Source organism: Lolium perenne, chromosome 2 (assembly GCF_019359855.2).
Source record: "Lolium perenne isolate Kyuss_39 chromosome 2, Kyuss_2.0, whole genome shotgun sequence".
NCBI lineage: Eukaryota > Viridiplantae > Streptophyta > Magnoliopsida > Poales > Poaceae > Lolium > Lolium perenne.
In genome coordinates, this window is record NC_067245.2 from 15,628,332 (window position 1) to 15,700,420 (window position 72,089).

General features: G+C 45.2%; 5 protein-coding genes across 5 annotated transcripts; 4 read left to right on the forward strand and 1 right to left on the reverse strand.

Annotated features, from left to right (window-relative positions):
• The first annotated feature begins 1,472 nt into the window (after nucleotides 1–1,472).
• LOC127331285 (pyruvate decarboxylase 2) lies at nucleotides 1,473–4,158 on the forward strand. The gene is made up of 3 exons (XM_051357391.1): nucleotides 1,473–2,867; nucleotides 2,948–3,254; nucleotides 3,378–4,158. Exons 1-3 carry the CDS (start codon nucleotides 1,531–1,533, stop codon nucleotides 3,546–3,548), a joined length of 1,815 nt encoding a protein of 604 aa, XP_051213351.1. The 5' UTR covers nucleotides 1,473–1,530; the 3' UTR covers nucleotides 3,549–4,158.
• Nucleotides 4,159–29,214: 25,056 nt separating this feature from the next.
• On the forward strand, nucleotides 29,215–31,150 carry LOC139835400 (F-box/LRR-repeat protein At2g42720-like). The gene has a single exon (XM_071825247.1). The coding sequence runs from the start codon at nucleotides 29,215–29,217 to the stop codon at nucleotides 31,099–31,101; it is 1,887 nt and encodes a 628-aa protein (XP_071681348.1). The 3' UTR covers nucleotides 31,102–31,150.
• Nucleotides 31,151–31,214: 64 nt separating this feature from the next.
• On the reverse strand, nucleotides 31,215–38,196 carry LOC127331286 (transketolase, chloroplastic). The gene is made up of 7 exons (XM_051357392.2): nucleotides 37,725–38,196; nucleotides 35,831–35,921; nucleotides 35,621–35,726; nucleotides 35,245–35,527; nucleotides 34,998–35,146; nucleotides 32,537–32,690; nucleotides 31,215–32,417 (listed from the first exon to the last, which is right to left on the reverse strand). The coding sequence occupies exons 1-7, from the start codon at nucleotides 38,124–38,126 to the stop codon at nucleotides 31,461–31,463; spliced, it is 2,142 nt and encodes a 713-aa protein (XP_051213352.1). The 5' UTR covers nucleotides 38,127–38,196; the 3' UTR covers nucleotides 31,215–31,460.
• Nucleotides 38,197–42,438: 4,242 nt separating this feature from the next.
• On the forward strand, nucleotides 42,439–44,033 carry LOC127331287 (FBD-associated F-box protein At4g10400-like). The gene has a single exon (XM_051357393.2). It carries the CDS (start codon nucleotides 42,441–42,443, stop codon nucleotides 43,899–43,901), a length of 1,461 nt encoding a protein of 486 aa, XP_051213353.1. The 5' UTR covers nucleotides 42,439–42,440; the 3' UTR covers nucleotides 43,902–44,033.
• Nucleotides 44,034–46,748: 2,715 nt separating this feature from the next.
• Nucleotides 46,749–49,265, forward strand: LOC127328233 (protein FAR1-RELATED SEQUENCE 5-like). Its single transcript, XM_051354846.1, has one exon. It carries the CDS (start codon nucleotides 46,749–46,751, stop codon nucleotides 49,263–49,265), a length of 2,517 nt encoding a protein of 838 aa, XP_051210806.1.
• Nucleotides 49,266–72,089: the final 22,824 nt, after the last annotated feature.

Consider the following 72,089-nt stretch of genomic DNA (forward strand, 5'->3'; position numbering starts at 1 on the left):
AGCTCTCTTTATATTTGGTTATGAGTTGTAATCGTACTTAAGTAGTATCTTAGGGTGTTCTCATAGGACCTGTGAGAATACCAACTTGTTAAGACAATGTTTGTAATAATGTATGGAGTGTTATGACCTGCAATATTTCTGTTGTACCACTCTGAGGGATATGGCAAATTGTGAAGAAGTCCCTTCACAAAGATCATATCAATGACTTGTATACTACAACATGCAGTGGTATGCTGGGTCACCGCACCGAGTGCCATGATCTCAGATCTAAACATGTTATTGATTCATGAGGATAATAATTATTTTTTGATCATACCTGCAAGTTGTATACATATATTATTGTCTGAAACCCGAGGCCCCAAAGTGACAATAATTGGGATAACCGAAGGGGATGGCTTTGATGTGAGGATCATGTATGTTCACGGAGTGTTAATGCTTTGCTTCGGTACTCTATTAAAAGGAGTACCTTAATTAACAGCAGATTACGTTGAGGTCCCGCTGCAAATGGGCTGGTAGGACAAAAGATGTCGTGCAGGTTTCTCATTGCGAGCACACACGACTAAATAGGAACACACGCCTATGGTTACTTTATACTAGGATGCTTATATCATTATTACTTGCAATGCCCACTTCTTGCTTATTATATGAATTATCTTATCCATGCATCACCCGTTCATCCATCCCTGTGCCTACAGTATTTTAATCCTGCTGTTTACTGCAATCATCGCTAATGTTGTTTTTATTTCGCTACTGATGTTACTTCACTACTACCACTGCTATAAAATAGTGACTACTAATAAACTGTTGTGTGGAAGTCTATTTTCAGGTGCAGGTGAATTGATAACTCATCTGTTAAAGCTTATAAATATTCTTTGACTATCCTTATGTCGAATCAATAAATTTAGGTTTTACTTCCCTCAAAGATTACGATCCCTATACTTGTGGGTCATCACCGCCCTTCCCCGCAGCCGCCACAACTGGTTTGATCTTCGAGAGGTTCACAAATCCCAATGGTCCATCATCGGATACCGGTTTGAGGAAGATGTCGACAACAAATTAGGGGAAGGGGGCGGTGGCGGCGCACAGCGCCAGCGGCATGCACTATTTCGCGGGGGAGAGCGGGGTTTATTTTATGACATATCGTGACCTATAAATGCCTGCAATATATTTATTTTAAATGTGGGCTGCCAGCTTATAGATACACATTATTATACTGCTTATCATGTTTGGACTATTTATAAGTTAGAAAAATGAATAGACATCGCATATGCATGTAGCTAGCCCAAACGTGTATCATACTGGAAATTTAGAATGTGCCCCATCGCATCAAAATAAAACAGAAATTGCTCCCATCCTTAACACGCGGGAATTTAGAATGAAAGCAAACCCAGCATATGGTCCGTAGGTGTAGCATTACTCGTGTATAAATTAACACGACCAACACGGGCGAAACCATCGCAACAGAACAGTACTCCGGCCTAGTCTCTTTTCTTCCACCACGCGCGCGTAAGTACGTGTCGGTTCTTCATTATGGAGAACGGCAACGGATATTCGAACGGGCACACGGCAGTGGCCAACGGCCTGGTGGCGTGCCCTGCGGCCTTCCAAGCGTCGCCGGCGGCGGCGCCCATGGTCTCCTCTACCGAGGCCACGCTGGGCCGCCACCTCGCGCGGCGGCTGGTGCAGGTGGGCGTGAGCGACGTGTTCGCCGTGCCCGGCGACTTCAACTTGGCCCTCCTCGACCACCTCATCGCCGAGCCCGGCCTGCGTCTCGTGGGTTGCTGCAACGAGCTCAACGCCGGGTACGCCGCCGATGGGTACGCGCGCGCCAAGGGCGTTGGCGCCTGCGCCGTGACCTTCACGGTCGGCGGCCTCAGCGTGATCAACGCCATCGCCGGCGCGTACAGTGAGAACCTCCCCGTGATCTGCATCGTCGGTGGACCCAACTCCAACGACCACGGCACCAACCGCATCCTCCACCACACCATCGGCCTCCCCGACTTCTCCCAGGAGCTCCGCTGCTTCCAGCCCGTCACCTGCCACCAGGTGGTCATCAACAACCTCGACGACGCCCACGAGCAGATCGACAAGGCCATCGCGACGGCTCTCAAGGAGAGCAAACCCGTCTACATCAGCGTCGCCTGCAACATCCCCGGCGTCTGCCACCCGGCCTTCAGCCACGAACCCATCCCCTACTGCCTCGCCGTGAGGCAGAGCAACAAGATGGGACTAGAGGCGGCGCTGCAGGCGACGGTGGAATTCTTGAACAAGGCCGTGAAGCCGGTGATGGTGGCGGGGCCGAACCTGCGGGTGGCCAAGGCCGGCGCGGCGTTCGAGCAGCTGGCAGACGCGAGCGGGTACGCGGTGGCGGTGATGCCGTCCGCGAAAGGGCTGGTGGCGGAGACGCTGCCGCGGTTCATCGGGACCTACTGGGGCGCGGTGAGCACGGCCTTCTGCACGGAGATCGTGGAGTCGGCGGACGCCTACCTCTTCGCCGGCCCAATCTTCAACGACTACAGCTCGGTGGGGTACTCTTTCCTGCTCAAGAAGGAGAAGCTGGTGATCGTGCAGCCCGACCGCGTCACCGTCGGCAACGGGCCGACGTTCGGATGCGTCATGATGAAGGACTTCCTGACGGAGCTGGGCAAGCGTCTGAGGAAGAAAAGGAACACCACGGCGTACGAGAACTACAAGAGGATCTTCGTGCCGCAGGGGCAGCCACCGGAGAGTGAGCCTGGCGAGCCACTGCGCGTCAACGTGCTATTCAAGCACATCCAACAGATGCTCACCGGCGACAACGCCGTCATCGCCGAGACCGGCGACTCTTGGTTCAACTGCCAGAAGCTCAAGCTCCCTGACGGTTGCAGGTAACCACACGTCTCATTTGCTGAAAAGGATCACTATGAGTATAGCTCGCATTATTATTCATCCTTGTCAAATGATGCAGGTACGAGTTCCAAATGCAGTACGGATCCATCGGGTGGTCGGTCGGGGCGTTGCTCGGGTACGCACAGGGCGCCAAGGACAAGCGTGTCATCGCCTGCATCGGCGACGGGAGCTTCCAGGTGACGGCGCAGGACGTGTCGACGATGCTGCGGTGTGGGCAGAATAGCATCATCTTCCTCATCAACAACGGCGGGTACACCATCGAGGTGGAGATCCACGACGGTCCGTACAACGTGATCAAGAACTGGAACTACACGGGGCTCATCGACGCCATCCACAACGGCGAGGGCAAGTGCTGGACCGCCAAGGTATATATACATCTCTATCTGCCCTTCCTTTGGTTCATGCATGGCAGCATGGGTGCATAAGAGGAAATAACTATAGTAACTTTCTTGGTTGATCAATGGATGATCATGTGTCATGTACGCCAGGTGACTTGCGAGGAGGAGCTGACAGCCGCGATTGAGACGGCGACGATGGTGAAGCAGGACTGCTTGTGCTTCATCGAGGTGATCGTGCACAAGGATGACACCAGCAAGGAGCTCCTGGAATGGGGATCCAGGGTCAGCTCGGCCAACTCTAGGCCACCCAATCCGCAGTAGGCAGTAGCTTGCTGTCGATCGATCAACTTGCGCGTAGAGTCATTGACTACCATGTCTTTGGAGGCAAACCTCACGTGCTCCCTCCATCCGGATCTGCTACGCATCTACGGCCAACTCCAAAACAACAAAATCCGAAAATAAAAACTCTTCTTCCCACCTAATTGTCATTCCATTTATTGTATATATTTCACATGGATTTCTTATTTGAGCTCATCGAGAATTTCACATGGATCCGATCCACTTCAAGCCCTCCCATGGCCGAGGGCGACCTCGCGGAGTGGTGGTCCCTGGCGGTGCGGACCGCCCCTCGCCAGCTACGCAAAGGCACGTCGTCGGTTATCATGCTTACGGCATGGTGGATATGGAAGCATCGAAACGCGGTGGTCTTCGACAACGTGCGGCCTTCGGTGACGACCCTATTCAACGACATCGTGACGGAAGCGCGGCTTTGGGCGGACGCGGGAGCCCGGGGTGTGCGCCTTCTACTCCCCTAGACTAGGTTTCCTTTTCTTGGGTCGAGTTGTACGGCGTGGTGTTCGTCCGTTTTTCGGGCTTGTACATATAACCTTCTTTTCTATCAATGCATCGAAACGCAAGGCTTTTGCGTTTTCGCGAAAAAGAATTTCTTAAATCTTAGTCACCCAAAAAGGGCAGCCATAGTTCAAAAAATGTGCAACCTGATCCAATAGCGCCTTTTCTGCCCAAATAGTGATTCTAGAACGAGTTACATTTTTCTATGAGCTGCAGTTCTTAGTCGACTGGGATTTAAGAAAATCCGAATCCACTAATTAAGACACAAACAAATCGTAGTTTGTATGCATATACTGTAGGAGCTGCATCTCGCAGCCCCTCTTCTTCTTCCTCTTACTCTCTTGTTTCTCTCAAGAACACCCAACACACGCACACAACTAAGGAAGAAAATCTATGGCTTTGCCCAGACTCCTCTTCCTTGAAACCACGGTGGCTACATCCTTCTCTCTTTCTCATTGCTGAATAAACATACTTACACTGCCTTAAATAGGCACACACACGCCACGGCCATGAGCCACTCACCCACTAACTCCACCTAGTCTCATGCACTCACGCACTAAACACTTGACTTAATCTTCATGTCCTAGAATCACTCCAGGATCCAAGAGACTCGGCCGCATGCACGCACACGACTAGCTAACCACTCCATGCACTAACAAACTAGATAGATGGATCACCATGAACTCGTCCAGCAGCTTCACGCGGCTGTACCGTATCACACGGCTATTCATGTGCAGCCCGTAGTCTTCAGTAGCTTCGAGCGCCTCGGCATCTCGCCATCACACGCCGCATCGCACAGCACCATCTCGGCCTCTCGCCATAATCGCCTCCTGCTGAATACTCGCCTGCATTTGTACGTATCTCACGTACACCTTGCCGGCTCTAAAATTGAATACAACAAATGCATCTAACTACATGCAAACGAAAATACATGCTCATACAGTGAGTCAAGATTAAAGCTAACAATCACCCCCTAATTTTGACTCTCACTTCTTCATTGAGCTTCAAAGAAGACATGGTCGGTCGCCGGCGAGCAGCGCCTTCTCTTCTTCATGGATGGCATCGCGCCACCACAGACCGGCATTACGTCGATCCTCGTGACGGCACCGTGCTGCCGTACATCTTCTCTGCAGTATCACACCGCCCCCTCCTTGTCGCGGCATCGCACCGCACTCGGCTGCTAGCGGCATCACAACGCCGGCAGCCTTCATCTCGCGCGGCCATCCTCCACCTCGCATGGAGTTCGCCGCCGCCACCATGGTCGGCTTCAGCGGCATCTCACCGCCGCTGCCGCAGGCCTCCGGAATCATCCGGCTCTGATACCAAATGTAGGAGCTGCATCTCGCAGCCCCTCTTCTTCTTCCTCTTACTCTCTTGTTTCTCTCAAGAACACCCAACACACGCACACAACTAAGGAAGAAAATCTATGGCTTTGCCCAGACTCCTCTTCCTTGAAACCACGGTGGCTACATCCTTCTCTCTTTCTCATTGCTGAATAAACATACTTACACTGCCTTAAATAGGCACACACACGCCACGGCCATGAGCCACTCACCCACTAACTCCACCTAGTCTCATGCACTCACGCACTAAACACTTGACTTAATCTTCATGTCCTAGAATCACTCCAGGATCCAAGAGACTCGGCCGCATGCACGCACACGACTAGCTAACCACTCCATGCACTAACAAACTAGATAGATGGATCACCATGAACTCGTCCAGCAGCTTCACGCGGCTGTACCGTATCACACGGCTATTCATGTGCAGCCCGTAGTCTTCAGTAGCTTCGAGCGCCTCGGCATCTCGCCATCACACGCCGCATCGCACAGCACCATCTCGGCCTCTCGCCATAATCGCCTCCTGCTGAATACTCGCCTGCATTTGTACGTATCTCACGTACACCTTGCCGGCTCTAAAATTGAATACAACAAATGCATCTAACTACATGCAAACGAAAATACATGCTCATACAGTGAGTCAAGATTAAAGCTAACATATACCGTGTGTAAGAGTACACTGCATGCATGCACGAGTGTTTCATTTTTGGACATTACAGATGAATAAAGATGGACAATTTGATTTTCTTGTGTGCCCTTCCTACTTCAAGAATAACAGTTTTTGTTTGCCAATCTCGACAGTGGATGTCTACCAAGGCTCTTTCATCATGGTAATAATATATGGAGAATTGTGGTGCTTATTTTTCCACCTTCTATTTGCATTAATCCTGAAGTCTAATGAAACATTGCTCGACGGTGATTTAAAAATACTGCCTCCGTCAGAGTTTGCAAAGGCCCATTGTAGATCAGGATGTGCGTCATCGGATATAAGTTACATGCTCATGGATTGACGCACTTGTTGTCACTTTTTCGTGGTCAACAATGTCATAGTCCAACTAACAGTTGAACTAAAGCATGTAATACTCCATGAAATGACGTCATTAGAATTATCTAAAATCCCATAAGGATCCTATATGCATTTTTAAACTACTCGTAGTGGCAGTGGGAGTAACATAGGTAGTAATATCACCCATTTTAAGACGTTCTGGTGACATGACATGAGAATAAATGACAAAAAATAGTAAGGTGGTAACTGCTTATATTACCATATCATCACACACCCAAGACAAGATGAATCTGTAACATATAATAAATAACATAATAATACAAGGACTGCTTGTTTCTTACGTATCTACGGCACGTGCCTGTGCCAAAATAGAAAGGTCCTATAAATATCTTGCTCACGTGAGCTTTCTTTTTCTTACACAAGGTACACATACCGTACCAATATAAACGGGTCTACATGGGATGGATATAGGTTTCGGCGGACCTAGCATAGGAAAAAAAAACAACTATAACCCATCAACTTTGTTTAGGGGGGAGGACTGGAGCAGCCCTCCTAAGTTACTCCCAGTATGACCAGCCTCATTCTTCAACTTCAACCTATATGGGTACACAACCAATGTTTAAACCAAAACATTTGTGACTATATACCTACATGTACTTACCATACCATTAGTCATTTATCATTTTTATTAATCAATAAAACCTACCAGTGGCACTACACTTTCCAGCGGCTTCCATACTCCGAATATAGAGCCGGCTTGTGTGGACCTTGTTCGCGGTAGGGGTAAGTTTTTACACTATAGTTCCTCCATTCTGAAAAGTCTATATTCTAACTTTTAGTCAACAATAACCCTTGAGCTTGAGCGAATACAAAGGCCCTATAATGAGGATATACAAGCTAAAATGTTCACACGAACCTTTGAGCTTGTGGTTTTATTGTAACAGGTTTCGCCCAGTTTTTCGTTAACGAACTGGGCAATCCTCTTAATTAATAGATTGAAGTAAGCCTTTCATTTTTTTAAAAAATAAGCCACGTATCCATGGTAGAGCCACTAGTACATAACATGCTTTTACACACGCCTGAAATGGTATGTCAGACAAGATAAACCTTACCGTCATCATGCATGGATGGGGATGCTCCTTTACAACACACAAAAACCGCGATGGGGCCTCCTTTCAAACACGATATTCTTGACATAATCATTTGTGTTTTCTTACACCCGACCGTAAGTCACTTGCAAGATCGCATACGATGAATTTTAAAGCAGATGTATATATTTATCTCGGATGCCATACACTTGTTTTGACCAGCCGTATGCATTTTGCAAGTATCACATGCATCTTATGTATGTAAAAAATATTACTCAGGTGTACCCAGTAGCCCATTGTCAAGGGTGCTCCTCGGGAATGCCCACCATGAGAGGCTTAGGGTTGACAGAATCCTGCAGGCTAGCATGAGACATCAGATACCAAACAAACGGGGAGAGAGATTTACCCAGGTTCGGGACCCTCGATAAGGTAAAACCCTTACATCTTGCTTGTCTGATCTTGATTATTGAGTATATCGAGTTACAATGGGGTAGCCGATAAGCTGCTATGGTCGACTCGCCGAGAGGTAAGGATTGTAGGGCTTGAGCTCTAAGTTGCGGTGGTTCTACGTACTGATCTTTCGTCGTTCAGAAGGCCCTCTCATAGCCTTTATATAGCAGGCCAGCTTCTGAGAGTCTTGTCCGAACTCGACTAGGTTACAATAAAATCTAATCTAGTCTTTCCTTTAACGATGTCTTCTTGCCTTGTTCATCAAGAATCCATCTTCTGGTAGGTCTCCTTTGTTGAAACCGACATATGGGCCCAGCTGGGTCTTCGGGCAATCGTCATGGGCACCTAGTTGGGCCAAGGGAGGTAGGGTAATGTCGGGTACCCGAAGAGTAATGCCCACATCACTATCCCCCAAGTGATTGGCCGAAGTAAAGCTTCGGGCAGGGACTATAATCGTCTTCATCCGAATATCCTTAACTATCAAAAAGAATTGAACCTTCTCATTTGTCATGAAGCCGAAATTGCTTGATATCGGGTGCGCGTCCAGCGCTCCCGATGGGAGTAGCCCCCGAGTCTAGGGATGGATGCCTTCAACCGTGCTTAGATTCAAGTTGTACTACTCGAAGATTCTGATATCAATGCTTCTGAACTTCCTTCGTCATCCGATATATTTTAATATATCGGGTCTTCAAATACTTCGGGTGATGTCATATAATTCGGCTGTACTTAAGGGATAGAAGTAACGTCCCAAGCTTTTTTCAATAAATCGATGCTAGTTAACTATAGATGACAAAACAATGTTACTCTATACAGAATCAAGTCCCGAGCTCGATCCTAGATTTGCTGGAACCTTCAGGTCCATTTTTCTTTGAATTCACTTGTTTTTATCTGGTACGCATCCAGCGCTCCCGATTGAGTAGCCCTCGAGTCTAGGGACGGATGTTTGCAACCGTGCGTAGACTCAAGCTGGGTAGATTCCGTCGGATGCCAATTTTACTTCGAGTGATTTTGTCATTAGGAGTTGATAATTTAGATGACATCTCCACTGACGTTGTAACTGCAGTCGTGGTTGATAGGACGTGACCTGACAGGCCCACCCTGTTCTGAGTAGTCTATTTGGGAAATGACCGATCATTGCGCTCCATCCGAGGCTTCTCCTCGATTTCTGTGTGTAGTGGAGGTAATAGTCCTTTAACTTGCCTGTTATTTTGACACTTGGTGAGCCAGAATTGCGCCCAATATTTGCGGCACAAATCCACCAGTCCAGATCCTAAATAATTTTCCCTTTATGAAAGGAGGCGAAGATTTTACTCCTCTCTCTCTCTCTCTCCGTGCCATCGTCTTCTTCTTCTTCCTCCATTTTTGCAACTCGTGACGGTTGCGCCCTTACTGCCACCGGTGCCCAAACCACCATAGTTCCCAAATAAACTCATCGAGATGGTAAAGAAGGGCGCCGCCGCTGCAGCCAACGCCGCTACGAGCGCCACCGGCCCCAAGGCCGCCACGACTGCACCGAAGAAAACTACGCCTGAAACCTGCGCCGACATTACTCGAGATGCCCCAGGTGACTGGCCCGCATCCACAATGGCAAAGCATGATGAGAAGAAAGCGCGGAGCCTCGGCTTGATCTCAGACAAGGAGGAACACGTCCTTCTACCAGGTTCAGATTCCCGTCCCAATCCTCCTACCGGTTTTACTGTAATGTTCATTGCATTCTTGTACCGTGGATTATCCCTGCTAGCACACGAATTCCTTCGATGCCTTCTTCTTTCATACGGGATTCAACTTTGGCAGTTCACCCCGAATTCTATCCTTCACCTTGCAATCTTCATCACCACATGTGAAGCTTTCCTTGGTATTGATCCTCATTGGGGCTTATGGAAAATTATTTTCTTCGTCAAATGTTACAGTAGCAGCAACATACCCTTCATTACTGGCGGAGTTGGTTTTGTTGTCCGAAAAGAAGTGAACTACTTCAACTTCCCAATGAGATAATCTGTGTAGGGATGGAGGTTGAAGTGGTTTTATCTCAGAGATCCATCGACAGTTGGTCGCAACACATATGCCTACCGAAGTTTTTCTGTTCTTGAAGCTACGCCGAAGAAATCCTGGAAGAATATACTGACAGCCGAAGAAAAGATAGCAGCTGACAAGTTGTATGAAAGAATATTGGAGATAAAAGAGTCCTATGGTCAAGCAATGATCGGTACTGAGGTTGTCCCTATGTTCTTAAAGCGTCGCATCCAATCAGTTATGTCTAGAGCTCATCTGACGTGGCTGTATTTGAGTCATAAAGACGAGACTCGAGTCAATGTTGCATAATAGACAGAAAAAAAACTGTTGGACGAAGTCAGACACTTGACTTATTTTATCCAAGAAGACTCTATTCCCATGTTGGCTCTTCATGATCCATATGATCTTACTCACCAACCATCCGAGGTAATCTCTTAACTTCTTTACGCTTATGCCAATACTCGTATTCGATAAATTTTGCTTCAGCTTCTCAAACCTTTCTTTACTTTGACAGGTCCCTCCAACTGTTGAGTACTTACCAACTGTATGAGAGGTTGAGGAGGATCATAAAGATGGTGATTCAACTGCCAATGTGGAATCTCATGTTGAAGTAACCGAGGATAGTGAAGCTTCTAACGAGGAGGACAATAACCTTTTCAACCCTGAAGCTCTTTCTACCGAACATAAAATCCTTGGCAATGAATTAACCTATATAGCGGAGTCGAGTCAACATGACAATGATGCTGATCACGTTCATTTTGTTAATGGAGCTCCGAAGACGTCTAGCGCCCAGCCGTCAAAGTGGCCATCCAGCGGCTTTGCTGATGAGGATGATTTGCTTTTCCACTTGTAAGTATTTTTTGTTTCTTTTGAAGTTGATTCGTATTCCCCTTGACGTAGTTATCCGCTTTGTTTGCAGTGATCAGGGTTTTACAGATCCCCCTTCGAAGAAGGCGAATACCAGCTCCAGCAGGCCAACTCCTGCCATATCCGAAGCTCCAGATTTATCAAAAGAAGCAACAAATCCTTCTCTCCCGAAGGGAAAAGAGAATCCTTCGACAGCTGCCACTCCCCTCTCGACTCGCGGAGAGCATGTGAGTACCTCAACTACTTTCACTTTCATTCTTGATGATGATTCTCTCTCTTCTTGCCCCCGAGTCTATATTCAGCTGCTTGCGGTCGAGTGTAGACTCAAAGGGAATTTTAATGTAATCATAACACATTTGACTTGTGCTATTTCATAGAGCATCCAAGCCGCCACAACGATAATAAAGGAATTTACCTCCCAATTCACCCTGCTTCAAGCCAAAAATGTTCGGCTCCAAGAAGATGCCCAATCAAAATCTTCCCAGCTTGATCAGACATTTAAGATTGCGGCCACTGCCCGGCAGGAGGTAGATTCGCTGAAGGAGCTTGGTCACCTGAAGAAGAAGCTTCAGGAGGAGGAGAAGGAGAAGGTGGAGGCCTAGGTCTAGAAGAAAGAGGAGGATCTTGAGACTATTGCAGATGATACTGTTTGCTTTTTCGACTTGAGCATTGGTTTGCGCGTGCGCCACCGATGCAAAGTGTAATTTGATGCCTACATCCGCACAATATGCTTTGAATTCCTTGGAGGTAAAATTGGTGCCGTTGTCCGTGACAATGTTGTGAGGGACACCAAATCGAAAAACTATGCCCTCGATGAAGGTTACCACCGATGCTGCATCTGCCGAAGTTACTTGCACTGCCTCAATCCATTTGCTGAACTTGTCGACAGCCACGAGCATATATACGTATCCTCCTGGCCAAGCCTTATGCAATTTCCCCACCATGTCGAGATCCCATTGTGCGAAAGGCCACGACAAAGGTATTGGCATCAGCTCTGCTGCCGGAGAATGAGGTTTTGCCGCAAATCTTTGGCACGCATCACAAGTGCGAACTATATCTTTTGCATCTTCTACTGTAGTTAGCCAGTAAAATTCTGCCCTGAAAACCTTGGCTGCTATTGCTCGGCTGCTTGCGTGGTGCCCGCATATTCCCTCGTGTACATCCTTCAGTATGACTCTTCCTTCTTCGGGTGTAACGCATCTCTGCAATACTCCCGATATATTTCGCTTGTACAACTCTTCCTTGACCACGGTAAAAGCTTTAGATCGTCGAATAACTCGTCTTGCTTCCACCGGATCTTCGGGTATGTCTTTCCTTAGGATATATGCTACGTAAACTTGCATCCAAGGAACTTGCACCATCATAACCTTGTGTGATTCTTTTTCATCCTCCGATGTGTTTGCTTCTGAAACTGCTGGAGCCCCCGAGTCCTTCTCAGGCTTCTCTTTCTTCATTGGCTGTTTCGGTGCTTCTTTCGCCTTAGTTGATCTTTCACTTATCTCCTCCCATAATACGCTAGGTGGTATTGCTAAACACTATGACCCGATATTTGCCAAAACATTGGCTTCAGCATTGCTGAGTCTGCTGATATGGTTCACTTCACATCCATCAAAGAGTTTCTCAAGTTTATTGTATACCTCCTTGTATGCTATCATGCTGTCATTGACTGCATCGCATTGGTTCATCACCTATTGAGCCACCAATTGGGAGTCGCCAAAGATTTTCAGTCGAGTTGCTCCACACGCCTTCGCCATCTTCATCCCATGTATAAGCGCCTCATATTCCGCCTCATTATTGGATGCGTTAGGGAACGTCACCGAAGTACATATTTCATCTTGTCTCCTTGGGGTGATACTAATATCACGCCTGCTCCAGCTCCTTCTACTCTCTTGGACCCGTCGAAGTTCATGGTCCAAGTACTCGACAAATCTGGGGGTCTCGTGTTTTGCAACTCCATCCATTCTGCGACGAAGTCTGTCAGAATTTGTGACTTTATTATTTTTCGTTTTTCGTATGTGATGTCCCGAGGGGAAAGCTCTATTCCCCAAAGGGACACACGACATGTAGCTTCTGGATTATTCACGATGTTTGATAAAGGCGCCTCATTGACCACTATTATCGGATGTGCCGAAAAATAGTGTCGTAACTTTCTTGCAGTTGTGAACACTCCATATGCCAACTTCTGACAATGCGGGTACCGCTGTTTCGAATGCGATAAAACTTCACTGATGAAATACACCGGCCTCTGGACTCCATGGATTTTCCCTTCTTCTTCTCTTTCTACCACAAGAACCGTGCTGACCACCTGAGGTGTAGCCGCGATGTACAGCAGGAGAGGTTCCTTTTCCTTGGGCGTCACCACTATTGGGGGTGTCGAGATTGTGCGCTTGAGGTGCTCGAAAGCCCTATCTGCTTCTTCGTTCCTCTCAAACTTTTCTCCTTGTTTGATGAGCGCATAAAAGGGTAGCGCTTTTTCTCCTAGCCTGGCGACAAATGTGCTCAGAGCTGCAACACGTCCTGTTAGCTGTTGTATTTCCTTAAGCTTCGTCGGCTTTCTCAATGTCACAATTGCTTGTATTTTTTCAGGGATCACCTCAATTCCTCTGGCTGACACCAAGTATCCAAGGAGCTCTCAGGAACGCAAAAGGAACACTTCGTCGGGTTTAGCTTGAGGCAAAATTTGTCTAGGTTGTCAAAGGTTTCCTTGAGATCATCGATCAAAGATAACCCCTGCTTTGTTGTAATTACGACGTCGTCGATATATACTTGAACGTTCCTTCCAATCTGTGTGGTAAGACACTTTTGCATCATCCTTTGATAAGTAGCTCCCGCGTTTTTCAACCCGAAAGGCATCGTTTTGTAGCAGAACACACCATAAGGTGTTATAAAAGCTATTTTGACCTCATCCTATTCTTTTAGGCGGATCTGGTTGTAACCAGAATACACGTCCAGGAAGGAAAGACGTTCGCATCCCGCGGTGAAGTCGATAATTTGATTGATCCTCAGGAGGGGAAAGTGATCTTTTGGACAATGTTTATTGAGACACGTGAAGTCGACGCACATGCGAAGGACCTCAGTGTTTTTATTCGAGACCAGAACTGGGTTAGCGACCCATGTGGCCTCCGTGTGGAGCTCTCTGATGAAATTGGCTTCTCGAATTCGATTAATTTCTGAAAGCATAGCTTTGCGGTTTGGTTCCGAAAAACGCCACAAAGGTTGTCGAATTGGTCTAGCCATTGGATCCGAATTAAGAGGGTGCTCGGCAAGTTCCCTGGGTACTCCTGGCATGTCAGCTGGACACCATGCAAAGATTTCCCAGCGCTCACGGAGGAACTCGACGAGCGCGTTTTCCTATGCGCTATCCATGTTTGTTGCGATAGCTGTCGTCTTCTTCGGATCTATCGGGTGAACCTATACTTCCTTTGAGTTTTTGGTGGTGTTGAAGGTTTGCTCCTTCAATGGCCTCCCTCCGTCAGGTAGTGATGACGCGTAAAGCACACGTCCGTTGGAAACCCCAAGAGTAAGGTGTGATGCGTAAAGCAGCAAGTTTTCCCTCAGTAAGAAACCAAGGTTATCGAACCAGTAGGAGATGAAGGCCACGTGAAGGTTGTTGGTGAAGGAGTGTAGTGCGGCGCAACACCAGGTATTCCGGCGCCAACGTGGAACCTGCACAACACAATCAAAATACTTTGCCCCAACTTAACAGTGAGGTTGTCAATCTCACTGGCTTGCTGTAAACAAAGGATTAAACGTATGGTGTGGAGAATGATGTTTGTTTGCAGAGAACAGCAGAGAACAATGATTGCAGTAGATTGTATTCAGATGTAAAAGAATGGACCGGGGTCCACAGTTCACTAGTGGTGTCTCTCCAATAAGATAAATAGCATGTTGGGTGAACAAATTATAGTTGGGCAATTGACAAATAGAGAGGGCATAACAATGCACATACATATCATGATGACTAATATGAGATTTACTTAGGGCATTACGACAAATAACATAGACCGCTATCCAGCATGCATCTATGCCTAAAAAGTCCACCTTCGGGTTAGCATCCGCACCCTTCCCATTAAGTTGCAAACAACAGACAATTGCATTAAGTATGGTGCGTAATGTAATCAACACAAATATCCTTAGACAAAGCATTGATGTTTTATCCCTAGTGGCAACAGCACATCCATAACCTTAGAACTTTCTGTCACTGTCCCAGATTCAATGGAGGCATGAACTCACTATCGAGCATAAATACTCCCTCTTGGAGTCACAAGTATCAACTTGGCCAGAGCCTCTACTACCAACGGAGAGCATGCAAGATCATAAACAACACATATATGATAGATCAATAATCAACTTGATATAGTATTCCATATTCATCGGATCCCAACAAACACAACATGTAGCATTACAAATAGACGATCTTGATCATGATAGGCAGCTCACAAGATCTAAACATGATAGCACAAGAGGAGAAGACAACCATCTAGCTACTGCTATGGACCCATAGTCCAAGGATGAACTACTCACACATCAGTCCGGAGGCGATCATGGTGATGTAGAGTCCTCCGGGTGATGATTCCCCTCTCCAGCAGGGTGCCGGAGGCGATCTCCTGAATCCCCCGAGATGGGATTGGCGGCGGCTTCACAGTAACTTTTCTCGTATCGTGGCTCTCGGTAATAGGGTTTTCCCGACTGAGAGTTTAAGTAGGCGGAAGGGCAGAGTCAGGGGGCGCACGAGGGGCCCACACCATAGAGCGGCGCGGGCCCCTTCCTGGCCGCGCCGCCTTGTGGTGTCGCCACCTCGTGGCCCCACTTCGTATCTCCTTCGGTCTTCTGGAAAGCTCCGTGGAAAATATGACCCTGGGCTTTTGTTTCATCAAATTCCGAGAATATTTCCTGTGTAGGATTTCTGAAACAAAAAACAACAGAAAACAGGAACTGACGCTTCGGCATCTTGTTAATAGGTTAGTGCCGGAAAATGCATAATAATGACATAAAGTGTATATAAAACATGTGAGTATTGTCATAAAACTAGCATGGAACATAAGAAATTATAGATACGTTTGAGACGTATCAAGCATCCCCAAGCTTAGTTCCTACTCTCACTCGAGTAGGTAAACGATAACAAGGATAATTTCTGAAGTGACATGCTATCATAATCTTGATCAATACTATTGTAAAGCATATGAGATGAATGAAGTGATTCGAAGCAATTGTAAAGATAATGACTAAACAACTGAATCATATAATAAAGACTTTTCATGAATAGTACTTTCAAGACAAGCATCAATAAGACTTGCATAGGAGTTAACTCATAAAGCAATAAATTCTTAATAGGAGGTTTTGAAGCAATACAAAGGAAGATATAAGTTTCAGCAGTTGCTTTCAACTTCAACATGTATATCTTATGGATAATTGTCAACACAAAGTAATATGATGAATGCAAATAAGCAAGTATGTAGGAATCAATGCACTCAGTTGACACAAGTGTTTGCTTCTAAGATAGAAAGAAGTAGGTAAACTGACTCAACATAAAGTAAAAGAAAGGCCCTTCGCAGAGGGAAGTAGGGATTACTATTTTTGTGCTAGAGCTTTTATTTTGAAAACATAGAAACAATTTTGTCAACGGTAGTAATAATTCCTATGTGTTATGCATAAGACATCCTATAAGTTGCAAGCCTCATGCATCGAATACCAATAGTGCTCGCACCTTGTCCTAATTAGCTTGGATTTCCATGGATTATCATTGCATTACATATGTTTCAACCAAGTGTCACAAAGGGGTACCTCTATGCTGCCTGTACAAAGGTCCAAGGAGATAGATCGTATTTGATTTCTCGTTTTTGATAGATCTCAACTCGAGGACATCCATACCGGGACAACATAGAAAACAGATAATGGACTCCTCTTTAATGCATAAGCATTCAACAACAGATAATATTCTCATAAGAGATTGAGGATTAATGTCCAAACTGAAACTTCCACCATGATACGTGGCTTTAGTTAGCGGCCCAATGTTCTTCTCTAACAATATGCATACTCAAATCATTTGATCATGATAAATCACCCTTACTTCAGACAAGACGAACATGCATAGCAACTCACATGATATTCAACAAAAGTGTAATAGTTGATGGCGTCCCCAGAAACATGGTTACCGCTCAACAAGCAACTTATAAGAAATAAGATACATAAGCTACATATTTCTTTACCACAATAGTTTTTAAGGCTATTTTCTCATGAGCTATATATTGCAAAGACAAGGAATGAAATTTTAAAGGTAGCACGCAAACAATTTACTTTGGAATGGCAGAGAAATACCACATAGTAGGTAGGTATGGTGGACACAAATGGCATAGGTTTTGGCTCAAGGTTTTGGATGCACGAGAAGCATTCCCTCTCAGTACAAGGCTTTGGCTAGCAAAGTTGTTTGAAGCAAACACAAGTATGAACCGGTACAACAAAACTTACATAAGAACATATTGCAAGCATTATAAGACTCTACACTATCTTCCTTGTTGTTCAAACACTTCACCAGAAAATATCTAGACTTTGGAGAGACCAATCATGCAAACCAAATTTTAACAAGCTTTATGGTAGTTCTTCATTAATAGGTGCAAAGTACATGATGCAAGAGCTTAAACATGATCTGTTTGAGCAAAATAATTGCCAAGTATCAGATTATTCAAGATCATATACCAATTACCACATGAAGCATTTTCTGTTTCCAACCAAATAACATTGAACGAAGCAGTTTCAACCTTCGCCATGAACATTAAAAGTAAAGCTAAGAACACCAGTGTTCATATGAACGAGCGGAGCGTGTCTCTCTCCCGAACAAAGAATGATAGGATCCGATTTTATTCAAACAAAAACAAAAATAAAAACATACAGACGCTCCAAGTAAAGCACATAAGATGTGACGGAATAAAAATATAGTTTCACTAGAGGTGACCTGATAAGTTGTCGATGAAGAAGGGGATGCCTTGGGCATCCCCAAGCTTAGATGCTTTAGTCTTCTTGAAATATGCAGGGATGAACCACGGGGGCATCCCCAAGCTTAGACTTTTCACTCTTCTTGATCATATTGTATCATCCTCCTCTCTTGACCCTTGAAAACTTCCTCCACACCAAACTCAAAACAAACTCATTCGAGGGTTAGTATAATCAAAAATTCACATATTCAGAGGTGACACAATCATTCTTAACACTTCTGGACATTGCTCAAAGCTACTGAAAGTTAATGGAACAAAGAAATCCATTCAACATAACAAAAGAGGCAATGCGAAATAAAAGGCAGAATCTGTCAAAACAGAACAGTCCGTCCGTAAAGAAGAATTTTTTCGAGGCACTTAACTTGCTCAGATGAAAAAGGTCAAATTGAATAAAAGTTGCGTACATATCTGAGGACTACTCATGATTTTTCGCAGATTTTTCTGAGTTACCTACAGAGAGATCTACTCAAATTCGTGACAACAAGAAATCTGTTTATGCGCAGAAATCCAAATCTAGTATCAACCTTACTATCAAAGACTTTACTTGGCATAACAATGCAATAAAATAAAGATAAAAAGAGGTTGCTACAGTAGTAACAACTTCCAAGACACAAAAAAATAGTAGCAAAATAAAAACATGGGTTATCTCCCAAGAAGTGCTTTCTTTGTAGCCATTAAGATGGGCTCAGTAATTTTAATGATGCTCTCGCAAGTAACAAGAGTTGGAACAAAAGAGAGCATCAAAAGTAAATAAGAAACGCTTTTAAGTCTAACCCACTTCCTATGAAAAGGAATCTTGTAAATAAACAAGTCATGTAAGCATAATGCAATAAGCATGGGAAAACAAGACAAGCGCAACTTCAAGATTTTCAGCAAAAAGAGAGGTGTTTTAGTAACATGAAAATCCCTACAACCATATTGTCCTCTCTCATAAAGATTTTCAGTAGCATGATGAACAAACTCAACAATATAACTATCACATGAAACATTCTTATCATGAGCTACATGCATAAAATTATTACTCTCCACATAAGCGTAGTCATTACTATTAATTGTAGTGGGAGCAAATTAAATAAAATAGCTATCATTATTATTCTCATCACCATAATCATCATATATAAGAGGTAAATATCATCAAAGTAAATTTTCTTCTCCATGCTTGGGGGACTAGAAATATCATGCTCACCAAAACCAGCTTCCCCAAGCTTAGAATTTTCCATAGCATTAGCAACAATGGTGTTCAAAGCATTCATACTAATAACATTGCCATTAGCACGCATATAAAGTTCCATAGGTTTTTAAATTTTCTCTTCAAACACCTCATGTCCTAACTCAAGATAAATACTATAAAGATCTCTAATATTTTTGTTGTTTTCCATTAAGCCTAACTAGTGAAATAAAAACATGCATGAAATTAAGTAAAGTGAAACAAGTAACTAATTTTTTGTGTGTTTCTAATATAAAGAAAGCAAACAAGACAGAAAATAAAGTAAAGCAAGTAACTAATTTTTTTGTATTTTTTATATAAAGAAAGCAAATAAAACAGAAAATAAAATAAAGTAAAGCAAGATAATAACAAAGTAAAGAGATTGGATGTGAGAGACTCCCCTTGCAGCGTGTCTTGATCTCCCCGGCAACGGCGACAGAAAAAGAGCTTGATGACGCGTAAAGCACACGTCCGTTGGAAACCCCAAGAGGAAGGTGTGATGCGTAAAGCAGCAAGTTTTCCCTCAGTAAGAAACCAAGGTTGTCGAACCAGTAGGAGATGAAGGCCACGTGAAGGTTGTTGGTGAAGGAGTGTAGTGCGACGCAACACCAGGGATTCCGGCGCCAACGTGGAACCTGCACAACACAATCAAAATACTTTGCCCCAATTTAACAGTGAGGTTGTCAATCTCACCGGCTTGCTGTAAACAAAGGATTAAACGTATGGTGTGGAGAATGATGTTTGTTTGCAGAGAACAGTATGGAATAATGATTGCAGTAGATTGTATTCAGATGTAAAAGAATGGATCGGGGTCCACAGTTCACTAGTGGTGTCTCTCCAATAAGATAAATAGCATGTTGGGTGAACAAATTACAGTTGGGCAATTGACAAATAGAGAGGGAATAACAATGCACATACATATCATGATGACTAATATGAGATTTACTTAAGGTATTACGACAAATAACATACACCGCTATCCAACATGCATCTATGCCTAAAAATTCCACCTTCGGGTTAGCATCCGCACCCCTTCCATTATTAAGTTGCAAACAACAAACAATTGCATTAAGTAAGGTGCGTAATGTAATCAACACAAATATCCTTAGACAAAGCATTGATGTTTTATCCCTAGTGGCAACAGCACATCCATAACCTTAGAACTTTCTGTCACTGTCCCAGATTCAATGGAGGCATGAACCCACTATCGAGCATAAATACTCCCTCTTGGAGCCACAAGTATCAACTTGGCCAGAGCCTCTACTACCAACGGAGAGCATGCAAGATCATAAACAACACATATATGATAGATCAATAATCAACTTGACATAGTATTCCATATTCATCGGATCCCAACAAACACAACATGTAGCATTACAAATAGACGATCTTGATCATGATAGGCAGCTCACAAGATCTAAACATGATAACACAACAGGAGAAGACAACCATCTAGCTACTTCTATGGACCCATAGTCTAAGGATGAACTACTCACACATCAGTCCGGAGGCGATCATGGTGATGTAGAGTCCTCCGGGTGATGATTCCCCTCTCCAGCAGGGTGCCGGAGGCGATCTCCTGAATCCCCCGAGATGGGATTGGCGGCGGCGGCGTTACAGTAACTTTTCTCGTATCGTGGCTCTCGGTAATAGGGTTTTCGCGACGGAGAGTTTAAGTAGGCGAAAGGGCAGAGTCGGGGGGCGCACGAGGGGCCCACACCATAGGGCGGCGCTGGCCCCTTCCTAGTCGCGCCGCCTTGTGGTGTCGCCACCTCGTGGCCCCACTTCGTATCTCCTTCGGTCTTCTGGAAAGATCCGTGGAAAATATGACCCTGGGCTTTTGTTTCGTTCAATTCTGATAATATTTCCTTTGTAGGATTCCTAAAACCAAAAACAGCAGAAAACAGGAACTGAAGCTTCGGCATCTTGTTAATAGGTTAGTGCTGGAAAATGCATAATAATGACATAAAGTGTATATAAAACATGTGAGTATTGTCATAAAACTAGCATGGAACATAAGAAATTATAGATACGTTTGAGACGTATCAGGCAGCACATCATAATCAGTTGTTAACCTTGACGCCATGTATTCTGCCTGCATCCCGAAAGTTTCTGACAGCCGATGAAAATCTTTGTCGCACTTATCTGCCAGGGCAAAACTACCCTTTATTGTGATTGGGCCCTTGAGTCCAGGGAGCCTCCACAACAAGTATGTGTAATGTGGTACCGCCATAAATCTGGCATAAGCGGGTCGTCCTAGCAGGGCATGATACTGCGACGGAAAATTCACAACTTCGAACTCCAGCTTCTCTCTTCTGTAATTCTCTCGGGTTACAAACTAATTGTTGAGATTAATCTTTTCCAGTGGATAACTTGGCTTCTCAGGGGTGATACCGTGGAAACGCGTGTCAGTTGGTGTTAAATTCACTAAGGATATATTCATCTTCCTCAATGTATCTGCATACATAAGGTTTAAACTGTTGCCTCCATCTATGAACACACGTGAAACGTTGAATCCTGCAATCACCGCTGGTAGGATCAAAGCTGATTGAACTGGTTGTGGAACTTGCTGCGGGTGGTCCGCTATGGTGAAACCGATATCCTGCCCCAACGAATTTAGGTACTCAATCGTTGGTGGAGGCATCTTCTGTGCCATGCAAAGTTGCCGCGAAATCACTTTTTGAGTCCTATTCGAAGGTGTGCCCTTCTGAATCATCGAAACTGCTCCGTTGGTGTCGATATAAGGACCGTTGGTTGGAGCTACCATCAATTGTAACTGATGTCGATTTTCGTTTGTAATTGCGGGTGGAGGTGGAAGATGAATCTCACTCCTTGGCCCCTTGGGGTTCCTATTTGCTGCCTGTGCATTGGCATGCCTTGCGTACCTATGCAATGCTATGAAAGTTCGGCAGTCCTTCTGCAGGTGAACTGACTGTCTTTTTCCATTATTATCGAGGAAGAGATGCATTTAGCATGGTCCGTTCAGAAGATCTTCGGGTGATACATATGGTCTTTGGAACCTTGGTCCACTATTTTGCCTGCTGGGATGGGGAGCATCCCTATAATCGCTGCGCTGCTCATTACTCCTCTGATAACCATCTCGATTATTTCCTCCACTATTTATTTGGAAACCAGCCGATATTTCGCCAGGACCATCGTAATCTGAGAACTGTCGAGAAAAGCACCGTCTATTTTGATTGTTTCGGTTACGGTCGTCCTCAGGCGACCTATGCCGTTTGTTTTGAACAACATCTTCTCCATCTGCCCAGCGATTCGCTATTTCCATGAGCGTTGCTATCATTTTCAGATTAGTCCTTCCCAAATCCTCGATTAGGTCCTTTCTTCGGATTCCAGCAACAAACGCATCTATGGCTCTTTCGTCAGATATGTTCTCTGCCGAATTTTTGATAATGTTCCACCTTTGGATGTATGTCCTCATTGTCTCATCATACTTCTGCCTGTAGGCCCTCAGCTGCTCTATTGACGCGGGTTTCTTGCATGTGGATAGGAAGTTCTTCACGAACATATCCTCGAAACTGTCCCAGCTGTCGATCGATCCAGGTGGTAGCTTTTTTATCCATGACCTCGCTGCTCCACTTAGGTGGACCTGTATGCTCTGCATGGCAGTTGCTTTGGTTCCACCCATCAATTTTACTGTCTCCAGATAGTTGACTAACCAGTCATCAGGAGCTTGCAAACCATCGAACTTCTTGTAGTTGTCGGGCAATTTAAACCCAGACGGGACACGAGTTTTACAAACTCGTCGAATGAAGCAAGGAAGCCCGCACATATCCTTCTCATCTACTTCTGGTGAATGCCGACGTTCTCTCCTTTCTTGCCATGCTCTATCGACACCCGCCTGTGTCGCAGTATCTCTCGCACCACCCGTTCTTGGATGATCTTGCACTGCCACAGCATGTCGTGGACTATTTTGCCTTGGAGCACCTTCGGGAGGTGCACTTGTACTTGCAAACGCTGTTCCCATGGCTCCAACTGCTGCCATAGCCATGTTGTACAATACTTCTCTTGGATCTCCGGGAGGTAGCCTGGATGCCAGTATAAAGGCCAGAGTCGTCATGTATCCAGCTTTCGGTGTTTTGGGGATAATATTTCCTCTTGTGTCTATCGACATAAAAGACATATCGAGGTTTTGGATCAGATGTTCCCTCTAGCCCTCAGGTATATGCTGCAGCCGAGATCTTCCTCTATTACGAGCTTCTCTGTGGTTATTTCCCGAAGTTCCTGATTGTCAACTATGCTCAGCTCTTCGCCTACTTGACGTGGAAGCTGCAACTTTTCTCTGCTCGAGTATCACCCTTTGTTTTTCCAACACTCGGCTAGCACACGCGAGTCTATATTGGTATGCTTGAAACTCTTCCTCCGTAGCCGTGGTGGTCATCGGATCTGTACCGTTCAAGGCTCTTGATGCTCTGTCCCAAGCTTCTTGAGAAAGTTGCACCCTCTGGCGCGGTGTAGGCCCGACATACTTGCTGCCTAAACCTCGCGTAAGATCAGCGGGATCGATGTATGGATTTCCCAAATCATCGAAAGCCTCTGATATTTCATCCTCTTGACGACTTTGCTCACCAATCACGCAGACTTGATGGTATGTTTCCATATGTTCATCTTCGGGGTCAGTGACACCATCGTAACGATCGACGAAGACCTCCCGAATAGAGGTAAATTTGTTGATGAAGTTGAAGATGTCAACGCTTTCCGAGTCGCTGTCCAGAACAGAATCCATGAACGACCCGAAAGACATCCCTCCGAACAGATTGGTGAGATCTCCATCGGCGGCGGGCTTGATGCTGCTTGTCGACGAAGTTTCGTCGTCGCTCGACTTGGTTGACGATGATGATCCCGAGAAATCAGGACCAACCGCTAACGGTCCCGAACTGATCGTTGCCGCTAAACGATGTGAACCTTCTCCCCCAACGCAAAAGTAGAAGCTCCCAAACTTCATCTCCATTGGCTCTTCCAAGTAGGTATATGCATCCAAACGGGCGGGAGGGTGAGGAACAAAATCAATGAGACCAGTTTTTATTTGTTTACCTCCATCCATCGCATTGCTTGCCACCGAAAATATCGACGATGTTGAACGTGCCATCAAGATCAGCTCCTTGTCGCCTCTAATTCCCACAGACGGTGCCAATAGACAAGGTATTAACTTGTCAATGCCTACGAGTTGTAGACTAGGGTTTCGTTGAAAGTAGAGGGCAAGTAGATCTCGAGGGTTTCAGCCGGAAAAGTACTCGACTATTGAAAATCTAGGGTTGTGTTGACAATGAATTGATCCTTTCTTTCTCCCTGACTCCCCCTTATATATGAGGTGGAGCCGCGGTTTTTGTGATGTACAAGTTACAAACAACGAGAGACTCTTTGAGTTCGTCCCGTATTGGTTACAAGTCGTTATTCCTAATACAACTCTATCTTCCATATCGACACCCTACTTGGGCTTCCGGGCTTCGTATTCTTCGGATCATGGGCCTTCAGTAAACCCCGGTACCATCTTTAGCTGGCCCATTGGGGATGCCTATGCCAACCACGGACATGTCTGTTTACATGTATATTTTTAACGGCATCATGTTGTGCAGGAACGTTGGGACAAGCTGCCTGATGTCATCAATGACATGGAGAAGAAAATGAACGTATATATCATGAATGCGGGCGGGAAGTAAATCTCGAGCTCGTATAGTATCACCATGATCTCATCCTGTAGCACCTTGAGTTGCCTCACGACTTCCTGGTGATAACATCGAAAAAGTGCAAAGGCCAAACAGCGTATCACAGACGTGCTCATCCATTATCAGTTGGATCTCAGCAGGAACTATTTGCGTCATGAGCACGTGACTATCATGAGACTTCATCCCAGTGAACCTCTTCTTCGCTACATCTAATTATCTGCTTATATTTCCCGGGTAACCGCTTATATTTCCCGGGTAACCGTGAGAAACTTTGATTCCTAGGAGGCAACTGCAAAACTGCTCGAGCTCCACTGGACTCGTTGTGAAGCAGGCAGCGAGAAGCACAACCTCGTTCTTCTTATCCCTTTTGCGGAGACGTTGAGTCCCTTCCGTCTGATCATCATCATCGTCATCACTATCGGGGGCTTTAAGATCTTTCCTGATGCTAAGACATTTCAGGTCGTATCTTGCTTTCATCCCATCTTTCAACTTCTCCCAATTGCAAAGAGTGCCAACCAGAGTCTAACGTTCTTCGTAATGTGCATGACATCGAGGCTATGGGGCATGTGGAGGACCTTCCAGTACTCCAAGTCGTGGAAAATAGACCTCGCTTTCCATACACCGAGCAGCGGCTCTGGCTTCGATCGCTTCTTTTCCGACGCTGGGCACTCCTTCCAATCTTTCAGAAGCTTGTCGATTTCTACGCCGCTCCTCGGGCGCGGGGCTCCATCGGGTTTATCTTTACCATTGAACAAATCACCGCATTTTTTCCATGGGTGATCCAAGCGAAGCCACCTTGGAGCACCTAGGTACACAGTTTTTAAAAACCCGAGATCCCTTGGTAGCTGGAGATGCGGGGTCTCATCCATGCACTTCACACGGCCGTAGAATCCGTGGCTGACCTGGGCAAATACGTATGAGTAATTAGGATAGTCCGTGACCGTCATGAGCAACGTGGCTCTCATATCGAAATAATCTCTAGTGTAGGCGTCCCATGTACGAGGTGATGTCTTCCACAACGTGTCTTTAATCCTCTTTCGTCAGCACGAGATACAAATGCATGTCAACACCTGGTTGTATTTGACCCCTGAATGAGAATACTCAGGTGTATGTACCTTTGCTTGGTGCACAACCACGAGGGTAGGTTGTAAGGCCATACAAACACAGGCCAGGTGTTATGCGTGCTACTCGAGTTGCCGAACGGATTGAGTCCATCGGTTCTCATACCCAGCATAACATTCATTGTGTCGCCCCCGAACCTCGGGAAGGCGAAGTCCAATGCTTCCACTGACCAGCGTCTGAACGGTGTGTCATGATATAGCCCTTCTCCGGATCTTCTCCGGACTCCTTCTTTTCCGCGTGCCATTGCATGAGCTTTGCTTCCTTAGGATCCACGAAATACCGTTGCAGACGGCGAGTGATAGGAAAGTACCATACCACTTTTCGAGGTACCTTCTTGTTCCCACTCTTGTATCGTCGGTGGCCGTACTCCGGACATGTGGTTCTGTATTAGTAACTCGCCCCGATAAATTGCGCAATCATTGATGCAGGCGTAGTATTTTTCGTGCGGTAGGTCAAGATGGCACACGAATTTCTTGGCTTCCTCGATACTACTTGGCAATGTGTTCCCCTCGGGAAGACGATCGTGCTAGAACTTTAAGTTCTTGTTGAAGCTCCCGTCAGTCCATTTTTTTTGCGTCTTTATCAGCAAAGCATCAAGCGTTACTTCCAAAAGTGTATCCTGGGGCCGGCACCCAGGAAACAACGGAGTCATCCCGTCTTTCACCATTTGTGCCAGCTTGGCTTTCTCTCTGGCTGCAGCCCTGTCGTTGCACATCTCCTCGAGGAGCAGATCCTGAACATGAGTCCTGCAAGGCCGAAATTAGCGGAGTCTCCGTGTTCGCTCCTTCGTCATAATGATCTTCTCCGTCGGCATCTCATTCTTCATGATGATCTTCTCCGCTGATATCTCCTTTTTGATGATGATCTTCTCCGCCGATATGTCCTTCGTCATCTCGCTCGCCTTAGTCTTCATGCGCACCATTTGCTGTCGACGCCTGGTTGTCAGCATGAAACCACGCCTAAGCAGGTGCTCCTCCAATTGTTCGAAATCAGGGTTGATCAAGCGCACGAGTTTGTATGATCGACATATACTTTTATCTTACGCATGTTGCACCGAATCATGTCAGCATTTGCATCTTTCTTGTATTTAGCGATTCGAGCGAAACTCATCGTGAGAACCATGCTTGCCTGCCCATGGTATACTTAGAGCATGCGCACACACACATGCATGGTCACCGGAAAAATTCGACATAACCTCTCCTAAAAGTAGACATGCACCACGCCGACACAAAGCAACAACCTTACATGCAAATATTCATGCAGCATACAAGCTTCATGTATAAAGATCGTCTTGCCATCCCGCACACACCTCCCACGCGCGATAAACGCTTCAGCAAAAAGCATCCATACACACTGACGGATACACAAGATATGCATATGCATATCTCCTCCAACTACTCACCTAGTATATTTGATACCGAGACGAGACCACGATCGATGAGAGTGGTGTTAGAAAAAAAAAGATATGTAGGAGAAGAGAGAATATGGAGAGGCTTCCTCTCACCAACAACTATATATCAACAAAGGTAGGTTCAACAACTACCAAAAATGGAGAAAAATATGGGCAAAATAGGATGGGAGGGAAGGGGAGACGAGCTGGGTGGAGGGGGAAGAAGAATGAAATGGGTGGTGCTGCGCCACTAAATATAGTATATTTCTATGTCGTATCCTACAACGTGCACCACGGAAAGGTGGAGTTCTGTGACCATCTCGACCCATGGTGCTTCGGTGCGCCACAAAAATTCTCTGTTTTAGTGGCACATGCACACAGGTGCACCACATAGAAAATTATTTAGTGACTTATGGAAACTTGATACGCCACAAAAAGGCATACCACCTATTGTCAGTTAGCATCATTGTCATCAGGTTTTTACCCATGTAGTCGATATTGAGTATCTGACCCCTAGTGGATACTTGCTATCTAGTATCTGTCACCGGTTTTCCTCATGATGCGAGGAGAACCTCTTTTAGGCTCTCTATTCTCCGCGTGCGTGGTTTCTGACTTTGTATTTCCGTTAGAGCATGTCTAACAGGCCCTTTAAAACCTGCCCACCCGTAAAAATCCGGTGGGATACGGGATGAGCGCGGTTTAGGCCGTCTAGCAGGCCCCGTATTCGGGCCGGCCTATTTCGGCGGAATACGGGGGCTAGCAAAACCACAGCGCCGCCCCTTACATATACCGGGTGAAGGTGCGAGTGGGGGTTGAACCCCTCACTCACAACCCTAGCTCCGTCGTGCGCCACCGCCTCCCCGCTAAGCTCCGGCGAGCAATTCCGAGCCGCTCGCCGCCGCATTTCCACCGCCGCTCGACATGTCTTCACGCCGCTACAGTTCCGCGTCGCCCGGGAGCGGATCGAAGCGATCCCGCTCGCCGGGCAGGCTCGAGGAGGCGTGGCGGCGGCAGTGCAAGCTGTCCGCCGACGGGAGCCGGCGCGCGGCGTGCAGGTATGGCGGCGCCCTGTACGTGCCGCCGTCGTTCCGCGAGTTCACGCCGGGCGGGCGCTGTTACAAGGCGGATCCACCGCTTAAGCCGATGAGCGGCCCCGCCTTTGAGAAATGGCGCGCCGAATGGGAGAGGACCCGCCGGGCGAAGGCGGCGTGGGAGGCGAGCTCCAGCGGCGGATTCACGCCGCCAACCAACGAGGAGGCGGAGGAGGGGGAAAACCCCCTCTTCTTGCAGGCGCTGGCCGCGTCCCTCAAGGACGTTGCCGACAAGAAGCGGGTGGAGGAAGAAGAGAAGGCGGCGGCCATCGCCGTCGTGAAGGAGATGGAGGCGCGGGAGGCGAAGGCGAACGCGGACATCATCTTCCTCGACGACTAGATAGGTTCCGAGAAGTCGCGATCCATTAGGATCGCGCAATTCTGCATGTATGATCCGTATGTATGATCAACTATGAACTATGAACAAATTACCCGGGGTTTTAAAATTTTCTAATATACGAGATCTGCTAGACGGAATGATCTAGCTATGAGCAATTTTTTGATACAGGGTGGAAAACTCGCGTTTTACGGGGCAGAAAAGTAGGGGGTCTATTAGATATGATCTTATGTTGCAGTAACGAGAAGGGGTAGCCCGTTTGAAGAAACAAATGATCCGTCTCATTTTCTTTATCCACAACTTGTCCAAGATGTTATGATTATTCTTTGATTAATAAAAGTTTCATTTCGAATTAAAAAAAAAAGTTTTGCCCAATGGTCATCAGATTTGTATTTCCGCAAAAAAGAAAATGTAAAAAAATAGCCTGACGCGGACTGCTGACCGACTCAAAAACCTCAGGAGACATCTACTACGAGTACAACTCTTGATCGGTTCGTCCTTTTCACAGCGGCGGCGCCCTAAACACGAACGCATCTCTCCCGTCGTCCATGGCGACGCACCGGCACCGAGACCGCCTGAGCGCTCTCCCGGCCGAGGCGCTCGCGCGCATCCTCTCCCACCTCCCGTCCGACGAGGCCGCGCGCGCCTCCACGCTCTCCCGCCCGTGGCGCCGCGTCTCCTACTCCGTCCCCGTCGTCCACCTCGTCGACGGCAAGATACTCAGCCAGAGCCGCCGGGGCAGCGGCAGGTATTTCTTGCCCGTCTGCTTCGACCAGCAGGTCACGAGCGCGGTCCTCTCCAAGGACCCGGGGACGCCGATCCGCGCCTTCCGGCTCCAGGCGCTCGACGCCCCGGCCGACATGCTCGACCAGTGGATCCTCATCGCCGCCACCTCCGGCGCCGAGGACATCGACGTCGAGCTGCGGTACCGAAGCTCCTCCCGCCGCACCATCTGCCCCTTCGGCAGGTCCGCCAGGGCCTCGGCCGACTTCGGCAACGACGTCAGGGGCCTCTACACCAAGACGCCACGCCAGCTCTTCCGGTGTGACACGTTGCGCCGCCTCTGCCTCACCAACTGGACGCTCGACCTGCCGGCCGGGGGCATCCTCGTCGCCCCGCCGCTGCACACGCTCCGCCTCAAGCGCATCATGGCGCCAGGCGCAGTGATCCAGCGGCTGGTCGACAGCTGCGAAAATCTCGCCGACCTGACGCTCGAGGAGTGCCCCAGCGTCACGGAGATCGCCGTGACCAGCGCCCACCTGCGGAGCTTCGCCATCGTCTGCTGCCACAACGCCAAGCTCATCGTGCTACGCACCCAGCACCTGCGGTCTCTTCACTACAAGGGTTGCCGCCCACACGACCTGCAGTTCATCGACATCCCAAACTACGACGAGGTCGCGGCATTGACCATCGATATCTGCGACGACCTCACAGGCGAAGGGTCACATGAGGTTGCTCCGGTCATGGAGCTCATCAGCCGGTGCAAGAAGCTGAGCTATCTTCACCTTGCCCTACGCCCATCGATGACTTGCTACAACAGCGAGTTCACAGCCGTCACAGCAGGCCTACCCAGACTCCGGCAGCTGGTCCTCAAGGGCTTCATGGCCACGGAGCATGCCATCTGGTCTGTCACCCGTTTAATTGCCAACACCCAGCAGCTAGAAGTGTTGACGCTGTTTCCTCTCGACCCCAAGCGCCCCAAGACGAGGATTGACTACTACACAGATGACGATTCAGATTCAGATACCGACACAGAGAGCTGCTTCATTCAGAACGGCGATGACCACAACTACTATGTCAATGGCGGTGGTCACGGCTATGGGAATGGCGACGGCCACAACTACGGCAATGGCGATGGTCACGACTATGGGAATGCCAAGACCCACAAGTACCGCAATAGCAATGGTGGTCATGATTATGACAATGGCAATGGCCACAACCAATATAATAGCAATGCCCACAACCATTATAATAGGAGTGGCCACAACCATTATAGTGGCAATGGCCACAACCATAATAGGAATGGCCACAACCATTATAGTGGCAATGGCCACGACTACGATGATGATGACGATTACTTCGATGATGACGGTGACTATGATGACGAGGACTATGATGATGGCCACAACTATGACGATGGCGACAACAACGGCAATGGTGACAGCTATGGTGTTGGCGATGACTGTGAGATGTATGGGAACATGTGGAAGATGGGCATCCCTTGCTCCAGTCATAGCCTGACAAGAATCACCATTGCAAAATACAGAGGGACTGGCCTAGATAGGATACTTGCAAATTTTCTGCTGTCGAAAGGCAGAGCTTTGGAGGAATTCGTGGTGACATTATCAGCTCAACTCTATCCACACAAAGAAGAGATTGCAATGAAGTTTAGATCCTGGCTATGTAATCCTAATGCCACTATAACTTGCAGATAGATGGCAACAAGCTAGAAATAAATACATATATATGTATCTTTTTTTGAAACGAGGCAAAAAAAAAAAAAGCTTTTTATTTGCTAGAAATATATGTATCAATTGCTCGAATAAAATTCTCCATAAATTCACTTACGATAATGTTATCGACATTTTATTTGCCATGCGACAGTAATTCAACACAAGTCGCAATAATACAATGGCATCCACCTAACTATCGGAAACAAAAAAAAAGTTTATTAGGCGGACATTGCACTATTTACATCTCATTAAGTTTCCTATATAGCTTGAGAAAATGCTGCTTTATTAAGATACGACAGGATACAGGAACAAACCTTCATATGGCGACGTGACTGACCCTCTTATAGTGATTTGGCTGCTGCAATAACATTTTCTACCGTCAAACCAAGCTCTTTGTATATTTTTCCAGCAGGAGCACTTGAACCGAAACAGTCAATGCCAATGGCTTTTCCCTTTTGTCCGACGTACTTCTCCCATCCCAATGTAACGCCAGCCTCGACACTAATCCTAGAACTGACATCACGAGGGAGGACACTTTCCTTGTATTCCTCAGACTGCTCCTCAAACAATTCCCAGCAAATAAGTGAGACAACCCGTACACATTTCCCCTCCTTCCTCAGCTCATCTGCAGCTTTTGCTGCGATCTCAAGCTCGGAGCCTGTGCCAATGAGGATGAGCTCTGGTTTGTTTCCCAAAGAGTTATCAGAAATAACATATCCTCCCTTGGCGGCGCCTTCAACTGATGTGCCCTCCAGCTGCGGGAGTTTCTGCCGAGAGAGCGCAAGGATAGAGGGCCTTTGCCTGTTAATAACTGCAAGCCTGTAAGCCCCCGAGGTCTCGGTACCATCAGCAGGTCGGAGCACTAATATATTTGGCATTGCTCGGAGACTGAACAACTGCTCAACTGGCTGATGGGTTGGCCCATCTTCTCCAAGCCCAATGGAATCATGAGTCATCACATAGATCACTCCTGAACCACATAATGCTGAAAGACGAATAGGAGCTCTCATGTAGTCTGTGAACACGAAGAATGTTGAACAGTAAGGTATTAGGCCAGGGCTATGTAGAGCAATGGCATTACAAATGGCACCCATTGCATGCTCTCTAACACCGAAACGGATGTTTCTCTCTTCAGGAGTGTCCTTTTGGAAATCACCAAACATCTTTAGCAATGTCATGTTTGATGATGCAAGATCAGCACTGCCGCCAAGAAATCCAGGTATTACTTTGGCAAGAGCATTTAAGCACTGTTGAGATAAGTTCCTAGTAGCATCAGCAGGGCTTTCGGGAGTATAGGTCTGCAAAACAAACAAAGAGACGTCAGAAATTTTCACACTATCTCGAACATATATAATTCTGACACTGTATTTAATATTATAAAGAAAGCCATTTTTTGTAGGTTCAGATGAGAACTTACTGGAAGGGCCTTATCCCACTCAGAGGGCAGTTCCCCTGAAATTATGCTATTTAGCTCAGCACCCTCCTGTTGGTATTTCTTTTCATATTCCGCAAACTTTGCATTCCATTCAGCTTCAAGAGAAGCACCCTCATCAAGATGGTGACCCCAATGACTGTCAGGATTATTTACATAATTAAACTTCAGTTCAGAACAAACAAAGTTCAATACTGTATTAATATGTCCTAATTCCGAAAATGAAATTAAGAGCCTTAGTTCAAAACTTAAGTTAAATATCTACTGCAGAATTGTTTCCAGCAAGGTTCAGAACAGAAAATTTGAGTTGGCATTCTCCAATAACAGTAATATGATATCATGCCAAGGCCGTTTCCTAACAACACACACCATTGCTATACAAGATATATGTACCATTTAAACATCACCAGAAATAAAAAACCATGTGGCCTGGTCTCGTTCCCCTCTTGAACCTGACCAAAGAACCACCCTGTTTGCCTGGTCTCGTTCCCCCTCGTCGCTCCCGTGGGCGACGGGAGGGAACCCTAGCCGCCACCGGCCCAGGCCCCTCCTCCTGCTCCTCCCTCCCCTCGCCGCCGCCGGAGGGCGTCGCTGGGCAAAGCCCGGGCGATGGCGGCGGCGGGGATTCCTCTCCCCCTCGCGCGGAAGCCTTGGCGCGGGCCGACGCGGCCGGTGAGGGCGGCGCGCTCGACGAGGGGTGCGGCGGCGCGGCTGCCTCAGCAGCGGCGTGGAAGCTTCGTGGCGTGGCGGCGACCCCGTGCTGGAGGCGGCGGCTGCCCTCGGGCGGCCACCAAGTCCGGCGGCGGGCGGCGCTGTAGGGGTGGCCAGCGACGGCGACGGCGCTGGGGATGGCAGCGACGGCGCTGGGGAAAGGGCGACGGCGCTGGCGGCAGGTTGTGCTGGGCGGCCGGAGTTGGCATCATGGCGGCGCGGGCTTGCTGGCTCGGATCTGGGCAAAGGGCCCATCTGGGTTTGGCGGGCCCCGGCCGTCCTGCCCTCCAGCGCCTGGGTGCGGCCAGGCACCTCCTCCTTGTCCGTCCTTCTCGGCTCCGAGCGCATGTGCTGCTGCTCTGGCCGGGTTGGGCGGAACCCTACGCCATCTTGGCGTGGCGGCTCGTGGCGCCCGCGCGGCGCTGGTGACAAGGTGGACGATGCTGGGTGGTCGGCGATGCTCTCTGAGGTGGATGTGTGCAGTCCCGCAGCGACCCACCCCATGGTGGCACCTACGCCGCTTGCGGCTCAGTAGTGCCCCTCTTAGGCAGCCTGTCCCTTTGTGGGCATGGCTGCCCCCGACCTGGCGCGCTGGACGTGCTGCCGGTGGGTTGCGCTGCCAAAGCTAGCGCTTTGAGAGAAAAGGGTCAGCGCAGGAGGTCTTGGCGAAGGATGATAGTGCCTGCAGTGGTGAGGAACCATGCTCTGGGCGAAAGCCCTGCCTTTCGGGGCCTATGACGGCGACGCCTGAGGGCGCCGTTTTCCTCTTGTGGCGTCACCGAGGAGTTTCGGCACCTCCCTTGCCTAGGGTCTCATGTTTCGGGTGAAAACCTCAGATTTGGCTAGCCAAATCGGGCGACGACGGCGTCTTGGACGCCGTACCCTCCTTGGAGGCGTCGTCTTGGGAACTTGAGTTCGGGCCGTACGTCTTCCTCGTGGATCTTAGCGCTGACCACATGGGAGGTGTCTTGCGATGCAGGTAGCGCGCTAGCCTCTCGAGTAGTATCGCGGTGGCTTGCGCGATGAGGATCTTCCTCGATCAGCGCGAGCATGCCTCTGGATGAGCAGTGGTGGGCTGGCCTCTGTGTTTGTTGGCGGGCTGCTGAAGACTGCACGCTTGCACGTCTGTCAAGGTTGCCGGGAGCTAGCCGCTGCGCCGACGGCGTTCCTCGGATTTGGGTCGAGGCCGGAGCAGCAATTGCTCCCAGCTGAGCCGTGGTGGGCTCGCGGGATTCAGGTGGTACGCGTCTTGGCTGCAGCTGGCAGGTTCTTGGTAATTTCGACGATGCGCGAGCACTGCGACTTTCATCGGCAAGGGTTCTGTCTTGCGGAGGAGCTCACTCTGTAGTGTCCCGGAGGAGCACTCGACGGATTTCGGCCTTTTTGTCGTAGTCTAGTTTGAGTGTCGGGTGTGTACTGTGGGTGTTCGGCCTTTTCTTAGGCTTGTAATGTAAACTTCCTTTCTATCAATGAATCGAAACGCAAACCTTTTGCGTTTTCGCGAAAAATAAAAAACCATGTCAAGACTGTACGAAGCATGGAACATCCAGAAGAACTCCAATAAAAGAACTACTCCCTCCAATCGATAATAAGTCCCATGGTTTTAGTTCAATTTTGAACTAAAATCACGACACATATTATGGATCGGAGGGAGTACTAGTTTGATTTCTAACAGAGTTATCTATTTGGGATTACGAATCTCTACAGGTTAAGTTCACCATGAACTACAATGTACCTTTTCACCTCATCAGGGACATGGAACGGCTCATGCGGCCAGAGAAGATTTTTCCTGGTTGCCTCAACTTCTTTGGAACCTAGAGCGCTGCCATGGACACTGTGGGTGCTTGCCTTGTTAGGAGACCCATAACCAATTGTAGTAGTCACCTACATATACAAAAAAAAAAAAAGTTCCTGTTGGCTGTTGTCTGATAAACTTGTATTGAACTGACAAACAAAAGAAATATTACTGTCCATTTGCTCACCTTGATAAGAGTTGGCTTATCTTTGACTTCCTTTGCTTCTTTTATTGCTGCACGGATGTCATCATAACCAGTGTTTCCATTCTTCACCCAGATAGTATGCCATCCTAGGGCTTCATATCGAGCAAGCACATCTTCAGTGAAAGCAATATCAGTACTACCATCGATTGATATATGATTATCATCATAGAAGGCAATCAACTTTCCGAGACCCCAATGACCAGCAAGGGAGGACGCCTCATTCGCAACACCTTCCATCTGGCAACCATCCCCAAGTATGACATAACTAAGACCATCAAGAAAAAAAATCACATTAACCCTGTCCCGGAACACATCAGGATGTTAATTATATTTGGTCAAGCAAGTAAATATTGTTTACGTGTAATGGTCCACGATGGTGAAATCAGTCTTGTTGAAACGAGCAGCCAGATGTTTCTCTGCTAGCGCTAGTCCAACAGCGTTTGCAAAGCCCTGCCCCAAAGGACCTGCATAACATGTGAACAGTTCACCAAACATTTGGTTATTCCCACAAAAAAATAGAGGAAAGAAACAAAGATTAAAATGTTCAGTAAAGTGTACAAAGGCAAACCAGTTGTGACTTCAACACCAGCTGTTTCAAAATTTTCTGGATGGCCAGGAGTTCTGCTTCCCCACTGCCGGAAAGCTTTCAGATCATCCATCTGTAACAACGAACATATGTATATAAATAACATAGATTCAAACCCCTAGTGAGCCATGTATATGATAGATATGGAAAGAAGAAAAAAAATGAAGAAGGCCCGGTGCCATAATTCAACTCCCTAGCTTACATGTTAGTTTAATCATTATGAAAATGAAATATATTTTGAAGTTTCATTTGTTGCTTCAACTAAGCTAATTTTATTTGCAAAAAACTAAGCTAATTTTGAAACCATGTAGGATCAACTTTCATTCATTCTTTGGCAATTCTTTCATCTGTAATTACCTAGCGACGAATATTAATACAAATAAACAATATGATGATTTTTGTATGGTATTCTCTATCATCTTTTGACGGGATACAAACCACTTCACGTTGCAAGCATATAAGGAATTAGGATTTCAGACCTACTAAATCAATTGGTACGATTCTCTATGACTGTAAGTTTCCGAATTATGAACAAATTGCTCGACCTCAGGCGTTCAAACATACTGTAACTCAAACTTCAACCTACCACGATCAAACCATACCGTATACAAATCAAGAGATGGGCGGTATACAAGGATCGAGCTAACAGAAACTTTGAAGAACGACTTTCAGAGGTTCAAAAAACCTCTACCGCCTCTGCCGTTTCGGCGGCGTCTCCTCGCCGCACGCGACTTTCATCTGGAGCTGCCGCGCGCCCTCCTGCGTGCGGTTCTTCGCCTGACTCCTCGTGCAGTCCAGGGTTCACACGCGCGACGTCCTCCTCCGCAAGTGCATCGTCACCGCCGATGAAGCGAGCTGCCCTCTGTGCCCCGAGAAGCTCGAAACGGCTAGCCACATGGCCTTCCACTGTCCCGCCGTCTCCGTGTTCTGGAGCTCCCTCGGAGTCTCCATTCCTCGCGATGCACACGTCCGGGACCTCCACCTCCTGCCCATGCCGCCCGCGATCGCTCCTGAAACTGCCCCAGCCTTCGTCCTCCTCTGCTGTTGGCATATCTGGAAACAGCGGAACATGGCAGTCTTCCAAGCCACGCCGCCGTCCATGCCACTGCTCCTCAAGGTTTGCCGCGACGACGCAACCCTCTGGCGCGGACGTTTCCCTGTCGAAACTAGGGCTGCTTTTGATGTCTGGCACGAAATCCTCCGTGGCCAGCCTATGTAACCCTCCCCTCTCCTTCCGACTCCGCTCTGTTCCCTCTGTCCTCTCTGCCTCTTTGCTGTAAAACAATCTGGGGTTTTAGCCCTTTTTTTCAATATATTCAGGTGGGGAACCTCTCCACAAGGTGAAAATTCGAAAAACAAGAAAGAGATGGGCGGTATACAAGGATCGAGCTAACAGAAACTTTGAAGAACGACTTTCAGAGGTCAGATAGATGCAAAATGAACCACCAAACAGTTTTCCAACATGCTCACCCTATAGAGATTGCTCCCATTTAAATGAAATTAGCATCCAACAGCCAAAAGATCATTTAATATTCAGAAATTTCTCAAAGTTAAACAGAGCGGAAAATGCATAGTTCTGAGCTGTGACAGATCGACATATGCAAGAACTTCAAACTACCATACAACTTATTTGGTTCTGTAAAACTGAACGTGTCCCTCTACATGCTAATTTTTTTTTCCTAATTTTTTTTACTTTTTAAAATATGTTTTATACATACCAGGTGCATATGCACTCATGATCAGTTTTGGTTTTCTGATCTCCACCGGCCTTCTTATTTCTTTTTGTCAGCTGAGACTGTTCACTGAAATCAACCGCAGCAAACCCTCAACTAAACCCCCCTATAAATCGAAAAATTAGACAAGAATTCGAGCTCACCGTGACGCCCTCGTATCCTGCGAGGTGGAGCAGCGCGTAGTGGAGCATGCAGCCGTGTCCGGCGGAGAGCACGAATCGGTCGCGGTCGAACCAGCCGGGGTTCCTGGGGTTGAAGCGGAGGAACTCGTCGAAGAGGACGTGGCCCAGGGGCGCGCAGCCCATGGGGAGCCCCGGGTGGCCGGAGTTGGCCTTCTCCACTGCGTCCACGGCCAGGAACCGGATGGTGTTCACCGACCGCTCCACCAGCTCCGCCGCCGCCGGCGTCCGGGCGAAGAGCGCGGTCGCCGGTCGGCCGCCGCGCCTGCCGGCGACGAACGGGCGACGGAAGAGGAGGGAGCCACGGCCGGCCGCCGCCGTGGACGCGGGCGAGGTGGGAATGCGAGCTGGAGTCGGCGGCGTCATGGCTGGCTCTGCGAGGTTTCTCGGGCACGCACGCGTGTCTTGCTGTGTTGGGGAGTGGAGCAGCAGAAGTGAAGTTTGAGTCGCTCAAGTGCGGTGGGGTCCATCAATATTTGCACCAAACTGAACAGATGTGACGCGTTTCCTCCACGTCTCCCGTCGTTCCTTCTCGAAACAATCCACCTCTCGCAAAATATGCATATACAAACTTGCGTTGATCTACCAGCTGCATCATCTGTCCATAAATAAGGTACTTAGTTTTTCTCTTAGGGTTTTCCTTGAGTCAAGTCACTACGGGCACCCCGCAAAAAAAAAAAAGTCACTACGGGCAGAATAGTCTTTGCCGTACAACGATTGCACGGCAAAAGGACATATACACACGGTAAAGCCTTTACCGTGCGAAACCGCAGCCGTGCGCCTCGCCAAAACTGCACGGCAAAGGTTTTCCCATGTGTCGAGTTTTTTGCCGCGCGCCAAGACCCTCTGCCGTGAGGGCAGTCTTTGTCATGTGCCTTACAGCTTTACCGTACGGCAGAGCCTTTGCTGGGAGCTGCACCTCTGCTGTGATCCTTTTCTCTACCGTGCGTCGCCTCGCACGACAAAGACTTGCGCCGCCCATCCACCCGCACGGCAAAGCACCCGCCAGGCACACAACAGGGTTGCCAAGAGCACAGGCTAGCGCCACGTGTCCCCTTTGTCGTTTGTAAGCACACGGCAAAGTGACCACATACACATGGCAAAGGCGGTGCCTGTTTTTCCGGTAGTGTGTTTTTTATTACCTAAAAAATGTTTTTTAGATCTATTTTAAAATGTAGTTTCATAATGAACCAATTTATATGTTGCTCTATCCAATTTAAATTAATTAATTGACTTACTTTTATCTAGATACGGATGTATCTATGTTTTAACTCTAGATAAAGTTAAGTTAATTAATTTGAATAAAGTTAAGTTAATTAATTTGGATCGGAGAAAGTAGTACGTTTTTTACCATGATGTTGCTACTATTTTTTATAGAAAAACTTTGACTCAACACTAAAATTAGATGTACATTTATTTAGGACGGGATCCATGTATAAGTGGTGGTTTGACCCGTCGACATTTTTAGGACGTTTATATACCATACATTAAAAAAAGATAAAATAAATAAGGAAAAGCGGTCTACTTATTAAATTTATATGGGTACATGGGTATAAGTTCTAAGATCTTTTAAACATAAGGCCATTGGCCCGACTTTATAGATAAAGCCATAGCAGCAACATAGTAGCGATACAATGACAGTTCGAGATCACCAACACACCCACACTCTAGATTAAGGTCTCATACAAATGCCTCATAGGCAGCCCACAACAGGAAAATAAAGACGGCATGATAGCAGTAGTTAAGAGCCCTCCGTCCTTATCCTCACGTAGAGCCGCCTAAGCTCGTCTAGCGCCTCGTCCAAGAGGTCCCTGTCCCGCTGTCTGACCAGAACCCTTCAGCTTTGCATGTGAATAGACATGGTGAAGAGAACGTCAGCTGGATGTCCGATCACCTTCCCTTCGATAGCTAGCTTGTTGCGTGTGTTCCAAAGTATCCAGCTTAGAGCTGCTAAGGCGAACCAACAGCTAGCCTACGTAAAGGTCCGAAGAGACCTTGGACGATCGCAATGAACTCACCGATCCCTGTCGGATTCTAGTTACATGGGAGAAGTTCCCGCACCCCTGCCCACATGAACTTGGCTAGGTGACATGAGAAGAAGATATGGTCGCAATCCTCCAACATGCCACATAAAGCGCAACTCCCGTCAGATGGCAAACGCCTCTTAGCCACCTGCTCCACCGACATACCCGTACCCATCCTACCCGATGGATATGATTTTTTTTTCATTTACGAACCCATGTGTAATATTTTTTCTTATACCCGTACTCTTTTTGAGTTTTTACCCAACGGATATGCTAGTCATGGGTACCCATTGCAATGCCTACCGCTGGCGTTGGGTGCCTCGCCAATTCACCATCTTATGCCGCAAGCCCACCAAGTATCAAAGATCAAAGATATGTAATATGGGCATGTTTTGATCTGATTAAAGGAAATAGCGATTTCCTAACAGATTCGAGCGTGAATAACTGAATCATGCAAATTTTGGAGATATACTAGGAATATTGCCCGTGCGTTGCAACGGGAGATACAATGGTAAAATTCAAAAAGCCATGTAAACATATGCATTTGAACTGCTAGCACTTTGCTTCTTTTCTCAAATATGGTCAAATGATGGTCTACTGGATGGAGCACATTACGCATATAAATAGTGAGCAAAAATTAATCCATTAGAAACAAGCACTATATTACCTTGTTGTAAGGAACCTAAAGTTCATAAGTTTTAATCAATATTGTTTTACGCTATCACCAGTTAGCAATTATATGCGACATGCTAAATATGAGGTCGATCGATGCATGTCCATCACCACCGCTGATTTGATCGACTCTCTTTGGATTGATGATTCCAGTTACCGGCAGCAACAACGATTTCAGTATTTTACTCAGGCTGTCTCATCTTCCCTCAAAGACAGCAATGTAAAATACATAACACCTGAAATTAGCTAACAAAAAGGCATGCAATGAATTTAGAAGATTGACCGGTATAACTCAGAAAGCTAGATGCTACATACCTGGACGTTGCTACCCTCCATCAATATTGGTTTAGCCTTCTCACACAGTGCTTTCAGCTGTAAAAGTTGTGTTTATAAAGAACCAATTCATACACCAGGCTCTTTGGCCTAGCTAGCAGCCATCACACTTGTTAACACGATGCTGAATATATATGGAGAATCGCTTGTGGGACAGACGGCGTCAAACATGTTGCATGCCCACATGGCAGCAGCGGCCGGCCATCCCCGCAGGTTCCATCTTTCATCCGCTGGCTCTGCCGATAAAAGCGTGCCGGACCTTTGCGGCTGATTGGGTGGACTAACCAGCGGTAGCTCGTCCATGTCCATGGCGTCGAAGGGTACCATCTCCGCCTGGTTATCGCTGCCCTACCGGCATAGCCGACGAGGTGCCGACGAACGCATCCGCCGAGAGCAGCTGACTCGCGCTCGAGCGTGCAAGCGGCCACGACTCGGAGTCGTGTGCGCTGGTAGCGATCAGACGAATAAAAAAGTAAGAAACACAGACCACCATACGATCCTGCTCCGCCATGTCCTACGACATAAGACATCCTTAGCCGTCCCCGCCCACCTCCATGAGAGACGCTCGCCGTGGACCTCTCCCCCTCGTGCTCTTGGACTCGTCTCTCTCGTCTCTCCCATCTCCGGCGAGTTCCTTCGCTGCGTCAGCCAATCCGCGAGCTCCTCTTCAGGAGAAGATGGATCCAAGCAGGCACATCGGAGATGTCGGATTCTACATAATATCAACCAAATCCGCCTGAATATACCTGCGAAAACTGAGTCCATATATATATCGGCCATCCCACAGGCGCGTGGTCCGAGGAAAGTTCCTGTCGGAGCAGGATACTCAATGCTTCCAGTTTGATACGATCTCTCAGGTGTATCTAGGCATATCGATCCAACGATACTTTACGACGTCCTTCATGCTGTGGAGTGCTAGCTAATCTTGCCCCTGGCCAGCTTAACGCCGTCGAGACGTGTGACATGCACGCCACCTTTGGCGCTATGCACGACGCCGTATGCATGTACAGTACATCGGATGCCACGACGGAGCCGGGCATGAGCAGCCTGCTACCAGTCCAACGCATAGGAGGCGCACCGGGGTTCTGTCATGATCTTCGCTGCCGCTGCTAAGAGCCGGCCTGGAGAACCCTGAGCGCCCTGTCCATTGTACTGGGTCGGCCGTTTTAAGGGCTTGAGGCGACGTCGACAGCGGCTTGCAGTATAAATAGATTGCATTGGTAGGGAGAGGACAGGGATAAGGATCCTTGCTTGTTACGATTCAATCGGCGCGTGTAGGTGCAGCAGGAGAATAATCCTCTCCGGTTACGATTCTGACGTGAACGGCTCGGGCTCATGTGGTCCGCTACGCTTCTGACTCTAGGAACAAAACGTTGCGAGCGACGTAGGAAACGAAACAAACCACACCGATACGAAGGCGCACTCACCGATGGACGAAAGCGCAAAGTGACGGACCAAACCACGGAAACGCTTCTCCCTTTATTATTAGGTATAGATATCTTCAACTGCTCGTCGAGCAGGCAGCAACCATAAACACACACACGCAAAAAAAAAAAAAAAAAAACCATAAACACGCAAATTGAGCAAGCATATTCTCATCTCTCATCTCTCATCTCTCATCTCTCATCTCGTCAACCCTAGGTAAACGACGATGGTGGTGCACGGCAGAGACCGCCTGAGCGCCCTCCCGGACAAGGCGCTCGCGGGCATCCTCTCCCACCTCGAGTCCAACGAGGCGGCGCGCGCCTCCGTGCTCTCCAGCCGGTGGCGCCTCGTCTCTGCCGCCGTTCCCGTCGTGGACCTCGTCGACGGCAAGATCCGCCCTCGGCGCAACGGCAAGCCGGTTTGCTTCGACACGCAGGTGACGGGCGCGATCATGTCCAAGGCCCCGGCGACGCCGATCCGCGTCTTCCGGATCCGCGCGCTCAATGCGCCGCCTGACTTGCTCGTCCAGTGGATCGTCATCGCCGCCTCCTCCGGCGCCGAGGAGGTCGACGTCGAGCTACGGTACCGGCATTACTCCAACCGCACGCTCTGCCCCTTCGGCCGATCCGAGAAGGCCTCGGCCGACTTCGACCGCGATGTCAGGGGCAGGTTCTACCGGACGCCGCGCCAGCTGTTCCGGTGCGGCACGCTCCGCCGCCTGCGCCTCACCAACTGGACGCTCGACCCGCCCCGGGGAGGCGTCGTCGTGGCGTCGCTGGAGACGCTCTACCTCAGGCGGATCATGGCGCCGGACGGGGCGCTGCAGCAGCTGCTCTCGAGCTGCCCGCGGCTCGCCGACCTCACGCTGGAGGAGTGCCCGACCGCCACGGAGGTGACGGTGACCAGCGCCCAACTGCGGAGCTTCGCCTTGGTCTGCTGCCACAACGCCAGGCGCGTGGTGCTGCACACCCGGCGCCTGCGGTCGCTGCAGTACAAAGGCAGCCTTCCTCGAGATTCCTCTCTATTCTCGATCGCAAACTACGCCGAGCTGACGGCGGTAACCATCGATCTCTGCGAGGACCTCACCGGCAAAGAGAAAAAGGAAGCTGCTCCACTCACGGAGCTCATCGGCCGGTGCACGAAGCTGTCCTACCTCCACCTCGCCCTGCGCCCATCAATGGCACACTTCAGCAGCGAGTTCATAGCCGTGACCCGCCATCTCAGGCAGCTGGTCCTCGAGGGGTTCCTGGGCGCCGACCATGTCGTCAAGTCCGTCGCGGTCCTGCTCGCCAACACCAAGAACCTCGAAGTGTTGACCCTGGTTCCTGAGGTACCCCAGCCGCCAAAGAAGAAGAAACCTTACTACTACTCTGACGACGAGGAGTCAGAATCGGAAGCTGAACCGGGGAACTGCGTGGACGAGAACCTCGACTATAGCTCGCTGACCAAGAGCCTGTGGCGGATGAGCATCCCCTGCTTGGGCCGTAGCCTGAAAAGGATCACCATTGCCAAGTACAGTGGACATGCCCTCGACAGGATACTTGCAAAGTTTCTGCTTTCCAAAGCCACTGCTTTGCAGGATTTCTCGGTGACCTTATCTGATAAACTCTCCCCACAGATGGAGGAGATTGTACGGGAGTTCAGATCCTGGCGTTTCAATCGCCGCACCACAGTAACTTGTAACTAGATGGAAACACAAAACTTATGCTGTTGCTTTGTTATTTCTCCGTAAAATTCAGTTCTTACAGAGTCGAAACTGAATCTGATAGTTGTAAGGTCATCGAAATTTTATTTCCCGTGATTCTACATGAGTTGCAAAGAGCATTGCCAAAACTACCACTATTAGTAAGTTGATGAGTTTGAAAAACAATCGGTTTTTATTTGGCAGAAGATTTAATGAAAGTAATACTAATGGCTGTTGCAATTAATGTGTCATTTTCCACCGTCAAACCAAGCTTCTACAGTATATTTTCCAAGCAGGAGCACTTGAACAAGTCGAAATGGTCACCTTTTTTTGTTTTGTCTGATAATATATTTCTACCATCCTCGATGCTTATCATTCTTTTTAGAATGGTGTATATGTATCTATTAATTAATTATTAGAAGTAGAAGCTTGGTTACAATCTTTCAAAGCATTTTCAAACCCGTAGGAAGGAAGATTGCCTAGACACACACCAACATTACAAGAAACACTGCTTGCAATCTTATGGGCATCCCGGTTGTGAGTTTGTCCTCCCTATTACTCTTCCTAACCTTGAATTCTTGATGTAGACTGATCAAACGTTATGTCCGCTACTACATTCAAAGTAGATGATCTGTCCTGTTCAGGATTTGAGAGTTCCGACACCCTTCGACTGTGTTTGGTCTCGGCGGCACAACGCCTTCGGCAAGGCCGGCGGCACACCGGTGTCGCCGCATGGACTCGGCTATCCGACGCCCTTCGACCATGCCGGGACGCTCCTTCGTGTGCTTCTGCTGGTGTCCACGTATTCCACTACCTGCTCCCGTGGTTTGCCTGCCTGCGGTGTGGTTCTCACCGGAGATCCTCGTCTAGCGGTCGACTTGAGGTTCTCAAGGTGGCGTCTGGTTGCGACTTTGTCTGGTTTGTGCTTCTGGCGTGACTCGATTCTGCGTCGCCCTTCGACCACGGGGTCGGCACACCGGTGTCGTCGCCCCAGTATCGGCTATCCGATGCCTTTCGACTGTGTCTGGTCTCGGTGCTGCAGGTCTTCGTCGTCGCCGTTCGCTCGCCCAGCCAGGTCGTAGTGACTGCCCTTTGAGGTGCTTGCCTCCGAGGGGTTTCGGTTGGCTCCATCTGCGAACCTCCCCCTTCCCCCTGTGTTCCCATGTTTCTTGTGTAATTTTTTTGGTCCTTATTTTTGTCGTCTTCTCCTCCTGTATCCCCCTGTATTTCTCCAATCCGTTTGTAAGAACATGGGCCTGCCAGGCTACTTTCGTGGAATATAACAAGCGGTGGGGTTTCCCCCCCCCCCCCCCCCCGTCAACCTCGAAAAAAAATGTTTTCCTTCACCAGATGTCAGCAGTCTGATTTGAGGACCATTTTCTCGGGTGTAGTAAGCAGAGCATGTTTCAGACCTTCATAGGCTGCAATTGCCTCAGCAATTTATGCACTTCGACATCCCAGGCCGATGAGATGATCTGCCATTCATGGTCTCGGATCATATCCCCCAAGACGCTAAACCTGGCTTTTAGAACATGCCATCCCAGGTCTGGTTCCTTCCAATTTATTGCTTTTTTTTTCCTAATTGCACTTTTCCTGCTCATGATGTTTCAGAAAGATTGCTGGTATTCTTCCTTCCTTTTGATAAGGCTGAGAGTCTGCACATACTAGTTATTATGGAATTCAGTCATACTGATACATTGAACTGAACAGCAGCCTAATTAATGGCCAGTCTGTTTCCCTTTTTCCATTAGGACGCGGATAGGGAGTGCCCGGTTACCAGGTAGTGCTACAGGGTGCCCCCCCTGTCCGAATTTGGCTTTTTCCTAAAATAGAAAGCAGGGCCCACAGTTGATAGCGACAGCTGCCAGAAATGGCAAATCTGTCACATGCCCCTCGTTTCCTAAGGACGTGGATTGGACCACAGAAAAGGACAAAAAATAAACAGAAAAAAATACAGGCTGTCAAATCAAACCCTACAGCCCTCGTTTCCTTTTCTTTCTTCCAGCCCTCGTCTTCTTCCTCCAGCCGCCGCCTGCTGCCTTCTGTGTACCAAGAACAGCAAGAAAAACTCCATATTGTAGCTTCAAAAAGAGCCCAAAAATACATGCTACAAAGTAGATAAAAGAAGATCTGCTACAAATCTCCTGTAGCACGCCCAGAAAACAGAGGTAAAAAACTCCTTCCCCATGCCAGATCTGTAACTTCTTACTCTCCCCAAATCCTAAATTTCTACATGCCAGGAATTGACCCAGGCCAATTCTGGTTACTCATGGTTACTCATGGTTAGATGTATAAAGAATTGACCCAGGCCAATTCTGCAAACTTGAAGTATAACAGATCCACATCAAAATAAGGATTCACATACCAGGATGTATAAATCCGACAGAAGTAGTAAGGAGAAAGAAATAGAACTGTGCAGTTTACATATCCACTTGACTTAGCAGTTTACACATCCCAGGATGTATAAATCCATCAGTGATTGTTTCTCAGAAGCATGAGCAAAATAGCAAGAATTGGTAGTGCAGGTTGTCTTGAACCAAAAACATGTACAATGTGATGCTTGTTTGAAATCTTGATTCCTAGTTGTAGGACTTCATAGCATCAGCATCATGTTCCTGGAAAAAAAAAACAGGTTTTTAATGTCATTCTAAGACAAGATGTAGCAAGTACTGTTGTCACATCAATTTGCATCAAAAATAAATACATGTAGAATTGAAAAAAAAACATGTAAATTTTTCTCGCTTATGATCTTAAATGCTTTAGTTCTTTGATGCAGCTGAATTGAATTGCCAGTTTGTTAAACCTATTGTAGATCTTAAATGCTTTAGTTCTCGCTTATGTATTGTAGATATGGATCTAGACCTAAATGTTACACTGGAAGATCTAGAAGATCCTGAAGATGTAGTTCATCCAAAAGAAGCTCAAGGTGATATAGAACATGTAGAAGCTGCTGCAGTAGAAGTTCACATATCTGGTGGCAACACAGGACCATCAACAGAAACTGATGTACTTACTGGGATTACCCTATCTAGCGATGATTCAGGTGGAGAAGATGAAGTTCAGTCAACTCCAAGTAGCCAGCCAACTGTTGACAAACCATATCCAGGGATGATGTTTGATAGTTGGGAGCAAGCTAGAGTGCATTATAATCGGTATGCTAAGCATGTAGGCTTTTCAATAAAGTCTAGTACATCCAGAAACTCTAGCATTGATAAGGAGAAAGACAAATGTCTATTTGTTTGCAACAAAAGTGGGAAGAACCCTGATATCAATAGGCTGGAAGCTCCACCAGTGAAACTAAGAAATCGTGCAATAACTGTTAAGACTGACTGCAAGGCACGTCTGCGAGTGAAAAGAAGAGGCAAGAAGTGGCATGTAACAATGTTTATAGAAGAGCACAATCATCCATGTGTCAAGAAATTTTCTTTGAAAAGGTTCTTGAGATCCCACAGGGGAATCCCAAAGGAAGAAAGGGACTTCATCAGGCTACTTCACAAGGTTAACCTGTCAGCTGGAAGAGTGATGTCTATTATGGCAGAGTTGTATGGCAAGCTTGCTAATGTTCCATATGTGACAAAAGATGTTAGCAACTTCATGGCAACACTTGATGTGCCAGAAACTCAGCAAGACATGTCATTGTTACTTGCAGAGTTTGATAAGGTGAAAAAGGATGATCCGCAGTTCTTCTCCAAGATAGATGTTGATCATGATCACCGAGTTCGGCGGATTTTCTGGGTTGATGGGCCAGCAAGAGCTGCATACAAGATTTACAGTGATTGTTTGTCTTTTGACACTACCTACATGACAAACATGTACAGCATGCCCTTTGCGCCGTTCATTGGGATAAATAGGTATGGTCAGTCAATTCAACTTGGTTGTGGGTTCCTAAAAAATGAAAGGGTGGAAGATTTTGTTTGGCTATTTGAGGCATTTCTTGAGGCGATGGATGGTTTGCACCCAACTAACATCATCACTGATCAGGATGGTGCAATGAGGAGTGCCATTTCGGAAACTTTTCCAGATTCATGCCACAGGAATTGTAGATGGCACATAATGCAGAATTTCCAACCTGTGCTAGGAAATGACATGGCTAAGAATGAAGATCTACGGAGAGAGTTCAATGAGATAATTGACCATAGCATGACAGAAGATGAATTTGAAAGAAGGTGGGCAGAAATGATCATCAAGCACAATGTAGGGGACAACACACATTTGAAGGACGTCTATGATCTGAGATCCAGTTTTGTCCCTGCTTACTTCAGGGATAGGTTCTTCCCGTTCCTACAAACTACAGCGCGTAGTGAAGGGTTCAATGCTGTTTTGAAAAGATATGTTAGACCACACAACAGCCTCGTGCATTTCTTCAGACAATACATGAAACTACAAGAGAAAATTGAAGTTGCAGAAGATGGTAATGAATTTGAAATGGAAGAAAAAACTCTAAGGATGTGGGGAGAGTGGCCACTTGAGAAACAAGCTATACAAGTGTACACCAGGCCCATCTACCTGCGTTTCAGGGCTGAGATTCGTAAAGTTACATCTTACAATGCAAATCTAGTTGAGGGACATATGTTTGATGTTGTTCCAATAACAGGATCAGTTTATGGATATGGCAAGAGATCCTACAGGGTGGAAGCTAACATGCAGGAATCGACCTACACATGCGAATGCTCTAAAATTAAAAGAGATGGTTTGTTGTGCTGCCATGCATTGCGAGTAATGGCTCAGGTTGGTGCTGTGGGGTACATACCGCCGCATTACATACTGCCAAGGTGGCAAATGCCACCAGATGACATTGTTACACAGAAAGTAGACTTGCCTGATGTCCCTAGTGACAGGAAGTTGTCAATTAAAGAGAGGAAGCTGATCCGGTATGGGACACTGTGCAATGATTTCACAGACATAGCTAAAGTAGCATCCGAATCGGATAAAAGCAAGGCTGTAGCTGATAAGTACATGTTAGCTTTGTCAAATGAACTTAAGTCTATGAAGTTAAGTGAAGCAGCAAAACGAAAAGCTAAACAGAAAAAAGGTGGACATGTTGAAGATACGTCAAAAGGTGAGTTTGTTGGTGGCAATGCAAATCAAAAGAGAAAGAACATTGAACAAACATCCAACTGGGACTTTGTCGGTGATGATGGCCAGGGGAGTGCGTCGCAGCAACACAACATTAGGGACCCTACAGTAACTAAAACTAAAGGACGTCCAGGGGAGAAACGGAAGAAGTCTGGGTTGCACATAAAATCTACAAAACCTATGAAATGCAGTGGTTGTGGGTCTGAGAATCACACTTTAGCATCATGTCCTTCAAAAATGTCTACTGCACCAGAACCTACGGAGATCAACTTTTTCCGCAACATGGTTTAGTAATCAAGTGGAATGGAATGTGGTATTTTTGTAGTGTTAATGACTTTGGAAGCATTTAAGTTACTTGTAAAGTTTGTGTTAAAATCATCCTGCTGAATATGTTTTGGCAAACTACTGGGCTAAAGTGATTTGTGGTTTGGTGTTGTTACTTCATTGGTTGCTATTTTGAAATGTACTATTTGAAATGCAAGTGTATTTTTAAGTTACTGTTTGATGATTTTACACAATGATACAAGTAGTTCTTGAAAACTAAAACAGACATTCTAGGCTGTAAAAAAGAATGCACAATTGAAAGTAAAAATGCAAGAAGAATACACTTGTAGCAATAAGGTTTGTTCATGAATTGTAACGGCTACTTACATGCAATGAGCTTAAAAAAGGAGTTCCTGCCACTCTATCTTGTTGTCAACCCATTCCAGCCACTTAAGTGTGGACTGCTTCCTAATGTTGGGCATGTCAGGTGGGTTGATTGCTGCAATCATTTTCCTTCCATTCCATAGCTCAATGGCCTTTAGCATGAAGAATCCACAGTTGTACCTACAATGCGAAACCAGTAGTGCGAGTTAGAATTCACGACGCTATGAAGGCAAAAAAAAAATAAGGAAACTCGGTTATGGAACAAAAATGCTAAACCACATGCTTGAATAACTGTAGTTTTACTTACGTTGTTTTCTGCATTGGGGTGTCGATGTGCTCTGTCACCCAATTTTCAATTTTTATGGTAGATTCACTGTAGTTTTTAGCCCATAGGTACTTGATTGATCCAATAATTAACCTGTAGTCTTTGATCAGTCCGCGATTGCCTTTCGCTCTTAGTGAATCCATCACCTCGAACCTTTCTGCCTTTAGGTTCAACACAATCAGATAGTAGTGACCAGTGTGCTGTTTGATATCAGGAGTTAGGTCTTGCAGAACTGGGAACATAACCTGTTGATTTTGCAAAGTAAGAAAAAAGTTCAAAAATGTAAGAAGGTAGAGGCATCAGGTAAAATTTGTGTATTCAGAAAAGTAAAAGAACATATGAACTACATGCTAACCTGCTCTTTATGATCAAGTCGATTTTCTGAATTCATTTTGAATGCTTTGGTAACCACTCTGTCATGAATGCATGTCGCCTTCCTTAATTTGGTCTTTTGGGGAGAATAGTTACATGCACAACAGAAATAAAGGAAGGAAACAAATGTAATAATCAGTGTAATATTGAGAAAAGATGTATAAAATTCAGAAGGGATAACATCAAAAAAGATTCAGTACTGAATACTAACCGCAAGAATTAATGGCATCACATGTTTTTTCTGCTTTGCCAACTCTGGAGCAAGAACATGAATTGCCATTTCGCATGTAGAGTTGCTCAACCAACCTCCAGGCCTAATTGAATCTGCTAGTTCTCGGACGTTTATGAAGTATTTCCCATCGTCAATGATTTTACTTTTGTTGATCTCATCTTTAGTTTCCCCACCGTAAGAACAAACCCTGTCGTAGACTTCATTTGCAAACTTCGAAGCAGTCTCCTTCTTGCTACATCCGAGGAATGGTGACTTTTGATTTTGTGGTGGTTTGACAATCCTTTTCTTATGTGGTTCAGGAATAGGGGTGCAACTATTTGAGCCACCAGATGTAAGAAGAGCATCTTGAACAACAGTTTCCTTCCCCTTTGCTGGAGTCGTGGTTGGCATTTCAATCCGTGCATAAATCTTATCTAAGGAGTCACCGATGTCCTCGTTACTGGATATTACTACTAACTCTTCCTGAACAGTGTCTGGTACATCAGTTATCTTGCAGACAACTTCAGTTTCCTGATTGCTAGGATCATCCAACCCAAGATCAAGACTTGGAGGTGCCTCCATATGACATTGTTGATTCATCTTACCAAGTGTTTCTGGTACACTGACAGATCTGCTGAATTGGAGCTGTAAATTTCTATTCATGCTATCCTGAAGTTTTGCAGCCGGTCCACTGGGAATTTCCGCATTAAGAGCTTTTGCTTTGGCCTCAGCTGTAGCAAATCTTGTAAGCCTCCTAGGACTGTCTGCAACTAACTTCGCAATTACGTTTCGTTGTCTGCTAGGCTTTGGACTTTCTTCTGTATTGACAGTTGCCTTCAAAGGAGATTTAGACCTTGTTATTGGTCTATCTAGTGTAGCACTATTCACATTGTTACAGTCCATAGCAACAGGACCAGCAGATAAGTGATTGCACTCCTTGTTTTGTTCTCCCTGGATAACAAAGGAAACTCCCTTCTTTCCATTTCCAGTGGTGGTTCCCTCAGGTGCTTGGGAATTCAAATCCAGAAGCAACTGTGCTGCAGTATCAGCATGCAAGATGTCATTACTGAGGTTTGAGTGGGATCCTGATGCATACAACTGAAGCTTTGTTAGAGCATCTGGGGTTGAATCAGAACAAGCAGATGGATTAGTTGCAGTAGCAGCAATCACTGTTGTCCCATGAGCTTCTTCATTTCTCCCTACAGATGTTTCTTCAGCAGGACCATGTGATAAAATGTTGTCAGATTGGCAATGCACAGAACATATCTTCTTGTGAGGCACAACTTCTTCAATTACAGTTTCTTCAAGAACATCAGGCACAGTATGCACAAATTTCCTCTTCCTTAATGTGTCCTCCTTGACATTTGGGACTGGAAGATCTTCTTCTTGACAAGCATTCTCGATGGGAGCACGTGCCTTTCTTGTTCTCTTAGGTTTGGCTTTTATAACATGCTCAACAACTTGTTCTTCAATTTGTTTGGAAGATTGTCCTTGCACTTCTAGTGTTTGGATGAAGGTTGCGACACCATCTTCAAATAGGGTACACATGTTGATCACGGCTGGCCTGTACCTCTCCAAGTCCTAAGAAATATATGAAACACAATGATCAAATCAAAAAAAATGCCTAATTGAAAAAACAAAAAGGTAAAATAATAACAGATGCAGACAGAAGTAAAACCGGCTTACCTCATCTGTATAACTGCCACGAAGATGACGCCGGATGAACATATCAACCACAGATGGATCAGTGGTAAACATAGAAGGATTACGCCTGAAATGAGCCTTCAGTTGCACATGTATACAACAAAATTCATCAATGTCATAGATGGTAGCATGTAAAAAAAGAAAGAAAAGCTGAAACAAACATAATGTAATGACGGGGTAGATTCAATAGGTACATACCGGCAATGCACCCAAAGAACCATCAGTTTTCCTATCCAAATCAGATACAAGTGAGATTAGACTGTTCGTCCAGATTGCGCAGCGAGGTAAATCATCTGGAAGATTTACTGCATTTGTCTCCAGCGAATCAACATAAATAATCTGTAAATGCAAAAATTATTAATACCCACATAATTTACATGCTACTAACGCTTATAAAACAAAAAAGGTGAAGATGAAATGTAGTTTAGTTTGGAACACGTACCATAAGATATGGCATGCAAGCCTTGAACCAATTTTTCTTGTCCTTTGCTTTTGCAGTCTGGATAAGAATATCAATTATGAATTGGGCCAATTCAAGGTTTTGATTGCTTCTATGTTTAACACAGGAGGGTAACATTTTGGACTGACTTTTATGCCGGTGGTTGGAGCAAACACTGAACTAATCATGTATATGATGAACTTTCTGAGATATGCATCATCTGCAGGGTAAGATGGGCCTAGTTCCTTCTCAAGATCTGAAACATTTGGCTGCACGCCATCTGTGATTCCAAGCATGTTCAGAATGAGACTAGTAGCATCAACATCTAGCCGATAAGGAACGACAGAACTTCCATTAGGTACTCCCAAAACATTCACAACAGACTCAGAAGTTACAGGTATCTTGCCCCTTTCACCAAAGTCCAGCACACAGTTGTCTTGATCAAAACAACCCATCAGAAACCTGCACAGCTCAGGAATAAGCTTGGAACACTTCATCTTAATAATTCCTCCAAAATGTGACTGTATTAGCAAATTCTTCTGGTCTTCAGTCATATCCTTGAGAACTCTAACAAGCTTCATGGGAGATGACCGATTGAAAAGATTACTCTGCCATTAAAACATCACCCATATGAGTCAGTAGTTTAGAAAAACATTGATATATTACAAAATGCAGAAAAAAGAAAAACATAAAGTTAAAGTACCTGGTTCTTAACTTTGTGCACCTCTTTTCCAGGCTCAGCTTCTTCCACATTTGCAGTTGGAACTTGAACATTTTCTTCTATTATTGGTGCCTGTTTCATCTGCTCCTCCTCAGCTACTTCTTTGTGCACCCCTGTTTCATCCGCCATTCCTTTCAACTTGAGCCTCCTCCTCATCGCGCTGAGTTTTGAGTGTCCTTCCTTCACAGGATTTTTCGGTGTGCGAGAGGACATCTACAAAACAGAAACACAAAGTAAAAAAAAAAAGAGTAAGATGCAAACACATAAGATACAAAAAAAAGGAGTAAAAAAGGATTAACTCGTTGGTCCATACCATTTGGGGACAAGATATTTTGGTGGACACAGTATAATCACCACCCTGTAAACAGAAAACAACGGAATCAGTAGAAAGCATGGATGTAATAGAAGTACATTTATGTTGATTAAATTCCAAAAATTACAAAAATGCAGGTAAAAAACAACTAAGAAAGAATACCAACAATAAAAAATACATCCAATGATGATTCATGACCTATGCTTAGGCTACCAGTATGTATTAACTAATGGAAATATACATCCAGTATAGTCTACTTAATTCCAAACATATATTCATCCCAGCATGTATTAACTCCTGGGAAAGTACATCCAAATGTGTCTGGGATGTATTAACTCCCACAAATAAACATCCAATTATGATACACTTAATTCAAGAGAAAATATAATCCTTGGATGTATATACTGCTGGAGGTATTCATCCTAGGATGTATTTACTACTAGAAAATATACATACCAAAGAGTACAATTGCAAGATGAAATTGATATAGCTAAATTGTACTACATGAATAACTGAGCTAAATTGCTATAGCATGCGACACCCAACCGAGATTCCTCAACTACAAACATAGTTATTACATTTCATAGTTAGCATGTAATTATTATTGAAAAAATACATCCTGCAAAAGCAAGACAAAGTACCACTTCCCAGCTGGGATGTATTTATTATTAAAAATACGTCCTACTGCGACATATAAATTAAGATTGAAGCTACGTAATTACATGACGTAATCATATTTATAAGTTGTTCTACTGGGTGACCAGGAATGTATAAGGGGCAACCAGAAAATGGGGAAAATGAAATAGAAACTAATGAACATATGATGCATTATTTCTGATACTTTATTGCAATGTATAAGTTGTTCTAATGTATATAAGTTGTCCTGCCACATCAATATCATTTCTGATACTTTGTATATATACTACAAATACTGTGAATAACAACATTGCACGAGGTTCCAACATGCTGTACCTATTCAATCTACAGAGGATTACTCCAACCAATAAGAATACTATGTACATTGCATAAAGCTTAAAAACATGATGTAATGAAGCATACTATGGATTTACTATGGACAACGAAGAAGCTCTGGAGCTACTAAGGACTATGACTGCAATCAGCAGAGCCGTACCTAGCGCAGCCACAACATCTCATGCACGAACAGCAAACATAGAAACTGACTAAAAATGCAACACAAATGCCAGAATCTGGGTGGGTGAAACTAAGCGCCCATGAATACAAACGGAACAACTAAACGGATCGAGATCGGAGAACTCACCAAATCACGTCCGCCGAGACCTCAAATCACGTCCGCGAGTGAGCTCGATTCGACGAGGACGCGACGCAGATAGAATCGCCGGCTTCCGCACACCCAAGGAACGTCGAATCGCCGGCCCACGCCACCGAATCGCGTGACAAATCCCGTCTCCGACAGTTCGATTCCCAAGCACAGCCTCCGACGGGTTGATTGTACTGAGAACAAACTAATAGATGTCAAATTGACGGCGAATCGAGCATACTAAAACACAAATTCGAAGCACCACCGGATCGAGATCGAAGGACTTACCAGAATAACACCGCCCAAGCTCCGGAATCGACAACGTCTAGCACGAACAGTGCGCGCGGATTCGACACGCCTCGCCGCCGAAATCTCCTTCGCAGACTCGTGCGACAACCTCCGCCGCAACGGACGCGTCTATCTCGCGGGGCTGCGGGCCGCGCCGGCGAAGAAATTTCTCACCCCGGCGAGGAACTCCGCCTTGAGAGAGAAGGGGAGGAGAATGGGGACGAATTGATTTGAACAGTGGGGAAAACGAAAGGGGAAATGACGGGGGGCGGACGGATAGTGTTTTGGACGCAAGCGCCGCTCAGTCCGGGCCGCCCGATCTTGATCCAACGCGCGTCGCGAGGGAGCACCGCCAGAGACAAACCAGAGCCCACGCAAGAAATAGAAAATGGGTTTCCATTATGGCCGGCGAGTTCAAGCAGTCAGCGATTATGGAACTGGTTTCGTCCATTGAGGAGGTGCATTTGTGATTTGTGTTGCCTCTGCGATGAGCGGATGATGCAAAATAGCAACTTTTATGGGGTGGAGAGTCGGTGCGCAGGGAGAATTCAGGTCGGATCTGGCTTTCCGTGTTTAGATAGGACTAATACGTCGGGCCTGATAGCCGGAATGGCCAATGTGAATCCCATCTATGGTTTATTTCCTACTAGTATTCTCAGGTTCATGAACTTACTGATCAGCCCTGCGATCTTTGAAATGTCATGAATGCCACCAATACAAACCAGGGTAACACTGCAATTAATTTGAACAAGTGTTGTCATAAACGAATTTTATTGTATACTTGAGTAACTTGACCATTCATTCAAGAACCAGTTATTCAAAAGCAAACAACTATCAAGATGACCGCCGGCCGCCACACAAACGAGCATAACGACACGGTCAGCTAGCCAATGACGGGGACAGCGGCAACGCGGCCACGGGTGTCGAGGAAGACGCAGACGCGCGTCGGGACGAACCCTGACGGGCTCGGCGTAATGCCCAGGAAGAGCACCTGGGTCGTCAAGTCGGGCCTCTCATAGTTGATTCTAGTGACCGCCGGCCTGACCGATACACCCACCAACTCCGGCCAAGCCGATTTGGCTCTCCCGCGTAAGCAGGGTTATTCTGGCATAGCGAGGCTAGCTTGCTTGTAAAAGCGAGATTATATTTACCGTACGAAACGCCTATCCTCGCAAGCATGGATATATATAACCATTTTTACCGTACCAAATAGTGTTTACATACATCTAAATTTAGAAAAAACATTTACCACCTTTTTGTGGACAGAGGTAATAGTATTCCATAATTTAGAGAATTTATGTATGCATAAACTTAACGGAATTTGGTTTCACACTAGAGCGTCTAGCTAGCAGATACTACAAAACGGTCAGATCCAAAACGTGGCTTATCAATTCCATTATAATAAAGTGGCCCTCCATGCTAGAAGTGTACCTTAAAGAGGCATAAAGAGGACCTTCTACACATGTTCAGTATTTTACACACTGGATTGAAACTCTTCTGTCTAAATTTTGGTGAGATTATCTTGTTATCCAAGGTTAAGGAGGCAGAAAGGATCCAACAATATAAATATAGTTCTATCTACCTCTTAAACATAAGTTTCAATATATTCACGAAAGTGGCCACCATTAGACTAAACATTAGACTGAATAGAGTGGTTGATCATGTGGTGATGCCGTCCCAAACCGCTTTCATGCAAGGACATAATATCCTAGATGGGGTAGTGGTTCTACATGAGGCGGTTCATGAACTGCTCACCAAAAAGATGAATGGGGTAATTTTAAAGCTTGATTTCGAGCAGCTATATAATAGTAAAATGGTCTTTTCTTCATCAGACACTCAGGATGAAAGGTTTTTCACCTGAATGGCGAGCTTTGATCAACGATTTCGTGTATGGAGGAAGCGTTGCGATCCGTGTCAACGATGATACGGGACGCTTCTTCCAGACAAGAAAAGGTTTGCGACCCTCTATCACCACTTTTATTCAATATTGTGGCTGATATGCTCGCTATTTTGATCGAACGAGCTAAATCTGATTGCCAGATTGAAGGGGTGATTCCACATCTAGTCGATGGGGGTTTATCAATCCTCCAATACGCTGATGATACAGTTTTATTTATGAAACATGATCTCAATAAAGCTAGAAATCTAAAGCTAATTTTGGCGGCTTTTGAGCATTTATCGGGCCTTAAAATAAACTTCCATAAAAGCGAATTGTTCTGCTTTGGCGAGGCTCAGGACTCAGTTGTCGAATATACGGAACTGTTTGGTTATGGGCAAGAACAGTTTCCTATCAACTATTTAGGAATCCCGATTCATTATCAAAGATTAACAATTGCTGAGTAGAAACTAGTCAAGGAAAGACTTTAGAAGAGACTTAGTAGTTGGAAAGGTAAAGTGTTATCCCTTGGAGGAAGACTGATACTCATTAATACAGTGCTCATCAACATGGTTCTGTATATGATATCCTTTTTTGCCAAAATGTGTATTACACAAGCTCGATTATTATCGATCGAGATTTTTTGTGGCAAGGGGATAGTGAGAAAAAGAAGTATCGACTAGTCAAGTGGTCTGTAGTATGCCGACCTAGAGATATGGGTGGACTAGGGGTTCATGACTTTGAGGTCTCGATCTTATTAGTTAAGTGGCTTTACAAGCTTCTAACCGAAGATGGCATATGGCAGACCATTGTTAAAAGAAAGTACATTGGCGATAAAGCGTTATCCCAAATCCTTTGGAAACCGGGAGACTCGTATTTCTAGGCTGACTTAATGGCAACGAAGAAATTTTTCTTCAGATATGGTACTTTCAACATTAAGGATATCTGCGAGGATTCTTGGTTAGGGAATAGACCTCTCTCTGAACAATATCCGGCGTTGTATAGCATTGTTCGTCGCAAAAGTTTTACCATTGCTTTAGTAATGGCAACCTCTCCTCCGTCAGTGAAGTTTAGACGAGATTTAATCGGCACGAGACTTCATGCGTGGAATGCCTTACTGCTTCGTTTGGAATCTATTCAATTGTCGGAAGAGCAGGATTAATTTTGTTGGAACTTACTATCCAATGGAAAGTTCACTGTAAATTTATTGTACAATGCAATCATCCAACCGAAAATACCAGTTGATAAAAACAAGAAGATTTGGAAGATAAAAATACCGCTTAAAATTAAGACTTTTGGATGTTATTTGTGTGGAGGGGTAATCCTAACCAAAGATAATCTTGTGAAACGCAATTGGCTTGGGAGCACGCAGTGTGTTTTCTGACATCACAACGAGACGATTAAGCACTTGTTCTTCCAGTGCCGCTTTTCCAGATCTATATGGTCATGCATCCAAGTAGTTTCCGATCTGTATCCCTCGACTAGTGTGACCAATATCTTTGGTAATTGGTGTAGGGAAACGTTGCATAGAAAACAAAAAATTTCCTATCGCGAGAACGCAATCCAAGCAAAGATGCAATCTAGAAGACGGGAGCAACGAGGAGATGATCGAGACTCGCCCTTGAAGATTTCCAAAGCCTACAAGATGAGGCTCTTGTTGCTGCGGTAGACGATCACTTGCCGCTTGCAAAAGCGCGTAGAATATCTTGATCACGGTGCCACGATCGGGCAGCACCTCCGTACTCGGTCACACGTTCGGTGTTGATGAAGACGACGTCCTTCTCCCCGTTCCAGCGGGCAGCGGAAGTAGTAGCTCCTCGTTGAATCCGGCAGCACGACGGCGTGGTGGCGGTGGCGATGGAGATCTCCGGCGGAGCTTCGCTAAGCGTTGCGGGAGAGGTGAAGGAGAGGGGGCGGCTAGGGTTTGGGAGAGAGGGTGGCCGGCCACTATGGGGTGCGGCCAAGCTAGGGCTTTGTGGTGGCCGGCCCCCTCCCCTTGTCCCTCATTATATAGGTGGAATACCCAAGAGTTGGTCTACAAGTCTTCGAATAAGACCCCAAACCAAAACCTTCCATATGACATGAAACCTACCCAAGGTGGGATTCCCACTTGAGGTGGGATTCCCACCTTTCCTTGGGAGGGGGTGGCCGGCCACCTTTGGTGGAGTCCACCTGGGACTCCACCCTCTAGGGTTGGCTGGCCATGGGTGGTGGAGTCCCTCCGGGACTCCGCCTTCCAAAGTGATTTCTTCCGGACTTTTCTAGAACCTTCTAGAACCTTCCATAAATGCACCGGATCATTTTCAATCTTATAAAATGACTTCCTATATATGAATCTTATTCTCCGGACCATTCCGGAACTCCTCGTGATGTCCGGGATCCCATCCGAGACTTCGAACAATACTTCGAACTCCATTCCATATTCAAGTTCTACTATTACAACATCAAACCTTAAGTGTGTCACCCTACGGTTCGCGAACTATGTAGACATGGTTGAGAACTCTCTCCGACCAATAACCAATAGCGGGATCTGGAGATCCATAATGGCTCCCACATATTCAACGATGACTTAGTGATCGAATGAACCATTCACATACGATACCAATTCCCTTTGTCACGCGATATTTTACTTGTTCGAGGTTTGATCATCGGTATCACTCTATACCTTGTTCAACCTCGTCTCCTGACAAGTACTCTTTACTCGTACCGTGATATGTGGTCTCTTATGAACTTATTCATATGCTTGCAAGACATTAGACGACATTCCACCGAGAGGGCCCAGAGTATATCTATCCGTCATCGGAATGGACAAATCCCACTGTTGATCCATATGCCTCAACTCATACTTTCCGGATACTTAATCTCACCTTTATAACCACCCATTTACGCAGTGGCGTTTGATGTAATCAAAGTACCTTTCCAGTATAGTGATTTACATGATCTCATGATCATAAGGACTAGGTAACTATGTATTGAAAGCTTATAGCAAATAACTTAATGACGTGATCTTATGCTACGCTTAATTGGGTGTGTCCATTACATCATTCATATAATGATATAACTTTGTTATTAATAACATCCAATGTTCATGATTATGAAACTAATCATCTATTAATCAACAAGCTAGTTAAGAGGCTTGCTAGGGACTCATTGTTTGTTTACATAACACACATGTATCAATGTTTCGGTTAATACAATTATAGCATGGTATATAAACATTTATCATAAACATAAATATATATAATAACCACTTTTATTATTGCCTCTTGGGCATATCTCCAACAATTGGCTTCATGGTATTGACCATAGATTTAGAATATTTATTAGGATGAGAGAGCTTGCCATTATATGGTCGCTATGGCTATGCAGAAATACAAAGTTTTTAATGATAAAAATTGTTCTCTCTTGCAGGTTATCTACAGATGTACCGCTACTCTCCGTTCGTGGTCTGCGCTGTAAATGGCGGAGAAACGCGACCTATTTACGGAGGTCTGTACACGGTTGGAGAATACGGCAATGGATACTTTTTCCCAACATGGGTGAAAGCATAATCTAAGGATTGGTTCACCACTTTCATCCTAGGTGTTTTACAATTGCTCATGTTTGATATGTAATTTGCCTTTCTTATTTTTCATTTGAGACTTTTGAGACGTTCGAATCGCTGTGTGCATCTTAGCTATGCAGAAGTCGGGTGTAATTGCTTATCGAAGTAATAAAGCGCCCATTATCAAAAAAAAATGGCAGAAGTGTACAAGGCCCCATCTTTAAATCATCGAGAGTAGTCAAAAGGCCAGTGTCGATAGATGTTCGACCTCAACGAACTTGAGAGTTCCATCGGTGCATGTAAGCGACATCCTAGATTGTCGATATTGATGAACTTGGGAGGTTTCCTGTGGATGGCCTGGTACACGAAGCACTCATGAACCTTCGAGTCACGCCTTGGACACCAATTCGATAGAGTAGAAACTACATTTTTGAATGGACGACACGCGACTTGTGGTTGAAGTCGGCCTCTGGAAGGTCAGGGCAGTGGATGCACACGTAAGAGAAGGCAGGTGGGCCGGTGAAGCAGATCGAGACCTCCAAGTCCTGCCATATTCTAGTGCTGGCTTTACCCATGGTGGAGTTGTTGCGGCGGGCGAGGTACACCCCTGCATCGAGCACGAACGAGGGCAGGAGGCCTTGGGACACGTCCAACTCTGCAATGACCGGTGGGTTCAAGTACGCTAGCACGACAGACACCATCGCACCAAAACGGCAACACCAAACCACTTTATCCACATCATGTTCCAACATAAACCCTGTGATCTTTGAGAAGTCGTGACTCGTGAGTAACACTACTACATACCAGGTTGACGCTACAATTTGAACTAGTATATTTGACTATTCATTCAAGGACCAGTTATTCAATAACCAATGGCTATCAAAATGACCGCCGGCCGCCACACATACGGCAAAAAGGACACAATCAGCTAGCCAATGACGGGGACAGCGGCGACACGCTCAAGCTTGTCACGGCCGTCAAGGAAGATGCAGACGCGCGTCGAATCGAACCCTGGCGGGCTTGGGCTAATGCCCACGAAGAGCACCTCCGTCGTCAGATCGGGCCTCTCGTTGTTGATTCTCGTGACCGCTGGTGTAGCCGGCATGCCCACCAACTCCGGCCATGATGCATGCTTTCCGAGAGCTCATCTTGTGCGTTTCTACTACGAGTATGGTGAGTGGTGACTCTGCGTGTGGGGTGCATAAGTGTTTCCTTTGGCACAAAATTTATACTATGCTTGGTGTGTAGATTAGTTTAGCATGCAATTCTACGGCCGGCATGACCTAGTCTGGTGTTGCTTTGATGCTAACGGACTAGTTTCTGGATAGATCGCTTGTTGACAAAACATCCGGGCTACAAACTGTTGAGACATGCATGAATGTTGCAGACAATATTATGCACAAAAGTTGGACATGTTTTACTATGAAGAAAAATGTGGCCGACACATCCAACAGTTCTTTTCGTATAAAAAGGGAAGGTGGACACGTTCAGCTAATTCTCATGAGAAAATGAGTAGATGGTTGGCAGATTTACCTAATGTTGGTTCCAGGCATTAGTGGAAAAGAGGCCTTTCGTCCCACCCTTTAGACCCCGTTTTGAACCAAACCGGGACCAATAGGGGGTATTGGTCCCGGTTCATCATGAAAACCCTTTAGTCCCGGTTCGTTTGGACCCTTTAGTTCCGGTTGGTAATACAAACCGGGACTAAAGGGTGGTCTATGGGGCAAAACCCTTTAGTCCCGGTTCGTATTACCAACCGGGACTAAAGGTCTACCCTTTAGTCCCGGTTCGTATTACGAACCGGGACTAAAGGTTTTTTTGCCTCCCCATGCACCTCCACACACACACACACACACACACCCCCCCCCCCCCCCCCGTGGATCGCCTTTTTTAACACTGTAAAATAGAAAAAAAAATGATACAAAATTCAAAAAATAAAATGTTTTCGGATTCTTGTATGTTATGCAACCTACTATTAGGGAAAATTAACAAATTTGAATTTTCACTTATTTTGCAAAAATGTTTTGAAAAATGGTAAAACCGCAATAACTTTTGCGTACGACGTCGAAAAAAAACGTATAATATATCAAAAAAATCCTGAGAAAAAGTTACATCCGAATTCACCCGGGTTTACCCGGTTAGCCAATTTTTAGATTCTCAAAATTCCAAATGAAAATATGAAAGCAGGAAGATTTTAGTTTTTGCCAGAAATTTGGAATTTTTTTTAATTTTTTTTTAAAATAATAATTACATCATGCATAAAGATTACTATTACTTAACCATAAAGTTAGCCAATTTTTTAGATTTTCAAATTTTCAAGTTTGGCAAAAAAATATTAAAAAATAATAAATTAAAAAAAACAATTATAATACAGATTTAAAAAATTATAATTATAATACCATTACCACAACATGTACGTTATTAGTTTTGTTTATTAAAATAATTATTTGGAATTCGAATAATAAATAAGTGTGACATCGACCAACATGTTAATAGGATTGATATGATACTAGTATCACAACATGCGCGCGAAGCACTTGGAAGCGGGATGGGAAAGGAACTTGGAAGTTAAGCGTGCTAGTGCTGGAGTAGTGGGAGGATGGGTGACCGAGCGGGAAGTTGGACCACGAGTAAGTAATTTGACTAGAGATTAAGGGTAGTTAGAGATTAAGTGGAGTTAGAAACTAAACTAGTTAAATAACTGAAATACTAGAAATTCTGAAAAAATAGGAAAAAAAAGAGGAGTGAAAAATAATTGGGAACCAAATAGATAAAAAAAATAACGAAATAACCTTTAGTCCCGGTTCGTGTTACAAACCGGGACTAAAGGGTTTTTTCCTCGACGCGCGCCAAAGAGTCACGTGGCGGGACCTTTAGTCCCGGTTTGTTTTACAACCGGGACTAAGGGGGGGACCTTTAGTCCCGCCTAATTGGTCCCGGTTTGGAAACCGGGACTAAAGGCCCAAATGAACCGGGTCTATAGCCCCGTTTTCCACTAGTGAGGAAACACATTCAACTAGTGAGGAGGGTTTTTTTATTTATAATTTTTTAAAAAGCAGGGTTTTATTTTCCTTTCCTGATTCCCTCTTCTCTTATAACCATTCAGTAAAGACTATTTCCTTGCCTTGTTGACTACATGTTCGCCGGATTTGGTGGCAAAAAATTGACAATATTTGGATTTTTTAGAGTATTTGAATTTAAAATTTAGTATTTCTCCGGTTACTAGCTCGTTAATGACAAGTTACCAAAATTACAAAAAAATCTAAATATTTAAAACCTTACATTGTGTATTGGCACTAGTAGAAAACCTCTCATCCATCTAAGCCTTTAGTACCGGTTCCCTTACGAACCGGTACGAAAGGCGTTATTAATACCGGTTCCAGGGGTGGGACATCTATACCGGTTCATTATGGCCCTTTAATACCGGTTCGTGTTACGAACCGGTATGAAAGGGTTTCTGCCCAGTTTCCAGGCTGAGGTGGGGCCAGGGCTACACCATTAGTACCGGTTCATCTAAGGAACCGGTACTAAAGGGTCCCCCCTATATCACCGCGCGCCAACAACCACGCCCGAGCCCCCTGCATCTCATTCTCCAATTCTCCTCCTCCCTCACATTTTCCAAATATTTTGCACCTCTCACACTCCAATAATCTTTATTTTTCTCCACCATTTTAACAAGATTAACGGCATACATCTATCCAAGGGTTAGCAATATCATCCTTCCTTCCGGCGTTTCTAACTTAGCTCATTTCTTTGGTAGTTTTAACTCGTACTATTTTGTAGTGCAAGCAAGGTGTTCGATGAAATGCCTAAGTTAGTGATTTTTTTTATATGCAATTTGAGCTGAAATTATGGTATGTTTTGTAGGTTTTAATTAGTATCATCCCCGTCCTTACCGCCGTCGATCGCCAGCGTCGTCCCCTAGCCGGCACGGTACCACCTCGGTGAGCCCCTCTTCTTTTTTTATAAAAACAATTAGTTTTATGTGATGAACTTGAATATTAATTAATTAAGTTGGTCACTCATATATCCACGATGTTGTGTACTTAATGATTTTTGATATACATATAAAATGCAGATGAGTCGACAATGGATGTACGGTGACCGGTGCCATCCCGAGTTCATTAATGGCATGCATTATTTTCTCAGCGTGGCTGAGGCAAACAGGCGGTCGAATGGTTTCATGTATTTTCCATGTAGTTCCTATAAGAATATGAAGGATTACTCTACCTCAAAGACCCTTCACGTCCACCTGCTGGAGAACGGTTTCATGCCCAGCTATAATTGTTGGACCAAACACGGAGAAAGAGGGGTTATATTGGAAGACAACGAAGAAGAAGAGGATAGTGACAACTATCCCTTATTCACTGAAGACGGTGATAGTAGAATGGGGGAAGACGAAGCTGAAGAAGAGCCCATTTTCGATGAGCCGATTTTTGATGACCCGGATGACGATTTGGGTCGGGCCATTCTTGATGCGAAGATGAATTGCGGAAATGAAAAGGAGAGGTTGAAGTTGGAGAAAATGTTAGAGGATCACAACAAACTGTTGTACCCAAATTGCGAGAATGGTCAGAAAAAGCTGGGTACCATGCTAGAATTGCTGCAGTGGAAGGCAGAGAATGGTACTTCTGACAAGCGATTTGAAAAATTGCTGAAAATAATAAAGAAGATGCTTCCAGGGGAGAACGTGTTGCCCTCTAGCACGTACGAAGCAAAGAAGGTTGTCTGCCCTCTAGGATTAGAGGTGCAGAAGATACATGCATGCATCAATGACTGCATCCTCTACCGCGGGGAGTACGAGAATTTGAATGCATGCCCGGTATGTAGTGCATTGAGGTATAAGATCAGGCGAGATGACCCTGGCGATGTTGAGGGCGAGTCCACCCCCAGGAAGAGGGTTCCTGCGAAGATGATGTGGTATGCTCCTATAATACCACGGTTGAAACTGAAGGAGATATGCCCAAGAGGCAATAATAAAAGTGGTTATTATATATCTTTATGTTTATGATAAATGTTTATATATCATGCTATAATTGTATTAACCGAAACATTAGTACATGTGTGATATGTAGACAAACAAAGAAGTCCCTAGTATGCCTCTTAACTAGCTTGTTGATTAATGGATGATTAGTTTCATAATCATGAACATTGGATGTTATTAATAACAAGGTTATATCATTGTATGAATGATGTAATGGACACACCCAATTAAGCGTAGCATAAGATCTCGTCATTAAGTTATTTGCTATAAAGCTTTCGATACATAGTTACCTAGTCCTTATGACCATGAGATCATGTAAATCACTTATACCGGAAAGGTACTTTGATTACATCAAACGCCACTGCGTAAATGGGTGGTTATAAAGGTGGGATTAAGTATCCGGAAAGTATGAGTTGAGGCATATGGATCAACAGTGGGATTTGTCCATCCCGATGACGGATAGATATACTCTGGGCCCTCTCGGTGGAATGTCGTCTAATGTCTTGCAAGCATATGAATAAGTTCATAAGAGACCACATACCACGGTACGAGTAAAGAGTACTTGTCAGGAGACGAGGTTGAACAAGGTATAGAGTGATACCGATGATCAAACCTCGGACAAGTAAAATATCGCGTGACAAAGGGAATTGCTATCATATGTGAATGGTTCATTTGATCACTGAAGTCATCGTTGAATATGTGGGAGCCATTATGGATCTCCAGATCCGGCTAGTGGTTATTGGTCGGAGTGAATACTCAACCATGTCCGCATAGTTCACGAACCGTAGGGTGACACACTTAAAGTTGGATGTTGAAATGGTAGAACTTGAATATGGAATGGAGTTCGAATATTTGTTCGGAGTCCCGGATGAGATCCCGGACATCACGAGGAGTTCCGGAATGGTCCGGAGAATAAGATTCATATATAGGAAGTCATATTCCAAGTTTGGAAATGATCCGGTGCATTTATGGCAGGTTCTAGAAGGTTCTAGAAAAGTCCGGAAGAATGGCACTTTGGAAAGTGGAGTTCCGAAGAGACTCCACTTGCATGACCAGCCAACCCTAAAGGGGAGGAGTCCAAGATGGACTCCCCTAGGGTGGCCGGCCAACCCACCTCAAGGAAAGGTGGGAGTCCCACCTTGGGTAGGACTCCCTCCTTGAGTAGGTTTCCCACATATGGGAGTTTTTAGTGTTGGGGTCTTATTCGAAGACTTGGACTAGAACTCTTGGGGCTTCCACCTATATAATGAGGGGCATAGAGAGGGGGCTGACCACTTCAAGCCTCAGCCTTGGCCGCACCCCTTAGAGGGCCGGCGACCAACCCCCCTCTCTCCCCAAACCCTAGCGGTCTCTCTCCTCCACCACATCCCGCACGCTTAAGCGAAGCTCCACCGGATTTCTCCACCACCACCGACACCACGCCGTCGTGCTGTCGGATTCAAGAGGAGCTACTACTTCTGCTGCCCGCTGGAACGGGGAGGTGGACGTCGTCTTCATCAACAACCGAACGTGTGACCGAGTACGGAGGTGCTGCCCGTTCGTGGCGCCGGAAGCGATCGTGATCAAGATCTTCTACGCCCTTTTGCAAGCGGCAAGTGAACGTCTACCGCAGCAACAAGAGCTTACTCTTGTAGGCTTTGGAATCTCTTCAAGGGTGAGACTCGATAAACCCCTCGTTGCTACCGTCTTCTAGATTGCATCTTGGCTTGGATTGCGTGTTCGCGGTAGGAAATTTTTTGTTTTCTATGCAACGTTCTCATACAGTGGTATCAGAGCCGTGTCTATGCATAGATGGTTGCACGAGTAGAACACAATGGTTTGTGGGCGTTGATGCTTATGTTATCTTTAGTTTGAGTACTTTGCATCTTTGTGGCATAGTGGGATGAAGCGGCTCGGGCTAACTTTACATGACCGCGTTCATGAGATTTGCTCCACGCTCGACATGCAACTTGTATTGCATAAGTGGCTTTGCGGGTGTCTGTCTCTCCTACTATAGTGAAGATTCAATTTACTCTTCTATCGACAACACTAGTATCACCGTTGTGGTTCATGTTCGTAGGTAGATTAGATCTATATCGAAAACCCTAAACCACGTAAAATATGCAAACCAAATTAGAGACGTCTAACTTGTTTTTGCAGGGTTTGGTGATGTGATATGGCCATAATATGATGATGAATATGTATGAGATGATCATTATTGTATTGTGGCAACCGGCAGGAGCCTTATGGTTGTCTTTAAATTTCATGTTAAGTAGTTTTTCAAAGTAGTTGTAATAGTTGCTACATGAGGTGAACAACCATGAAGACGGCGCCATGGACCTTGACGCTACGCCGACGATGATGGAGATCATGCCCGAAGATGATGGAGATCATGTCCGTGCTTTGGAGATGAAGATCAAAGGCGCAAAGACAAAAAGGGCCATATCATATCACATATGAACTGCATGTGATGTTAATCCTTTATGCATCTTATTTTGCTTAGAACGTGGCGGTAGCATTATAAGATGATCCCTCACATTAATATCAAGATAATAAAGTGTTCTCCCCTCGTATGCACCGTTGCACAGTTCGTCGTTTCGAAGCATCTCGTGATGATCGGATGTGATAGACTCAACGTTCACATACAACGGGTGTAAGCCATGTTGCACACGCGGAATACTTGGGTTTGCTTGACGAGCCTAGCATGTACAGACATGGCCTCGGGACAACGGAAACCGAAAGGTTGAACACGAGTCATATGGATGATATGATCAACATGTTGATGTTCACCATTGAAGCTACATCATCTCACGTGATGATCGGTTTTGGTGTAGTAGATTTGGATCGTGTACCACTTAACAACTATGAGGGATGTTGTATTAAGTGGGAGTTCATTAGTAATTAGATTAAAACATGAACTAATTATCATAAACATAGTCTGAGTAGTATTTTGTATTAATTTTGTAGTATTGGCATTCGTTTACTACTATGCGCTAGTCTTGTTATTGAGATAGAAATTCTGTTAAATCTGATAAGAAACTTTACGGATTAGTACCGTATTGTTAAAGAATCAAGAATTGATTAAGTCCTATTGCAAACTTTTAGTAAACCTCACATTGTTGATTCAAAGAGCTATGGTTTCAATTAGTACCCAAAGTTATCTTGTCTCCATGAAACTTGAAGTTCAAATCTGTTTGAAAAGTAAGGAGCTGAAAATTTAGTTTTCAGAAATAATCAAGGTATGAGATATATGTGATATCTAAGACCTTATTGCAAGATGATAGAATATATATTTGGTGAGACTACATAAACTCATAAGTTTTATGGGAATGTATGAAGGTTGAAGACGCCAGGCGTCACAATCCTCCAACTATTGGGGCACTAATAATATTCGCATATCCATGAAGTTATCATCCTTAGTATGCACCGTTGCTAAGACTCATCGTTTCGAAGCATCACGTGATGATCGGGTGTGATAGATTCTACGTGTGCATACAACGGGTGCAAGCCAGATTTGCACATGCGAATACTAAGGTTAAACTTTATGAGCCTAGCATGTACAGACATGGTCTCAAAAAGTTGTCATGAATTGATGGATAAAATTATGAGTGAAATTGTTCATCATAGTTACTAATAAGTGAAATCTAGAACACTTGTCATATGATGATCAACTTCAAAGTTAGAACCTCAAGGCTATTGGTATTTGACCAACAAACCTAGAAGTTATTGATGTTGAAGTGTTTTTCTGAATAATGAGGAAAGCTAAAAGAGAAACTGAAAATATATTCTGGCAAAAAGATAAGAAAAGACTAGAAAGTCTAGCTCAGGTGTATATAAATGATATACATGTTATGGTTGTATTCCTAGTTAAGTCATACAATGAAATTCTTGGGTATTAGTACTATAATTGGTTGGTATGAAGTGTCATACAAAACAACGCAATACAAGAATACAATGGCCTAAGTGACTGACAAGGAATATGATAAGAATGCACGCCTGGAACAAAATAAAGTGTTATTATGTTCGTCATTAGCATTCTATCTAGCCCTTAGAATTTATAATAAAGAACTTAATAATTGTTATTTTGCTCTGGTCAAATGAAAACAATGAGTTGTTTAAATTATGACATTACTCCATGTACAATGTATAAGTTATTATAAATCTTAATGGTGAAACACACATACATAACACTGACGCTAAAAATACCATAAGGCAAATGATTTGAATTCCACTTATTTGTGGAACCGCCATTTATGTCATGTTAGAAAGGAACGCATGAAGGAACTCTATGCAAATGGATTTTTGGAGTCATTTGATTTTTGAATCATTTGGCGCTTGCAAATCTTTTCTAAAGAGAATGATTAAAATACCGTTCATAGGCTAAAAGTTGAACGGGCAACTAACTTAGTGGAAAAATACATGATGATGTATGTGGTTCACTGGGTATAGTTGTGTGCGGGAGATTCTTCTACTTCATGAAAACTTTCAACAATGAATTGAGTATATATATGTGGATATATTCAATGAGGAAGAAGTTTGAAACATTTGAATGGATTCAAATAAATTTCAGCATGAAGTGGAAATCATCGTAATAGAAAAGTCAAATATCTATGATTGGATCATGGTGAAAATATTTGAATTACGAGTTTTAGCATACATCTAAGAGAGTTATGAAATTGTTCTACAACTCACATTTCTTGGAGTATCATAATGATGATATAGTATCCAAGATATGTATCCAAACCTTGTTGGATTAATGATGAGATAAAAATATTATGACGCCATTATATTTTTGTGGATTATGCTTTAGTGACTACCGTTTTTACACTAAATAGAGCATCATCATGATCCGTTGAAATGACACCATACGAGTTATGGCATAGGTAAGAAACCTGATAGTCTTTTCTTAAATTTTGGTATGCATAGCATAAGTAAATAAGTTTACAACCAAAATCGGATGAATGTCTTTGTTGGTTATCCCAGAGATTTGATTGGGAATTCTTCCCACGAGACAAAGACAAAAATGTTTGTCAATGTTTCTTATTTCCGAGAAATTGTTTCTAGTGAAGTATTTGAGTGGGAGGACAATATAATTTGATAAGGTTTATGAACCTGAGCATAATGATCAGAGTAGCGCAGCATCGGAATTGGTTTCGGAAGCGGCCACAACGATCATGGCTCCCATGACTACAAAGTTTTTAGTCATGGAGATCGAAGTACATATTGAACCTTGTAGGTATGGTTCACTTTGTGATCAAATAAATGATTTGTGGACAAAGGATTGAATTTGAACAATGATAAACCAACTACAAACAAAGAAGTTATGATGGGCCCTGACTCCGTTAAAATGGCTATACGCCATGAAATCCAAGATAGATGAATACTTTTTGAAAGTAAATGGATCTATAAAATTGATAGACTTGGATGAAATATCCTTGAAGAAGCTCGACTTGTCGAAAAGTTGTTTACGACAAAGTTCAAAGAATTAACTACGATAAGATTAGATCTTCCGTAGCAATGCTTATAGTCTTTATGGATTATTCTAGTAATCACTACATATTTCTTTTATGAGATATGCCAGTAGGATGGCAAAATACACTACTTAACAGAAGTATGTATTAAAGGTGTATACAAGATACAACCAAGAGTTTTGCTGGTCCGTGGAATACTAGATAGGTATACAAACTTCAATTGGATGAAGTGAGTATCGCAGAGTTGGAATCTTCACCAGATGAAATAGTCAAAAGAGTTTTTGATTTCATCAGAGACGATGAAGAGGCTTGCATTTGCAAGAAATTAAGTGGGAGCGCTAAGACATATTTATAATACTTTATGTAGGTGACATATAGTTGGTTATAAATGATGTAATTATATACTTGATTAAAAGGTTTCATTGAGAAATTAATTTCAATGAAAGGATATGGACTGAAACATATTTAGTGTCAAGATCTATGAAGATAGATTGAAACACATAATAAGTTTAAGTCAAAGTACATAGAATGGATATTGAAGTAGTTCAATATAGAAATATTAAGAAAATGTTCTTGTCATGTGAAGGTTTAACAAGACTTGAGTGTATCTGACACTCAATGAGTAAAAACACATGAGTGATTATAGATCACGGATAATATGTACACAATCAGATGTCCTGTGCTCTTAAAAGTGTTATGAGCATGTACCAGAATGATTCATGTGATGATCATTGAAAAACAGTAAGGATATTCTTGAGTACTTGAGAAGAACCAAGGATATATATATATATAGTTTTGTATGGAGAAATGACAAAACAAATCGCTGTAAGATGTTGCACCGATATTTGTTTTGTCACATATGAAAATAAAATTTCAATCTCAAATTAGACTAAGTATTGTTTAAAAGGTAGCACAATGAGCTAGAAGTTGTCTATGCTAGATTTAGAAGAGTTCTAAATAT

Excerpts from the sequence above, each read along its gene's own strand:
- LOC127331285 (XM_051357391.1), top strand. The coding sequence starts at position 1,531 with ATGGAGAACGGCAACGGATATTCGAACGGGCACACGGCAGTGGCCAAC. Across the intron at positions 2,868-2,947 it reads AAGCTCCCTGACGGTTGCAG|GTACGAGTTCCAAATGCAGT; the intron begins GTAACCACACGT and ends CAAATGATGCAG. Across the intron at positions 3,255-3,377 it reads GCAAGTGCTGGACCGCCAAG|GTGACTTGCGAGGAGGAGCT; the intron begins GTATATATACAT and ends CATGTACGCCAG.
- LOC139835400 (XM_071825247.1), top strand. The coding sequence starts at position 29,215 with ATGGCGACGCACCGGCACCGAGACCGCCTGAGCGCTCTCCCGGCCGAG.
- LOC127331286 (XM_051357392.2), bottom strand. The coding sequence starts at position 38,126 with ATGACGCCGCCGACTCCAGCTCGCATTCCCACCTCGCCCGCGTCCACG. Across the intron at positions 35,528-35,620 it reads ACCATCGTGGACCATTACAC|TTATGTCATACTTGGGGATG; the intron begins GTAAACAATATT and ends TGATGGTCTTAG. Across the intron at positions 35,147-35,244 it reads ATAAGCCAACTCTTATCAAG|GTGACTACTACAATTGGTTA; the intron begins GTGAGCAAATGG and ends TTGTATATGTAG.
- LOC127331287 (XM_051357393.2), top strand. The coding sequence starts at position 42,441 with ATGGTGGTGCACGGCAGAGACCGCCTGAGCGCCCTCCCGGACAAGGCG.
- LOC127328233 (XM_051354846.1), top strand. The coding sequence starts at position 46,749 with ATGGATCTAGACCTAAATGTTACACTGGAAGATCTAGAAGATCCTGAA.